Source organism: Acomys russatus, chromosome 9 (genome assembly GCF_903995435.1).
Source record: "Acomys russatus chromosome 9, mAcoRus1.1, whole genome shotgun sequence".
Classification (NCBI taxonomy): domain Eukaryota; kingdom Metazoa; phylum Chordata; class Mammalia; order Rodentia; family Muridae; genus Acomys; species Acomys russatus.
In genome coordinates, this window is record NC_067145.1 from 37,920,667 (window position 1) to 37,977,520 (window position 56,854).

General features: G+C 41.8%; 1 protein-coding gene across 1 annotated transcript; it reads right to left on the reverse strand.

Moving 5' to 3' along the window:
- Positions 1-8,262: 8,262 nt before the first annotated feature.
- On the reverse strand, positions 8,263-41,816 carry Rab18 (RAB18, member RAS oncogene family). The gene is made up of 7 exons (XM_051151164.1): positions 41,611-41,816; positions 35,601-35,656; positions 20,218-20,279; positions 15,054-15,126; positions 13,582-13,700; positions 13,249-13,315; positions 8,263-8,834 (listed from the first exon to the last, which is right to left on the reverse strand). The coding sequence occupies exons 1-7, from the start codon at positions 41,676-41,678 to the stop codon at positions 8,659-8,661; spliced, it is 621 nt and encodes a 206-aa protein (XP_051007121.1). The 5' UTR covers positions 41,679-41,816; the 3' UTR covers positions 8,263-8,658.
- Between the last annotated feature and the right edge of the window lie 15,038 nt (positions 41,817-56,854).

Here is a 56,854-nt window from a genome sequence, read left to right on the forward strand (position 1 = left end):
AGAGAGAGAGAGAGAGAGAGAGAGAGAGAGAATATGAGATCATGTGTGTTCCAATGCCCCTGGAGAGATCAGAAGAGGGCAGCAGATCCCCTGGAGCTGGAGTTACAGGCAGCCCAATGTGAGTGACGGGACCTGAGCTAAGGCATTCAGCAAGGACTGTAAGTGTTCCAGTGCCTCTCATTCTCTTTTGAGACAGGGTCTCACTAACTTGCCTGGGCCAACCTTGATCTTACCATCTTCTGGTGTTAGCTTCCTAAGTAGTAAGATCATAGGCCTGTGCCACTATGCCAGCCTTTTTAGTAACATTTCCCAAATGGTAATAATATTATATAAATAGATGGAAAACCAACTGGTGATTGGTATGAGGTGAGGATAAAGTGTGACGATAAAGGGATGGAAAAAGAGGCCTTTGTGAGGAGGGAACATCTTGGTGGTAAGGTTAATCTGCATGTAATAAAATGGCACACACATGAGCCACACTGACATCCTGCTTTGACTCATATACTCCACAGTATCTCTAAAACTTCCTCCAAGTCTGTAATTATTGCAAAATAAAAAGATAAAATTTTAAGTTAGGATATAAAAATAAACAATCCTCTGAAAATAAAAACAGAATGTATTAAACCCTCAAAGCCTAGCCAAGTGGAAAAAAGACAAAAAACACAATTATGGATATTAAAAAAAAATGATAAAACCCCAGTTACAAAAGAAATTCAGACACATAAGTCAACAGCAATGAGGTTTAAATTATAAGTTAACTATAGTAGGCCTGGCTAGCTTCCTAGCAGAGTGGCTGTCTGTGGATGGCCAGAGTTGTGCCGACTCTGCAGCAGACATCATTCCCAGGCTTGAGGGAGAGCACAGCTGTGAGCAGGGACTGTCCTCTTTGTAAGATCTTAAGCTCCATAGAGCCTGTAGAGACAGAAGCTACACAAAGCCAGAGTTCGCTCTGAAAGCCCATTTCCTAGGCTACAACAGAGTATGTGTTAACTTCCCCACCAAAGCAAAAGAGCAAGTTGATCCACCAGGCATTGAAAACCAGAGAGCAGACAGATGCATTTCAAAAACACAAAGATGGTTTGTGAATGGAAGTCAGTAAAATAATTTGTCATATTAAACCAAGCAGCAAAACCATCTGACCATATCAACTGATGACCAAAAAAAAAAAAAAAAAAAAAAAAAAAAGCTGTCATTCCCCTAAGACTGAATATATTAAAATGAGGATACATCTATTTTCTTTCTTGAAGTAAAACAAAAAGCAGACAGTATATCAAAATGTAAAATACTAACACTATTGTTATAAATTGAGCAGCAGACAAAATAACTCCTCATGTGTTGCAAATCTAGAAGACAAGCTGGTGTTGTGATTCATACTTCTAAACCCAGAACTCAGGCTGGGATGGGAGGACAGGTGCAGTTCAAGACCAGCCTGGGCTACAGTGACTTGAGCCAATGTCAGCTCTTTAGAGATCCTGTCTCAGGAAAATAAATAAATAAATCTAGACTATATTAAAAAAGGGCTTAGCATTTATAGCAAATATAGTAAAAGGTTTATGGGAAATATGAAAATGGCAGGTTTTTATTACAGGGAAAACCAGAGGAGTGAATAAAAAGATGGATATACAACAAAACATGACAAAATGCACTAACAAATATAGAGGGCCAATATGAAGTCCTAAATTTTGATTAAAGGACATAAAAGCTAAATACGTGGAAAGACACATCAGGTGTCTGGATAGAATGACTTCTGAGACATCACTTTAATAAAGTAATGTATAAAATTAATACAGCTCCTGTCAGAATTCTCCAGGTCTTTCCATGGAACAGCAGAATGATTGCCAAAGTGGCTTAAAAAAAAGAAAAAAAAAAAGTGATGAGAATGGCTTAAATCTTATCAAAGAACTACAGTGATGGATAGGAATATTCTAGAAACTCAACCATATACAGGAACTTACCCTTTGATCCTTACAGCACCTTGGGCTCAGTGTCTTTCCTTCAGCTCACCTCAAGCATATAAATATGGCCTGTATCCCACACCCCAGTGTTGCGCATCTGCCTGACGTTCTGTCTGTCCAGCTCACCCAACTTGGCAAATACATGCCAGAAGATCTTACCCAACAGGAACACCATCCTTTGACCTCACCCTATTTGTTGGCGTTGCTTCCCTTTTCTGCTTTGCATGTGCTTCTTATATTTGCTTTTAAATAACTTCTGCATCAATTGTGATCTTACCCCTTAAAGAAGCCCAGTCTGGTCCGTTACAGGCTTTAGTTCACAGCTGCAAGCACTATTTCAGAGGCACTGAAACTCTACAAGGTGGGGCCTAAATAAAGTACATCAGAGGACAGATCCTTAAGGTATCTTGCCCTTGGCCCATCCCTACCTCTGTTTCCTGCCCATGGTTTGAGCTGTTTTGCCACGGTATTCAGACCCATTACAGACCCTAGGCACCAGACCCAGAGACTGCTTCTACACAGAGCCTTTCTTATTCCAGCAGACCCTCCCCATCAACACACATTGTATAATCCATCCATCTTAATATCTTCCTTAGGCTGGGGGCGGGGGCGGGGGCGGTGGTGGTGGCACATGCCTTTAATCCCAGCACTCAGAAGACAGAGGATCGCTGTGAGTTCAAGGCCGGCCTGGTCTACAAAGCCAAGGACAGCCAAGGTAACAGGGAGAAATCCTGTATCAAAAACCAAAATAAATAAATAAAATTCTTCCTAGACACAATTACCAAATTCCATTTACAACTCCCAAACTGTCTCCTACTAATGGCTTCAATATTCCCAAATGGAAACCTACATGTTCTGTCATCTGTTCTCCCTGGACAGCCAGGGACCTGCAGGCTCTGGAGCCACACTGCTGGTTCTGAGTCACCTGTGAAAGATGTGGGTGGGTTACTGACTTCCTGATGCCAAGGTTTCTTTTAACAAGAAGGATGAGAACACTGCTCTGTAATGCCAAAGGGCTCTGGAAGGATTCCATGGTTTCTTGTGAACAGCAATTGGGAAACGCCTACCAAGCCATCAACCCTTCACCCACTGTTGGCCACTGTCACTGCAGGAACAACTCCCTCTCCGTCACCCCTGAGAAACTTGCAGGCCTGTTTCTACTCCTCCAAACATTGCTTTTGAAACAAGTATCAGACCATATTACTTCTCTGTGACACAGTTGGCTAGTCATCTTCCCAACCACTTTATTTTTTTTTTTCCCCCTTGAGACAGGATTTCTCTGTGTAACAACAGCCCTGGCTGCCCTAGAACTCACTTTGTAGACCAGGATGACCTCGAACTCACAGCGAGCTACCTGGCTTTACCTTCCTGAGTGCTGAGATTAAAGATGTATCCCACCACGCCCAGCTGCAACCAGTTACTCTTACATAACTTATTTTACATTATTTCTAATGTGTGCATGTCACTGCACCCATGGAGAAGTCAGAGGACAACATGTAGGAGTCAATTCTCTTTTTACCTTATGAGTACTAGGCATTGATTCAGGTCACCAGGCCTGGCATCACGTGCCATTACCCACTGAGCCATTTTATTGGTCTCCTACAGAACTTTTATAGAACTAAATTTCTTAACATTCTAACTAGGTGGCTACATTCCAGGTAGCAATACGCTTGGGAAGTTTCATTTCTCTAAAAGGAGCGAGCTCTGTAAGGCAGAGTGCTGCTGGCCTTTCTTTCCTGCTATGGAGAATACAGATATGAGGAATAGAGCTCCACTGTCCGGCAGCAGTATGAGCCATGGATGAAAGCCTATGGATGGGGTAGGGCTGATGCACACCACTGAATCGCCACTTGCAGAGGTCAGAGGATAGACTTTACTGTCAGGCCTCAGGTGCCTCTTCCTCTTCATTGGAGTCAAGGTCTCCGATTGACCTGGGACTTGGCCAAGTAGAATCTGTCTCCACAATATTGGGATTACAAGTGTGTTCCAGCTTTCTGCATGGGTTCTGGAGAGCTGAACTTGTGGCCACATGCTTGCAAAGTACTGAGGCATTTCCAGAACCATCTTTAGTATATTTAGTATATTTTTGACATGGGAAGAAATGGGAAGATAGCTCCATTGGTAGAGTGCCTGCCGCCCAAGTATGAGGACCTGGGTTCTGTTCCAGAGGTACAATGCCAAGAGAGAGTTCACATTCATTCAGAGAGAGGCAGGTACTTGGAGCTCTTTAACCAGCTAGCCTAACTGAATCAATGACCTTCAGGTTCAACGAGAGATGCTACCTTAAAAAAATAATGTGGAGAGCAATTGAGGAATACATCTGATTTCAACCTCAGGCTTCTATCAATGTGCATGAACCTATGAGCTCATCCACATAACATATATAAAAAATGAGTTGTAAGTTTCCTCATCACTAGTATAGGGATACATATACCAACTTGAATTCTAGTCTTTAAAAATGTACTAAAATGATCACATTTTTGCTTTAAAAATTCTATGTAGAATTCTGTAGAGGGTGGTATACACCTTTAATCCTAGGAGGTGGAGGCAGATGTAGGCATATCTCTGACTTTGAGGTCAGACTGTCTACATAGCTCCTGTAACTCAGCAATCTTAGAGGGTCAGATCCATCCTGTTATTCTTGAGAAGGAGGCAATGCTTAAAAGTAACAGAGCCAACCCAGAAAGCCAAGCTCATAGTAATACCTCCCAAGCACAGTCAGGCATGACTATTTGTAAGGTGAGTTAGCCAGAGACAAAGTAGGTGGTGGTGTTATGTTGGTGAGAGAAAGAAGTACGTTGATTACTAACTACAACATACATGAGTAAGAGCTCAATATAACAGAAACACCCACTTAGAGAGTAGATTATTCACCCTTCCCCCCAGTAACCAAAGAAATACAACTCAAATGACATCACTTATCATGCTGAATAAGTGATGAAAGAAAAAGACCCCTATAGGCTCATGTATTTGAGTGCTTGGTCTCTTGTTGATGGAACTGTCCCTGGGAAGGAAAAGGATTGACCTTGTTGGAGATGTTACTGGAGTGGGCTTTGAGGTTTCAAAGGATCAGGATGCTACTGCTCCAGTACCATGCCTAATGGATTTTCTCCATGATAGTCATAAACCTATCCTCTAAAATGATATACAATTAAATGTTCTCTTTTGTTAACAGCTGCCTTGGTCATGCTGCCTCTTCAAAATAATGGAACAGTAGGAAAACTGTGTGGACAAAACAAACACTTTGAAAAGCATTACTAGTGAAGTAGACTCAAGAAATATTACTAGAAGCCTACCCAAATACTAAGAAGAGTTCTAAACCACAATACCTATTTTTTCCTGACCCTTAGAAAATACTCAGAAAAAAACAAACACCCAAACTGTACTTCAAAGACACGGTGGCTCTAACTGAGTCTGGGCTATTCCCAGACAGCCAAGTACTGGTGCAAGGGACATCTCCACCTCACAGTTAGGAGACAGCTATGGCTCTTGAGAATGCAAAGCAGTCAGGTCCAACTCTGGTGCATTTAACTAGAATGAATCTATGCATGGAAACTCAATTCTTGAAATAAATCCCCAACCCACCCCCAGTTATGATTTTAAGCAAAAGACCATTTCCAGACTATGTTTCTTTTTTATGCCCAATAACAAACATATAAGGAGTGCTGGGCTGTAAGTCTTTGTATCTCTCCTAAGTCTCGGACCTTTATTCCACCTGCTCAGCTGCTGGGATCTTTACATCAATAGTTCCAAGGATAGGATTCTATCTATGGGATTCATTTCACAAAAACAGACCTGAAACACTTCTTCTACATATAGCCAAATGGACTGCGAAGAAATATGAGCAAACTCAGCTCAGTTGTTTAAGTTAAGCTGCTAGTAACTGACCAGTGAGGAGACCGAGAGGTCAGGTACAGGAGTAAAATCTCCTTGACAGGAATTCAGTTGTGTCACTGAGCATGATATGACCTTGGAGAAATTGCATTACACATCTATTTGATAACCTTCTTCATCTCTCTCTCTCTCTCTCTTTCTCTCTCTCTCTCTCTCTCTCTCTCTCTCTCTCTTTCTCTCTCTCTCTCTCCAACCTCTGGGGGATGCAACAAGTGGATTGAGAGGTTGGAGCCAGTCTTGGACAGAAGAAGATGATCTCAAACAACAACAAAAACCAAACTACAACAAAAGACACTTTAAAAAAATGGGCAAAAAAAGTAGTGCAAATTATCATAAGGTTACTGTAAGGCTTTAAAAGATAATTTAGTAGTTAGGACACCAAGCATCAAGGGTGGTTCAATAAATGCTCATAACCACTCACTAATTAAAAGATAATCCAGTAATTTAAGTCTATGCTGGTTCTCCAAGTTCTACTAGCATCTGCAAAGAGCTTGAGATTAACTCAAATAATTCTGAACACTATTAGCAAAACTGTTACTTACTTAGGTGCCTGATCTCAGGAGCTAGAGTGATCATTTACAAACCTTCACTAACAAACATTAATCTTGGGCTGGGCGTGGTGGTGCACGCCTTTAATCCCAGCACTTGGGAGGCAGAGGCAAGAGGATCACTGTGAGTTCAAGGGCAGCCTAGCATTAATCTTTCAACCACACAGTGAAATGAAAGTCATATTAAAGAATTTGAATACTATAGTCACATGATCCATCTAGAGACAGCAAACAATATAAGGTTATAAAATAAACCTATCAAAGTTAATTTGTGTGTGTGTGTGTGTGTGTGTGTTCAAGTATATGGGGGTGTACATGTATGTCCATATGTGTAGAGACCCACAGATGACACCTGAGGCATCCCCCAATTGCTCTCCACTTTATTCTTTGAAGTGAAGCCTTTCTCAACTGAACCCAATACTTGCCAACATGACTGTTCCAGCTCTCCAGCTTGATTCTGGAGTCTGCCTCCACCTTCTGACTCTGGAGTTTGTAGCTACACTCACCTGGCATTTTAGGTGAGTTCTACGGATGCAAACTCCAGTCTTCAAGCTTGTACAGCAAGTACTTTGTCCAATGAATAAAGACATCAAATCAATTTTTAAAAGTTATATTCAAATGACACACATACGCAAGTTCTGATCAAATCAAGATGACAATCTAACGGTAATAAAGACGATATAACTCATGGAGCAAGAATAAGCAGAAGTCTTGTTATGACAGACTCAAAACATACCTAAATCTAAAACTTAATGTAACGTGACCAAATTAGAAGTGCATGTGTGAGATACCTTCTTCTAACATTATAGAAGCAAAAGTCTTACATTTAATAAAAATATACAGAATGTATAAAAGCTCTAATCATATGTAGACTACCAAGTATAAATGAAGTAATGTGAGGTTTCCATAAGTGAAGTCGCCCTGTTCAGAAAAAGGCCAATCTGAAGTAAACCCATTAACACACATATTGCAAAGGTACACAAAAATGTTTATCATTTACCATTGTACACAGAGAATAAACTGCAAAAATTTAAAGGGGATAATACAGTGACCAGGCTAAGTACATTTTACTTATGAAGCATAAATAGCAGAGGTCAAAGGAATTAAATAATGTATGAGTGAAAAAACATACAATGTACCATATAACAAGGAATTAGAAAACTGAATATTGTGGAAAAGGTTTATTACTCTGTACAGGTTGGTTTTTAATAAACTATTAGCTACTTGTTACAGTAAATTATCAATGATCTCATTGCAGTAGCATTTCCCCACCAGTCAGAATCTGGAAGCAATACTCCTTTTTCAAATTAGCATTTAGTGTTTTTCTCCCCCACCTTCAAAGCACAGAAATAAGTTTTTTAATAGCAACTAGCCATTTATGGAAGCCATAAGATACAGACAGTCATTACACAACGAGCTACAGTTGAGGCACCTGGACAAAAACTACCAACACTTGTGAAAAAAGATGTTGGTTTTAAAAGTGGAAGTGTTAAAGCAGTGATAATATACTGCTCACATCCTTCTGAAACCCAAATGAGGGATAGCCTTACTGGCATCCTGCCATGTAACTAAAACACCACACCAGGGGTCAGGAACCCAATGTGTGCAACACAAGGTCAAAGCTCCAGGTAACTGAGCTAATCACTGGAGTAAATTAAAATACCAAACTGCTTTAACTTATCAATACTATTTTGGAAGCATCATCAGAATAGAGATTCAGTTATGAATTGGCCTGGGCTATAACCTGAACTGAGAATTTTACTTAGTACGAAGAATCTCAAACATGCTAGAAAAGCTGTGACTCATACTTTGCTATTCCTCAAGGGAAACTGGACCGGCTTGATGATACCTACATGCCTCCCACGGTTCTAGTTCTACATACCAAGTAATTCAGTAATTAAGCAAAAGGAAGAAAAAAAAGCAGACTTGCAGCAACACATACTAGACAGATGATGTTTTTCCTTAAATGACATGATAAATGTAAATCATAAAATCAAATGTACTCATGAAGGCACACCTATTTTATGTTACATTAACAAAACAAAACAAAACAAAAACCAAAATACTATAGACTGCAAACTGTGCATGCTTACCATAACATTTCACCTGGGAAAGCCAATGAGGGGGTTTCTTGCAAATACTCACTGCCATGATAAAAACAATTATGTGCAAACTGCAGGGTCCCTAATAGCAGTTAAGAGTTTATATACAGAAAGATGTCACTATCTGATCAAATATGCAAGAGAAGGAATTCCCAGAGTTTATAGCACAGAGCAGTAACCGCCACAGGCTCCTCCTCCGTGGCTTTCTCCCCTGTGTGACAGCTGGACTCCTTTGTTCTGGTTCTCACTCTCCCACAGTCCAGGTGTCTGAATGATCTTTTCAACAAGCTCCTCAAAGGCACACTGAACACCATCACAGGTTTTTGCGCTTGCCTCTAAAAGTCAAGAAAAAGGACCACAGTATATTTTTTGTTGGACATAGTCTTATGTGTGGCTAGAGAATATAGCATAAACAGAAGCCTACAAGATAATGACAATCTAACCAGCATTTTTCTTTTCTGGACAGGGTTTCTTTGTGCAGTTTTGGCTGTCCTGGACTCACTTTGTAGACTAGGCTGGCATCAAACTCACAGAGATCTACCTGCCTCTGCCTCCCATGTGCTGGGATTACAGACGTGTGCCACTGCACCCAGAAGCAATGTCTAGATACAGGCTTAGAATTAATAAAATTTCTCCACTCCCCACACAGAGCTACTTAAACTCTACCCACCAGTAATCAGCTTAGCCCTTAGGGTTGTAAGGGCTTGTAAGACCATACTGTGCATTAAGTCTTTTCCTTAAGTTTTCAGTTAATTTTTCAAATGAGCCCTCAAAGCAGAAAGCATTCATATTAGAAAATAAGAAAACCCATGCTCCAACATGACTAACTTGAATCTTCTGAATGTGTAGCTAAGTACACAGAGCAAGATGAAATGCTGACAGGGAAGCCCACTGCCCGTTTCGTATGTGCTCACACAGCCCTCTAAGCCAAGTACGTATGTGTCTGCCTCACTATCTAAGGAGACAACTTGCATTCCTTCTTTACTGATCTATCTCAGCGCCTGTTTCAGTGTTTTTTATAATATATTTTATTAATTTATTCATGTTACATCTCAATTGTTATCCCATCCCTTGTATCCTCCCATTCGTCCCCCTGTATATGCTCATAGGGTATCAAGTCTTTTCTTGGTAGCCTGCTATCCTTCCTCTGAGTGCCACCAGGCCTCCCCTTGTTTCAGTTTTTAATGCTGAGGATTGCTCTGTGCATGACAGGCATGTGTACTGTACCACTGAGCTAAACCTCCAGTCCCTGATCTAGTGTAAATAAGGATGTTTGGGCATAGGGCCATAGAACCACCTTGGCAAGGATTCGCTGCTTACCCCACTATTAAGTTTACAAGCTTCCTACTTGTCCTATTTCTCTGTGGAAAGGTGAGTTGCCCATGCTGTTGCCCCAAACACCCCTTCTCCAGCTCCCAGGATGCCACTCCTTCATTTTTCTACTAAAGGCTCATGCACCTGTTTTTTTTTTTCTAATACCATCAATCTAAATGTCTGCTAATATTTTCCATCTTATTAACAAGACAGACTTGTCCTAGAGTCCATATACCTTTCTTGGAGCCACTCAGTGTCTCTATTCTGCATGGAAATCATTCCAGAGTGTTTTTTGAATATGCTACTTTCATTATCTCACCTCAAAAGCTTTCCTCAACTGGCAGCAGCCAAATCACATCCAAGGGTCACAGTACCAGGGCACTCCTACATCTACCTCTATGTACATACCTATAATACCCTTTAACTATTAAGTTAGGCACAGTAATAATAATTAATAAGAAAATCAAACAATTGTAACAATATACTGTAATAAAATATTTGGGGTTTTTTGTTTGTTTGTTTTGTTTTGTAGACAGGATTCTCTGTGTAGCCTTGGCTGTCCTGGACTCGCTTTGCAGACCAGGCTGGCCTCAAACTCAGAGATCTGCCTGCAGCTGCCTCCCAAGTGCTGGGATTAAAGGTGTGCACCACCACGCCTGACTCTATATTAAATCTTGTTCTTCATGTTTACAGACAAAGACTGACCATGGTAACTGAAACTGTGAGAAGGCGTGCCCTGTAGGGCAGGCACAGTTTAACCTGGCTTCTGTTCCCCTGGCTCCATTAGGGCATTCCTTTCACGCTGGTTCCTCTGGTCAAGTTGAGCACACTAACCTCACCTGATGCCCTTGGCATGGACATTACTAATTACTTCCCTCTTGTCTCATGGCCTTTCTGCTGGCTCCTCACTGGAGTAGCCTAGAGGTCGAGCTTCAGCCCTTCTGCATCCACATTCTTGAAACAATTACACCAATTACAACATTTTCTGCTTTCCTTTTTTTTGTTTTGTTGGTTTGTTTGTTTGCTTTTTGAGACAGGGTTTCTCTTTGTAGCCTTAGTTGCTGTCCTGGACTCACTCTGTAGACCAGGCTGGCCTTGAACTAACTGAGATCTGCCGGCCTCTGCCTCCCCCACCACCCCGGTTCTATCACAGCATTTCAAATGCCACCCAAACAACTAGCGCTCCTATTTGTTATCTGAACACTGTCCCATCCTGTTTCTAAGTAAAAATCCTGATTCCTGTTCCCCTCACCAAATCTACTTTACCTCGGTCCTCCACTCCAAGTAACAGGAGCATAGCCCACCTACTCCTTGCTCAAACTAAAAACCTGCAGTTGGCTTTAACTTTTCTCTTTCCTTGGCCTCCTCTTCCACGGTTTCCACATATCCTGTCAGTTTTAACATTCAAGTATTTCCCAGAGCTATCAATTCGCCATGGCCCACTCACTGATAGTGACAGCATCAGCTTTATTACCCTGGTCACAGCAAGAGAAGACCAGCTTCCTATTTCATACCCAGACCATGCTCTAGATGCACAGATGACAGCTCCCTCCTGCTCGTAAGCACTATGCTGTCCCTACCTCTAGAAACACTACTATCTCAGAGTTTAGCTGTGTACACTGTCTTTTCTGCTCAATAGCACACTGTGCCAACAGCTTTCCCTGTGTGGTCACCCTGGCAGTCATTCTGTCCTCTCTCTTTCCTTCATAGCACTGCCTACTTGCTAAACCTGCTTCCTATACAAGAATGCAAGTTCCAAGAGGGTAGAGCATTTGTCTGTTTAATGTTATATCCTCCATGTTCAGGAAAAGTAGGAAAAGATACCACATGGATATGTGGGACATGCGGCAACTCAACATTAAAGGTGGCATCCAATTCCCTTCAGAACAGCAGCACCCAGCCACTTAACCCCTTCTTGCCTCTGTACAAGTTCTCAGTCCACCTGCCGGTTCCTAGTATCTGAGTAACAAGATAACTAGGTCACAAATTCCTAAATTTTCTGCCAGATGAGATTCAACATGGGTAACTTTTTTCAACAAGACTGTGTGTGCATGCGTGGCCGTGTGTGTGTGTGTGTGTGTGTGTGTGTGTGTATGTGTGTGTGTGTGTGTGTGTGTGTGCGCGTGTGTGCGCGCGTGCGCACGTGCGCAAGTGAGTGCCTGTGGAGACTAGAGGTTGCCATCTAGTGTCTCTTTATATCACCCTCCACCTACAGCCCCTCACAGAACCTGGAGTTCACTGGTTTGGTAAGACAGATGGTCAACAATCCCAGAGACTCCTGTTGTCTCCACATCCCCAGCACCAGGATCCTAAGTACTTGCCACCATGCCTGGCTTTTACATGGTTCTGGGGGTGGCATGCAGGGCCTCGTGCTCACGGGCAAGGACTTCACTGACTTAGCCTTCTCCCCAAGACCGACCACTCGTTTGTATGTTTTACCAGGAGACATTTATGAACACTAATTCATTCCTAACCACACTGTACAGTACAAAGTCACTCTCTTAAAAGAGTTTTACACCTGGGTCTAACTGCTCTTTAAAAACTTTGTTTGTGTGGTTGACATACTGCATGGTAGGCACAAGAGGCTTGGTTTATAACAAAAGCTATAAGAGGATGGCCAGATGGTGGAGGCTTTGATGAAGATGCCAACAAGACTCGTGTGTGTGTGTGTGTGTGCGCGCGCACGCACATGCATTTGTGCGTGTGTGCGTGCACCAGCAGGCACATGTTCACACATGTAAACTCATGTGCTGGTGTCTGCAGAAGCCAAAGGATCTCCCTGGATCTGTAAGTCACCTACATAAGTGCTGGGTACTGAACCTGGGTCTTGTGCAAGAGTGTAAGCACTCTTAACTGCTGAACCGTCTCTCCAGCCTAAGCTTGTGTAAATTTAAGAAACTTTTAGTCCTATGACAGCACAGATTCAAGTACAGGCTATTCTTCTAGAGAGGGGGTTGAGAAATTTCTGCAAAGATGTAGAGAATAAGTATTTTTGGCTTCATGGGCTGTACGGCTTGATAGGAACTACCAAGCCTTTATGTAGCACAAAAGCAGCCAAAGGCAGTAAGTAAATTAATAAGTATACCCGTACTTAATATATGGGGGGAGTAGTCCACATTTTGTTTTGCCAACCTTGTGCCTCAAATATTAATATGCATAGAAACCATACAAAGAAATCACTAAAAATCAGGTTCAATTCAAAAACTTGGGACGGGGCCTGCGATGAAGCATTTCTACCAGTACCAACTCCCAGGGGGTGCTGATGCCTGTGGATAGTGGGAACAACAGAGAAGGGTTTTATCCTACAGTCAGATTTTATACCCATAAGACAATGATGGCCTGCATATATTTTATAGTTCCTTAAGGAAATAATTCAACAAAACCACTATTTAAAAAGTCTTCCTTAAGATTGGAAAGATTCACTGACACACTTACCTATAAACAACATAGAATGCTTGCGTGCAAATTTCAGGCCTTCGTTTCTATCAACTTCACGATTTTCCTAAAAGACAAAAGCAGGGACTTTTAAAAGCCGCCATCGGCATGTGTGGCAGGCATGACTGTACTCCCAACTACTTAGAGGGCCAAAGGATTTTAATTTGGGGACCAGCCTGAGCAAGTTAGCAAGAAAAAAATAAAAGTCTGGGATGTAGCTCCATGGTAGAGCATGTGTTTAACATGCAGGAAGTGCTGGGTTCAAGTCTCTTTTCTCCTCCTCTCCCCTCCCCTCCCCAAACAGCTACCCAAATGTCAGGTGCCTGCTTTTACCTTATCAATTTTATTTCCAACTAGCATGTTTACTATGTCATTTCTTGTACAGTATGTCTCCAATTCATTTAACCAATTATCCAGTTTAACAAACGTGTCTCTTCTTGTGACATCATAAACTGAAATAAAAACAAAGCCACTAATTTAAAAGTCACACAAAATAAAAGCAATGATTTATTTTTGATATTCACTAAAAGCTAACATTAGGATATAAGCGAGTCTGTTTTTTGTTAGCCCTTTACTGCTGACTAGTGAGTACTTACATTTAAATCATTAACACATAGTGACAGAAAGGAAATTATGCCTTGTGTAGCAACTGACAATCAGTTACAACAAAACTGCAGCTTGAAAAGAAGAGGTCTATCTCATCACAAAATGTCTTAATCTAAATCTTAATAAGATTTACATGACTTCAAACATCTATTAACCTCTTATTTTTATATCAAGGATCAGAATTTTCAACTTTAAAAAATATAGGTGCAGTTACTGTGCTGGCTAGTTTTATGTCAATGTGATACAAGCTAAATTATCTGAAAGGAGGAAACCTCAATTAAGAAAATGCCTCCATAAGATCAGGCTTCAGGCAAGCCTTTAGGACATTTTCTTAGATAGAGATGGGTGGGTGTGGGGCCCAGCCCAGCCCATTGCGGGTGGTGCCATCCCTGGGCTGGTGGTCCTGGTTCTGTAAGAAAGGAGGCCGAGGAAGCCATGGGAAACAAGTCAGGAAGTAACACTCCTCCATGACCTCTGCATCAGTTCTAGCTCCTCCTCCAGGTTCCTGGTCTCGCTGAGTTCCCATCCTGGCTTCCTTCAGTGATGGACTATGATGTGGAAGTGTGAGCCAAATAAATCCTTTCCTCCCCTTGCTTTTGGTCATAGTGTTTCTTTACAGCAACAGAAATCCTAACTATAAGAGAATTTGAATGAAAGTGACCCTGTGTGGCTCCTCTGCCATTACTTTCTCTCTTGTCATCTTGCATCAATCACAAAGAGCTTGGTGTTCAAACTGTTGCTACTCTTAAAAAAATCACACAGCCAAATGGAGCATGACTATGAACCTTCCACACGTTTTAAATTTTGATTGATTATGAATCCTTAGTGGTAGTGCTACTTTTTAACAAAACAGGTTCCATTTAGTAACAAATACTCTGTTTACAGACAGAAGCTTAATTTATTGATAAATGAAGACTAGTATTAGTAATGCTCTAGAACAGATGTGGGTTAATTTTCAATTTCAACATGGTTTTTAAAACAAAGGTAACAGTCTTCTTTGTAAATTTACATACAAGGGGTTGAAAGAAGTTAAGATTAATGTTTGCTAATATCAAATAAAGTCTATAACTTAAAAGTACATATATATAAACTCACACACATAAAAAAGTAGCCCTAAAGAAAATTGAAATACTAGTCTTCCTAGATTAGAAAGTCCAGTGGCTAGTATTTTGAACAGTATACTAAAGTGAAATACTTACCTAATATAACTCCCTGTGCACCTCTGTAATAGCTGGGAGTTAATGTTCTGAACCTTTCTTGACCAGCTGTGTCCTGAAAATGACAACCAATTATTATTAAGTAAAAGCACAGCAAAATATACAGCACATCTCCAGTGCTATTGAACATATTTAAGCAAGTCAAATAAGACTATTAAAAACACTTGAAACTTAAACACAATGTATGTTTAGTAGTAAGTGTTACATTACTGGGCCATGCCTACAAAACACAAGTGGAGGTTTCCAGACTTAAGATTTTTATCACAGATGAAACACATTTCTTTGAAAGTCAGAATTCTTAACTTCAGCTACACAATCAAATGTTCTGGGAACACTTATGTTTAATCTCTGACGGTTCTGACTGAATTGATGTAGGTTAGGGTTAGGAAAGAAATCTTCCTAGGTTATTCTGATGAAGAAATGAAGCTGAGGACCACTGATTTCTGAAGAGAAATGGAGGAGAATCCAGGAGGGGTTACTGGGAGGAGTGGAGGGAGGGAAACCTGTGGTCAGGATTATGAGAGAAGAATAACAAACAAATGACAGTCTTCCTCGGCTACTGTGCTGAGGAGGTGAGGCTGAGGACCACTGACTTAAAGAGAGACACAGGAGCAGCTTATTTCACAGAAGGGAGTTTAAAGTTATACATTTAAAAATGCTATATAAAAGAAAACATTACAGTGGGGGAGAGGAAAAAGGGAAGAAGAAGAAAGAAGGGAAGGAGGAAGAGGGGAGGAGGAAGGGAATAATTTCATCTCCTTCCAGGCAAGAGTCCTTCCTAGTCTTCTTTCCAGCACCCCTTGGTTCTATTTCAAGGTATCTAGGATCTTACAGAGCTGCATTTGGCAAACTGCTATTTCAGCCTATTATAATCTGCATTATTATAAAAGGCTTTCTAAATAAAGCTTTAAAACAGTCAGGGCCATCCATCCATCTACATATCATTATATGGCCCAGTTTAGGGTGGGCTACATATCCACTATCTGGCCCACTGATGGAAGGTAACCTGGATGACAGTACAGACACACATCAAACCTCATCTCAGCTGCAGGATCGCTGTGCAAACGTAAGTTTTGCTATGGGGCAAGCACAAGCTCCTGCATACATAAAAAGTGTCCGTAAACTCTAAAAAGTTTGTAAGATTGGAGAGGAAACTTCAAACAGCAACACGAGATGACAGCAATATGGGGTCTCTTTGTCTGGACAAAGAAAAGAATGCTGTAAGACAGAGAGTGTCTGAGGAAATGCATAGTCTCACAAGAAACATATTTAAGAGACTGAAAATCACTTCCAGCATACAGAGGTTTGAACATAAGCCATTCTTTCAGAACTAAATGTACCATGCTTGCTCACAAATTCACAGCAGCAAGGACACTAACCCTAGTTCTGCTACATTTGTTTAGATGAAAATGTGACACAGTTAAACTTTCTGAACAAAAATTGTAGTAGAAACCCAATTTCTCTCTTCAAATTCCTCAGGCTTCCGAGTTTCTTGCAAAACCTCCCTCTTGCTTACAACCACTCAATTTGCATACATGCTTCATCAAATAGACTTACTTCTAAAGCAGATTGTGACTGATAATAATAGAGGTGACTTTTAGTAATCATGACACAACTATGACGACCGATCAAGACTCAGATTTGTAAAAGAGGTCAACTAGGAACCATAATACAACTTAAGTGTGTAATCCTACCACCACAAAGAATGTAGTGATTTCAATCCACTCATACACAAAGCAACCAAATACAGTTTTTCTTGCCATGTTGGGCTTATGATTTTTAATTACACATACAACCTATTTCCTTGAGAGCCATCAAAAAATATATATCATCAAGTGGTCACAGACTTAAATCTGCATATCTATTTAAGATAATCCAATTCAGAAAAATGACAGAGGCTAGACAGACGGTTCAGCAGGTAAGAGCACGTGCTGCTCCTGCAGAGGACCAGGGGTCTGTTCCTAGCATCCATGTGTCAATCACAATAGTCTGTAACTCCAATTTCAGAGGAATCTAATGCACTTTATGGCCCCCAGAGGATCCAACTATGCACCTGGTACACAGAAATATATGCAGGCAACCACTCATACACATAAAAGTTATACTGTAAAAAGACAAGTTATTTGAGAAACATAGTCTAGTAATTTACTTACACACAAAGAAACAACAAGTTAGCAGCATTCAATATCTACAATACTGGGATTCTTAGAATTCCACCATGGGAAGCATTTAAATACTCCAGTTATTTTGTTTTTTGTTGTTGTTTTTCCCTTGTTTTTGTCTTTGTTTTGAAAGAGCAAAGGGAAACAGAAGAAAAACCTACTGATAGCAAAACTATTGCACAATTTAAAAAGTTTCACAAGACCAGCTGTGAAACAGAAATTGTTAATAAATTAATTTCTAGACTTAGCACTTAAAAAACAGCCTTCAGGCTAGATGCCTGCATTTATCCCAGGGTCCCAGGGTAGCAAGAGAGAACAGATGCAGGTCCTGACCTACACGCATGCATGCTGTGGCACTTGTGTGCCTTCATTTACACACACACACACACACACCATGTAATTTTGACTATTTGTATGTGAAAATTTAACTGAGATCTTAAAGCCTTGGCACTTTAAAATTCATTTACATAAATTTTTGGTATAATAATTTTGGGGGTAAAATCCAAAATCCTGCACCTTAGCATTAGACTTTATAATAACTGTGTACTAAATAGTCAGACATTAAACTTTTGCTGTGATGGTTTTATTTTCTATTGGGCAAGGCAGAAATTAGAGATTATTAAAGATAGATATGGAGTAAGCCCAAGAGCTAAGAAAGTCCTACAAAAGCTAAATAACAGAATTCAAAGCATCCAAGTAGGGCAAGTATGTGGAAGGAAGAAGAGCACAAGCTCCCAGAGGCTCCGTGGTCATGGTGAGTGTGCACTTTGGAGGCAATGGGGCAGGGCTACCCAGCTAACAAGGAAAGGAGCTCACTCACTGTATTTCTATAAACAAGTTTCAGCAAGGTTAGGGTAAACTATGGACTTAGACGTTTCTTATCCTGTCTGGAAGCTCATCTCCCCCAGACGTGACTGATGCTCAGATGCTGTAAGAAAACAAATGACTGCATCAAATAAATACTAACAAGGTTCTGGCAAACTGCTTAAAAACAAAAAATAGGCTCTTTATCTGGCAAAATGGCATATGTGCATATGTATAATAGCCTTAGCATTTTTATAAATGTGTTTATTAATAATAACACAGTAATTAAAGATAAACTTTTTCTCCACTGATTTCCTATTATATTAATCACCAGTATTATGTTATGGTTACAGGGAAACCAATGTTTCAAAACTATAGATAAGCCTATAGGAAAGATGTTTCTTCAACAGTATCATTAGCCTTTTAATGAAGCATGAAGTAGAAAATAAATGTACACAATACAGGAGGTAAACTTTAAACCCCTTCCCAGATCTAGCCAATGGTCAGAATATTCTCCACAGTTGAGTGGAGAGTGTGATACGACTTTCTCATGTACTCTGGTGCCTCACTTTTGACCATGTCCCCTGGAGGGGGAGACCTGGTGGCACTCAGAGGAAGGACAGCAAGTAGCCAAGAAGAGACTTGATACCCTATGAGAATATATAGGGGGACGTAATCCCCCTCAGGAACAGTCATGGGGGAGGGGAATAATGGGAAAAGGGGGGGGGGGAGGAATGGGAGGATACAAGGGATGAGATAAACATTGAGATGTAACAAGAATAAATTAATAAAAAAAAAAAAAAAAAGACTTGCATCAAAAAAAAAAAAAAAAAAAAAAAGAAAATAAATGTACAACAAAATAAAAAGAGCCCTCCAATACAGAAAAATCTCCTTGCAGCCAAGGGCCAGAGCCGACGCCAGTGTTCGCCTCACAAAGCAGTAAGTAACAAGGGAAGAGTTAGCAATCCTACCATGAAAACATGGAATGCCACGGCTTAATTCAGAAGCAAGGATGTGTGAATTATTCAATATTTTATGATGTCAACACAGCAATTTTCAGAATGTTTGCTGTTAAACATTGCTGTTCTTATTGATATTAAATATATGTGGGGGAGGGGCAAGTAGACAAACAGTTCAGAACCCCTCAGGAAGATGAGTTACATCACACAGAGCACAGCTGCTGCTCAGTCAGTTCCTGTCATCTGAGACAGCAGTTCTCTTTTAAACACTATAGTGGGGGGGAGGGGGGGCATGCTTCACAACAACAACCTTCCTGACACTCTACAGGAAATTTTAAAACTCTGTTCTATTTTGAGTTTTTCTGAAGGCATTATACATTTCAAAAAAAAAAAAAAAAAAAATTGAGGCCTCTACCCAATTACAGTTATCACTGTTGTGCACCCTTTCAGTAGTATCAAATCTCCCAAGAAAAAGTATTTAGTACAAATTGCCCATTCACCTCTAAACACTAAATAAACTCAGTTTCTTCTTTGTTACAAAGTATTAGCTGGGGAGACTACCTCACAACTGTCTCTAACTCCAGTCCCATGGGTTTAGCACCTTCTTCCTCTAGTCCCAGGCTCATACATTGTACATAGACATGTAGGCAACACACCTATAAATGTAAATTAAAAATAAAATACAATAAATAAAATATGTTAGTAGGCTAGAGTGATGGCTCAGCTATTAAAAGTACTAAGCAGCTTCTGGTGGGTGAAATGAAAATGGCCCCCACAGGCTCATAAGGAGTGGCACTATTAGAAGGTGTGGCCTTGTTGTGTCACTAGGGGTGAGCTTTGAGGATTCAGATGCTCAAGCCAGGCCTAGCGTGTCTCTCTCTTCCTGCTGTCTGTTGATCCAGATGTAGACTCTCAGCTCTTTCTCCAGCACCATGTCTGCCTGGATGCTGCCATGCTTCCTGTCATGATGACAGCAGACTAAACCTCTAAAACTAAGCCAGCCCCAATTAAACGCGTTCCTTTCTAAGAGTTGCTGTGGCTATAGCATCTCTTCACAGCAATAAAACCCTAACTAAGATACAGCTCTTCCAGAGGACCTGAGTTGGGCTCCCATAGGTGGCAACTCATAACTTTCTATAACTCATGTATAGCATGGTATACAGACATACATACACATAAGATAAAAATAAATTTTAAAAAGTACATTTTAAAAATTCTTACCCATATTGCAAGTTTAGCCTTATTTCCATCCACTGAAATAGTTTTCACCTTAAAGTCAACACCTTGAAGAAATGAGAATGTTGGTAAGTCATCAGTAAAATATGATTTTTACATTCATTATTAAAAAAAAAAAACAGAAAAAAAAGGCAAAATATTTTATTAAATGCCTAAATTCTACAAATTCTAGACCCGAGGGCTGAAGGTATCCAACAGAACAGCTCAGGATTGGTGGTGTAAGTGAGAAGAAGAGCTTTAGGGTTGAAGACACCTAACTGTGCCTCTGAAAAGGGAAACTCAAAATCAGTTCCGATGATGGTAGTGCATACTGAAAATCAGAACCTACAACTGAGTAGTAATCCAAAAGAGTGGGCCTGATTGTGGGTCATGGCTGCTTGCAAGGGAGTGCTGTTTACTCATGACAAGGAACTCTCCAGCAATATGGCTGCCTGACACCCCAACACCAAGTGGGCAACATTCTACGAGGCCCTGCTGCAAGAGGAAGACTACAGACAGCCAGCAGCTGCTGAGGGAGGAAGAACTGGCTTACTGCAGAGACAAAGCCTCTGACAGGCCCCAATCCTACCTGTCAGCCCTAAGCATATGTGCATACAGGAAACACGGACTGAACTCAGGAGACTGTGTGAGTATGTAGCAATAATGTAAGTAGTCATGAATTCAAGAGAGGGTATGGGAGGCGCATGGGATCAGGTGGAGAGGAAAAGGTAGAAATTACGTAAATACAACATACTTGTGCATCGAATTATCAAAAACTTAAAGTTAATTTAAAAAAAGATGCTATCTACCACGCTTAACTACTAATGCAGATCTTACCTCTAAGTAACCAGTAAATATGTGAAAGGGCCACCAACTCCTTGTCTTATGAACTCTACTTTTTTCCCTATGGAATGATCCCTTGCAATTGTATTTTTTTTTAATGTGTATAAAAACACTTATGCCAACCCTTCTACCAGTCTTCATAAGAGAAAAGATCTTTGGCTTAAAGTTCTCTGAAAAGCTGCTATGAATATTAAATAAAAAAGCCAGGGAAGAACACAAAACACTCCTTTCCAGCAAAGGGATCTGACATGTGCCATCTGTCCCATGTAAACAGTGACTGCCTACATTTAAAAAAGAGCATCAGAAATAATGTGCAGGCTACTCCACTGGCCAGAGGGAAACATTAGCTCAAGATGAGATCCTACGAGCTTGTCACAATAAATTCAGAACAGAGACAACTAAGACAAAAAGCACCCTCATGTACTAAATGCCTTCTTTTTATGTTTTTGTTGTTGTTTGAGACACGGTTTCTCTATGTAGCCTTGGCTGTCCTAGAACTCATTCTGTAGACTAGACTTGCCTCAAACTCAGAGATCCACCTGTCTCTGCTTCCCAAGTATTGGTATTAAAGATGTGAGACATTGGGAGGATCCGAGATGGCAGGGCTGAACAGACACCGTGTCTGATCAGCAGAACAGCACTGATTACACAGCTACCTAACGACCAAACTGAAAACTACAAAACACCAGTGCTGGTGATCTCCAGGTGAGAGGGGTCCACACTGTGTGGAGCACAGGTGGGTCTAGCCTCGGGCCACCCCTACTAATCCACAGCAAGGTCCCTGGGTCCCTGCAGGCACAGGTACAGGCTCCAAGGACTAGCCACATGCTTGGCAGGGTGCACAGCATCTGAGCTCTACATCTCAGACAGAGATGGGGGCTACAAAAACCACCAGCATCTGGGTCTTCTAGCCCAGAGGGAAGCCCACAGTCTGGAACACAAGTGGATCTAATCTTGGGTCACATGGCCAATCCACAGAAAATTATCTGGTCCACGCAGGCAAGGGCATGGGCTCCAAAGACTAGCCACATGCCTGGTGGGCACACAGCACATGCACCTGTGGGCCTCAAAACACCAGTGTCTGAGTCTTCCTGCTCAGAGGAGACAACACGGTGTGGAACACAGGTAGATCGGATCTCAGGTCACACAGCTGGTCCATGGAAAGTCCCAAGATCTGATCTCAGGTCATCCACTTGATACACCTGAAGATTCCCTGGTCCCTGCAGGTGAGGGGTCTCAACCTATAGCCACTCGGCAGACGTCTTGCAATCCCTAAGAGACCACAGATGCCAGTCCAGAATACTATATCTAGCAAAACGTTCAATAACCACAGATGTAGAAAACAAGATATTTCATGACAAACACAAAATTAAATGGTACCTATTCACAAAGCCAAAGCTACAGAAGACACTAGAAGAAAACTCCAACCAAAGGAGGCTAACTACACACTGGAAAACTTCACTTTAGCAAAACAAAAATTAAACAAGCACAAAAATTTGCTACCACAACCAACATAAAATTAAAAGAACCTAACAGTCACTGGTCATTAATCTCTCTCAATAGCAATGGTCTCAACTGTCCAATAAAGAGACACAGACTAACAGAACGGATGCATAAACAAGACCCAACATTCTGCTGTATTCAAGAAACACACCTCAGCTACAAAGATAGACATCACCTGAGAGTAAAGGGCTGGAAAGAGGTCTTCCAAGCAAATGGACACAAGAAGCAAGCTGGAGTAGCCATTCTAATATCTAATAAAATGGACTTTCAACCAAAATTAATCAAAAGAGATGAGGAAGGGCACTTCACACTCAGCAAAGGAAAACTCAACCAAGATGATATCACAATTCTAAACATCTATGCCCTAAATACAAGGGCACCCACATTTGTAAAAGAAACATTACACATCAATGATATTAATTGTGACCAAGTAGGCTTCATCCCAGGCATGCAGGGGTTCTCCAATATATGGAATCCATCATTGTAATCCACCATATAAACCAACTGAAAGAAAAAAAATCCATAACTATCTCTGCAGATGCAGAGAAATCATTTGACAAAATCCAATGTCCATTCATATTTAAAGACTTAGAGAGATCAGGGATACAAAGCACATAAATAAACATAATAAAGGCTATATACAGCAAGTCAATAGCCAACATCAAACTAAATGGAGAGAAACTAAAAGAAATTCCACTAAAATCAGGGACTAGACAAGGCTGTACACTCTCTCCATATCTCTTCAATACTTGAAGTTTTCCCTAGAGCAGTAAGACAACAAAATGAAATCAAGGAGATCCACATAGGAAATGAGGAAGTCAAAGCATCACCTTCGCAGATGACATGATAGTGTACATAAGTGACACCCCCCGCCAAAAAAATCCACCAGAGAACTCTTACAGCAAAGAGGCTAGATAAAACATTAATTTAAAAAAAAAAAATCAGTAGTCCTCCTGTAAGTAAATGACAAACAGGCTGAGAAAGAAATTAGGAAGGAAAACTACATCCTTCATGATAGCCACAAATAATATAAAGTATCTTGGTGTAACTCTAACCAAACAAGTGAAAGAATTAAGAAAGAAACTGAAGAAGATATAGAAGATGGAAAGATCCCTCATGCTCGTGGATTATAAGGATCAACATAGTAAAAATGGCCATCTTATCAAAAAGCAATCTACAGATTCAATGCAATTCCTACCAAAATCTCTACACAGTTGTTTTACAGATCTTGAAAGATCAATTCTCAACTTCATATGGAAAACCAAGAAACTCAGAATAGCTAAAACGATCCTGTACAATAAAAGATCTTCCGGAGGACTCTCCATCCCTGATCTCAAGCTGTACTATAGGGCAACAGTAACAAAAACAGCATGGTACTGGCATAGCAATAGGCTGTTAGATTAACGGAATCGAATTGAAGACTCAGAAATAAACCCACACATCTATGGACACTTGATTTTTGACAAAGAAGCCAAATCCATATGATGGAAAAAAGAGCATCTTAAACAAATGATGCTGGTCTAACTGGATGGCCACATGTAGAAAAATGTAAATAGATCCGTATTTACCACCCTGCACAAAACTAAAGTCCAAATGGATTAAAGACCTCAAAGTAAAACCAGACACACTAAATCTGTTAGAACAATAAGTGGAGAAGAGTCTTGAACTCACTGGCACAGGAGACAACTTCCTAAAGAGAACACCAATAGCTCAGGCTCTAAGATCAACAATTAATAAATGGGACCTCATGAAACTGAAAAGCTTCTGTAAGGCAAATGACATTGTTAACAGAACAAAACGATAGCCTACAGACTGGGAGAAGATCTTTACCAACTCTACATCTGACAAAGGGCTAATATTCAAAATATATAAAGAAGTCAAGAAATTAAAAAACCATCAAACCAAATAATCCAATTAAAAAATGGGGTACAGGGCTGGAGAGATGGCTCAGAGGTTAAGAGCACTTGCTGCTCTTCCAGAGGTCTTGAGTTTAATTCCCAGCAACTACATGGTGCCTCATAACCATTTACAATGGGATCAGGTGTCCTCTTGTGGTGTGCAGGCATACATACAGGTTGAACATTATATATGTAATATGTAATAAATAAAAAAATCTTTTTTTTTAAATGGGGTACAGAGCTAACCAGAGAATTCTCAACAAGGAACATCAATTGACCAAGAAACACTTAAAGAAATGCTCAAAATCACTAGTCATCAGGGAAATGCAAATCAAAAGTACTCTGAGATTCCATCTTACACCTACCAGAATGGCTAAGATCAAAAATTCATGTGACACCACATGCTGGCAAGGATGTGGAGAAAAGGGAAAACACCTCCATTGCTGGTGGAAGTGCAAACTTGTACAACCATTTTGGAAATCAATCTGATGCTTGCTCAGAAAATTGTGCACAGTGCTACCGCAAGACGCAGCCATACCACTCCTGGGCATATACTTGAAAGATGCTCCACCATACAACAAGGACATCTGCTTAACTTTACTCATAGCAGCTTTAGTCATAATAGCCAAAATTTGGAAACAACCTAGATGTCCCTCAACCAAAAATGGATAAAGAAACTGTGGTACATTTACATAATGGAATACTACTCAACAATTAAAAAATAAGGAAATCTTGAAATTTTCAGGTCAATGGATGGAACTAGAAAAGACCATCCTATATGAGGTAACCCAGACCCAGAAAGACAGGCATGTTAGCCCAACATAGATATCTTCTGAGAGATTCAACCCAGTGGGGAATCGGGACAGATGCTGGGACTCGCTACTGGACTCTGGGTTGTGTGCTGAGAATGGTACGGGAGAATGAGGGGGAGATGTAAGGACATGGAGGGCTCAGGAGCCCCACAAGGAGACCATCAAGGCCGGCAGATCTGGACCCAGGGGGCCTGCACACACTGTTGCACCAACTAAGGACAATGCACACAGTGAATCTAGACCCCCTGTTCAGATATAGCCAATGGACAGCTCATTCTCCAAGATTGTGGGCAAAGAGTAGGGACCTCCTCGGACATGAACTCTGGTGCCTCCCCCCCAACCCCCAATTTGATCACTTCCCCTTGGTGGGGAGGCCCATTGGGCATACAGAAGAAGAAGCAGGCTATCTGGATGAGACTTGATAGGGTGTGATCATATGGTGTGGGAGGAGGTCCCCTTCTATCAGAGGTCTAGGGGAGGGGAATAGGGTGGAAGAGGAAGGGAGGGTGGAAATGGGAAGGTACAAGTGAGGGGATAACAATCAGCATGTAATCTGAATAAATTAAAATAAATTTAAATAAAAAATATAACCATGAAATAATGAAAGTTATAAACTTATATAAAAAAGTTGTGAACCATCACACCCAGCATAATAAATGCATCCCGATAAGTAAAAAAGTATATCACTAATACACTAGTATATTAATAATCTTTTGAAGTTTTCTGATAATCCATTACATATTTAAATTTGGTAAAAATAAGCATTATATCTCGTCTTCCTTCATGACAAAGATCCAAAGATAAATGTATGCACATGAGTGCATGGCGTGCATGCGCTCTCTTTCACACATACACACACGCACACACCCCATCTGATGTGCTGAGTTTGAGTAATAAAACAATTGATAAAGTTATGCTTCAGAAAAGCAAGCAATAATTATGAAAGGATAGTGCTGATTAAAAACTAAGGAACAGACTTTCTCCTACCCAGTCATGCAGGAATTCTCAGGCCTCATGCTTACTGAGGAGCTATAGGCAGTCCAGTTGCTGGAGGATGTGGTGACTGGTAGTATTTCCATGCCCTAGTGTAAGCCCCACAGCCATATGGACTTAGCATGGAAACAAAATCAAGAAATAAAACCACTTACCAAAAGGAAGATCATGCTTGGTACTGGACACCTGGCCAACTTCCCGGGCCGAGAGAGGTCATGGGCTTTAGAAAATAATCTCGTGCCTGCCCTTTGCTAGGCCAGCATAAGTCCTTACTGTCAGGTCTCAAACCCAGGGCAAGTCTCACTCAGTGCCTTGGCTCCTCCCAGCACTTCTCAAGGTACCTCCGCCCTAAACCTTTCCTTCCCGGGAACTGGGCTTCCACTTCCCTTCCACCCAGCCTGATCCCTATGGAACTCAGCCATTTGTCTCCACTGCTCTCATGGTCCAGCTTAGTCTGCCAGCTATGTCCAGTCTGGACTCTTCCATCTACCTGCTTTCTCCCTATATCTACAATAAAAATCTTCTCCATACTTCAGGAGTAGTCATGTCCTCCTCTGTTTATTTCATTTTTCATTAACTTAACAGATTCTAAATCTCATCCTCATGCCCACAGATCAGTGTAGCTACCACGCATCATTAAAGAAACCTCCCTTTACAGCAGCCAGAGTACTAGAAGTCTGCTGTGATGCAGTCTCTCATAGAAATGGCTGTATGACAAGACCGGACAACAGTCACATCAATGGACAAGTCAATGTAAGAGGGAAGTTGTTGTGGGAGCCCATGCCTAGAGACACAGAACTATCAATAGGCACTAATGACTGGCTGCTGAGAGAATTAGCTTCTCGCAGAGATGAGCCCCCTTATCTGAGGTCTATCATCTTTAAACCCAGCCTTGGAGGCCAAAAAGACAAATGAAGAAGAGCCCATACAGAGATTCTGGTGGACTCTGAACTGGACAACTAGAAAATCCCTTCTGTTCTGGCTCTCCTGGTTGCCGGCCTAGGACTTATAATGCTAGTATTTTTTGCCTTTATTTTCCCCTTGCATCTCTTACCAGTCATCAGTCAAAAACTTGCTTTCCTCCCTACAACTAGCAGCTATATAAATAAAACAACTGGTGAACTTTTGAGGTCTTTTAGATAGGAACGCTAGCGGTGTACCTCAACTGCGACCGCCATTCAGCTCGAAGAAAGCATTACCTCAGTTGCCTAATGGCAGTTAGGGTTACCTCTTGAGAGGCACTGACAACAGGAGGTAGAAACTGTTTAGGCACTTTAGGGTAACAAGACCCCAAAGAAAAGCCACTGGTTTTCTTCCTTGAATAAAGGCTAAAAATGTCCTTGGTCCTGTCCTGCCTGTTCTGAGCCTCTGAGTTCGGATCTGGTTCCTAAATAACTTTAGAGCTACCTCTTCAGAGGGTGAAAATGTTAGACTGGCAGTAGAAGCCCATTTGGGGAAAACACTTTATGGTCAGTGGAATCCCTGGCCTGGGTGGAGACCTAATATTTTCACTGGGTCTGTCCTGAGGAAGGGATCAAGGGACCACTCGTGGGAAGGCAGAGTCACCTTAAGCCACTAAAGAGATAAGCAGAGTAACTGTTCCTTTAATAAGATAATATGCTTCTCCCTCCCAGAATACCTACCTCCAGCACTGTGCTCAGCTCGGGAATCTGGCCCAATTTTCTGAATTGCCAGTCAGGCATAACTTCTTTGTTTCTATCTCTTTTTAGCATGCTTTCCCGACAAGCTTCACCTTCCCTAGCCCGTGGGGCTGCCTTACACCTTCTCTAGAGTACCCCTCCCTCCCGTGGGGCTGCTTGCACCTGTGGCTGACCTGCACACTTGTTTGAGTCACAAGGAAGGCTTTTCTGACTATGTCCTCCATGAAGCTGCTGAGCTGCACAGCTTGCCTGCCCTGGGGTTTTCTTTTAAACTCTAATAAAACTGATAAAACTGTCCTTGATCTTAAAAAAAAAAAAAAAACAATAAACCAGATTAACAAAGAGAAAATTCAAATAAAAATAGGAAGGTTGTGAGTATTGCAAATGAGCAAACCTCATCTGAAGGACAGAATTGCTTGTGATTCTGGGATTCCTGGGTGTGGGCTATCTGTGGAGTAACATCACAGTGATGCTCAGCTGTAGATTTCTGTGCCCTTCAGATTTCTCATTTTTGGATCAGTGATACTAAACCTCTGCTGCTAATTTTACAGAAGGAAAATTAAATTAAAAACTGGACAACAAATTGGATAATTTAGATAAATGAACAAATTCCTAGAAACACAATTTGCTAAAATTGACTCAAAGAAATAGAAAATCTGAACAAATTAAAAACCGAGTAGAGACTCAATCTGACATCAATCAAGTTTACTTACAGAATGCAAGGAGGGCTGAATACATTAGTAAAATGAAAGGGAAAACATGATCATTTTAATTGACACAGGAAAGGCGCTGAACAAAAGTCAATATACTTTCATGAGAAAAAACACTCAGCAAACTAGAGATAGAAGAGCATTTCCTCAAAATGATAAGGGTAGTTGTGTTTGTCATTTCTGTTGCTGTGATAAAATACCTGAGATAACACCTTAAAGTGAAAAAATACTTCATCTGGCTCACAGTTCTGGCGGGTGAGTGGTTACTTAGCTTACAGTGTTAGCCACTGAAGAGACAGAACACCATACCAGCGAGCATGTAATAGAACAAGTTCTTCAGCTCACAGCAACCAGAAAGCAAAGGGGCTGAGGCAGGCAAAGGGCCCAAACAGAAGATAAACTTTTCTGGTGGCCTGCTTCCCTGCCTTCACAGGTTTCCACCATCTCCCACTAACATCAAGTTGTGAATCTATCAGTATACAGATCCACTGATTAGAGCAGAACCCTTTTGATCTAGATACCTCCCAAAAGCTGAAACCATCTCACTCACAGGACTTTCAGGGGGGCATTCTTAGATCCAAACCAAAACAGCAGACTCACAGCTACTGACATACTCAATAGTAAAGTACTGGACGTTTTTCTCCAGAGATAAAAGCACAGTGACACCAATTTTTACCACTTTCATTATACAAACTAGCAAAAAGAAAAAAAAAAAGAAAAAGAAATTACAAGAGCCACTTAGAAAGAATGTATATTATATATAAAGTGTACACACACACACACACACACACACACATATACACACATCTAAGTAAGAGATTTGGATATATAATATACCCAAATATATTTGTTAAATAAAATTGTGGACAGCACTATAATATCTGCAATAAAACCCTGAAGAATACACACACTGTTAAAAACTAATTCCATAAAGGAATGGCATCAAGGGATATCACCAACACATAGACAATCCTCACCAACAGGAAAACATTTGCAAATCATGTATCTGGTAAGAGATAATAAAACCAAGCACATGTCTAAGAACCTCTACAACAGAACAACAAAAATGCGTAATTCAAAAAAGAGCCACCACAATATATCAACAAACATAAATGGTCAATAAGCATATTAAAAATATGCTCAACCTCTCCTGCTCATTAGGGGCATGCTTGTTAAAAATCACAACGAACTAGAACTTCACACCTATTTCCATGACTAATTCATATTTTTTAAATGCAAAGTAGTAAGTATAGACAAAGCTGTAGAGAAACAAGAACTGTGCACAAGTGCTGTTGTGAAAAACAGATCAGCATTTCCCCCACTATTAAAAGTACAGGTATCATATGGATAAAGGCAGCAGGACTATACCTAAGTTGAGACCCAAGAGAAGTGACAGCAGAGACTCAAGCATATACTTGGACAACACAGTCATTAGTGGTACCATCGACAACTGCCGAAATGTAGAAGCAACTCAAATCTTCATCAGTGGATCAACCGATCAATAAAATATGGTACTCATAGTCAATGAAACAATATTTGAATGTAAGAACAGAATTGGGTACTGGCTCATGCCACAACGTGGATTGGCCTTGAAAACATTCGGTAAGTGAAATAAGTCCAATACACAATTCACAATACACAATGCACAATTCCACTTGCATAAGACACCCAGAGTAGGCAAACTTCACAGAGACAGAAAGTAGAATAAAGGTCACCAAGAGCTGCAGGGAAGGTGCAGTAAAGTTGTTTAAATGATCTGGAAATCAACAGTGTTATAACAGTGAATGATGAGTGAAATATATGTGTAAAAATGGTTGAAATGGTATGATTTGTGTTCTGCGTGCTTCATCACAGGATAAATAATACAAACACTGCCCTCTATAACCACAAAAAAGCCAGTAAATGGTTGACCCAGAGAGTCCAGCTGGAGGAAGGACCTACTAAGGAAACTCAGTCTGCAGTGAAGTCTAGCCAGGAACATCTCTGAGGCCCCTGACTTCAACTAAATTGGCTCTAAACAGAAATCCTACAGGAAACTGAAGTGGACTCTCCCTTCCTAAGTCCTACATTACACTGACCTCAACATCAGAAAAAGACGAATTAAAGAAAACTATGACCAATGTCTTTCACAAACTCAAATGGAAATCCTAAAAAGAAACAAAACAAAACAAAAAACACAAATGTACTTAATGAATTTAAAAGTATGTGAAAAACAACAAAAAGCAAGAACCACCTGATTCATCTGAGAACGGGGAAGAAATAAAGCAATGGACCCTTTGCTATGTGAAACTAAAGACCTGCTCAGCAGAGAGAATAGAAAGCCATGCACTTCTGAGGAACTGTCTCTATAGTCCTGATAGAAGAGCCTTTCTTCACCTGATAAAGGGTATCTACGAAACACATACAATTAACATCATACATAAGTCAGGGATGTTCTCCCTTACTGTCAGTTTATGAGTTAAGGACATAACCCTCCCCACCTCTACTCAGTATGTGTAGAGTACTGCAAATGTTTATCCAGGACAGTCAGATAAATTAAGATCACAGATTGTAAAAGAAGAATATAAAAACCTAAAAGAAAAACCAAAGTCCTCTTAGAATTTACAAGTGTCACCATGCTTCTTAGTTAGGGTTACTCTTGCCATGACAAAACTAAGCAAAAGAACTTGGAGAGAAAATGATTCATTTCACTCACAGTTCCATCTTCAAGAGCAGTGAAGGCAGGAACCTGGAAGGAGGCAGAAGCTAATGCAGAAGCCGAGGAGTGCCATTTGCCAGCTTGCTCCCCAGTGCTTGCTCATCCATCCATCCTTCCTTCCCTCCTATATTTCTTTCCCTTTTTTCATTATTTATTTACTTTAAATTCCAATCAGAGCTTCTTTCCCCTCCTCTCTCCCAGTCCTTCCCACTCACCTCTCCTTATGCCCCCCCCCCTTTCTCCTCAAAGAAGGGGAGGCCTCCCATGGGTAGTATATCAAATTGTAGTAGCACTTGGCACACCTTCTTCTAGTGTGGTTACACAAGGCTGTCCAGTTAGGGGGAAGGGATTCAAAGACAGCCAACAGAGTCATCTGAGGACCAAGCTGTACATCTTATACACACTATATATGTGTAGGGGGCATAGGTCTATCCCATGCATGCTCTCTGGTTAGTGGTTCAGTCTCTGTGAGTCCCTAGGGGACCAGGTTAATGGATCCTGTAGGTTTTCTTGTGGTGCTCTTGACCTCTCTGGCTGTTTCAACCCTTCTTCCCTCACTTCCATGAGATTCCCCAAGCTCCGCCTAATGTTTGCCTGTGGGTCTCTGTATCTGTTTTCATCAGCTGCTGAGTGAAACCTCTCAGATGACAGCTATGCTAGCCTCCTGTCTGCAATGTTTAGCAGAATATTAATAATAGTGTCAGAGGTGGGCTCTTTCTCATGCCATAGGACTCAAGTTGGGCCAGTCATTGGTTGGCCATTCCCTCACTTTCTGCTCCCTCTTTATCCCCTGCATCTCTTATAGGTCGAAGAGATCTTGTGGGCTGAAGGCTTTGTGGTTGGGTTGGTATCTCAATCCCTCTATTAGAAGTCTTGCCTAGTTACAAGAGGTGAACATTTCATGTTCCATATCCCTAACTGCTAGGAGTCTTAGCTAGGGTCACCCTCACAGATTTCTGTTTTCTAATAGATCCTAGGACCACTGGCTGGTCCCAACCACTGTGGGCTGGTCCTTCCCACATCAATCACTAAGAAAATGACCTGTTGGCTTGTCTATAGCACACCTTATGGAGGCATTTTCTCAAATGAGGCCTCCTCTCCAATGACTCTAGCTTGTGTCAAGTTAACAGAAAACTCGCCAGCACACTACAAAAACAGGTTGGAAGGTACAACATTAATATCTGAAATATCAACAGTATTCCTTTTTATCTCTGTACCCTCCCTCAATCTACAGTACCCTTAAACTTGCAGCAATTCTTCTACCTTAGCTTCTCACATGTTAGGTTTGCGAGTGTGACTACAACTGGCTAAGAGTATTTCTACATGTAAGTAATAAAGGGAAAACAAAAATAAACTCCCACCATTTAGAATAAAAGCCCATGGAACACCTAGGGTTAAATCTGACAAACCTGTGAAAGACCTTGTGATATGGATGAGAACTGTCCCTCATAACACCATTTGTTTAAGCACTTCAACCCCAGCCAGGGAGGTTATGGTGCTAAGGGAAGGGACTCTAGCTGGTGGTACTATCTAGTAGGTTAGGAACCTTTAGGAGGTAGAGCCCTGCTGGAGGAAGAACATCATTGGTGGTAGGCTTTAAGACCTTATGACCTCTCACTACTTCCTATTCTGTCTTCCTGGGTGCTGGTGAAATGTGAGCACCCTCTCCACCTTGCTCTCTTTTTCTTTCTTCCTCCCCTACTTCTCTCTGGCCCTTTCTCTCCCTCACCTGCCCTCCCTCTCTCTCTTTCTCCTTCCTGTTACTACTACCATGTCTTTCCCACAATTATGAACTCTATCCTTATGGAGTGATTGGCCAAAATACGGATAGATTTAATTAAAATTTAGAGGCATTTTCTGTCTGTACTGATAGAAACAAAGATGAGTGCTTCTTTAAAGAAATTTAAGTATTAAATGTAGACAGCAGGAAAGCATTTGAAAATCCATTTGACACCCACAGCTGGGATGATAAAACCACATATTAAATTCTTTCCTATCTGTTGCAGACTAAAACAAGAACATAAAACCATAAGAAGAAAAAGAACATAAACTCAATCTCAAAAGTATCTTTCCACAGGAAAGCTATAAAGGGAAAAATAAAAACATCTCAGGGAAGAAATCCAGCACTCTGTGTGACTAAAGCTACCACCAGCACCAGAACAATGCACACCATACACCTCTTGCTGTAATACTCTAAGATGCATTTGTGTGGAATTCCTACCAAAACCCAACTAACCAAACAACAACCCTACATAACCAGGACTGTACCTGGGAACACACTAGGCAGGTGTAGAGGGGCAGTCTACAGAGCAACTGGCCTGTACTCTTCAAAACTGTGAGACATGGACAGACAACCAAACACCAGTGAGGGAACCACTTCTTTTCTTTTTCTCTTTTAGTTTTTTGAGAAGGGTTTCTCTGTGTAGTCTTGGCTGTCCTGGGCTTACTTTATAGACCAGGCTGGCCTCAAACTCACAGAGATCAGCCTACCTCTGAGTCCTGAGTGCTAGTATTACAGGCCGTGAGTAAACTGTTAAAATTAAAAGAGACTGAAGAGATGAGGGCATAGTGGTTCCAGCTTATAATCCCAACAACTGGGAGGCTGAGTCAGGAGGGTACTACCAGTTTAAAGCCACCTTGGGCTATATGGTAAGTTCCAAGGCAATCTGAGCTAGTGTGAGAGTCTGTCTAAAGGGGGATGAGGGGCGCTGTGAGTAGTGCCATCTTGGGTAGGTGATTCTGGAGTATATAAGAAAGCAGGCTGACCAAGCATGAGGAGCAAGCCAGCAAGCAATACTCCTCCATGGCCTCAAAATCAGCTCCTGACTCCAAGTTCTTGCTCTGAGTTCCTGCCCCCAACTTGCCTGGATCATGACTGCAATGTGACACTATAAGGAAAATAAACTCTTTCCTCCCCAAGTTGCTTTTGGTCATGGCATTTTATCACAGCAACAGAAACCCTAACTAAAACAGAGGTGTTTGCTAGCCAGGCAGCCTAGGTAGGCTCTTTGGCTAGCTCATGGGCAGCATGAAAAAGACAATGTCTCAAAAAAACAAAAAAACAAAAACAAAAAACAAAACAAAGTGCCTGAGGAATCATGGTTGAAGTCTGACTTGCATAAGCACACATTATACAGATGTGCACATGCTCATATACAAAAGTGATAAATATTATTTAACATTTAGAGAATGTGAGTAGGCTATATAGTATTCCCTATTTTCCTTCTAAACCTGAAATTATTCCACAACAAATAAAACCAAAGCCAGTAAAATAGGAACTTCCTACTTTCACTAACAATGACATTAAGATTCTTTTTTTTTTAAAGATTTATTTTACTTATTATTATGTATGCAGTGCTCTGCCTGCATGTACACCTGCAGGCCAGAAGAGGGCGCCAGATCTCATTACAGATGGTTGTGAGCCACCATGTGGTTGCTGGGAATTGAACTCGGGACCTCTGGAAGAGCAGACGGTGCTCTTAACCTCTGAGCCATCTCTCCAGCCCGACATTAAGATTCTTTAATAGTCTCGATGACAAGTCACTTTTGGGGGCACTGGGAAAACAATTTATTCAGTAAAGTGCTTGCTGTATAAACATGAAGACACGAGTGCACATCTGCAGCCCCCATGTAAGATCTGGGCATGGTGGCTAAAGTCTGTTATCTCAGCTTTGGAAAGAAGAGAAGAGGATCCTAGGACTTGGTGGCCAGTCAGTCTAGCCAGAGCAGAGAGCTCCAGGTTCAGAGAGAGTCATTACTAAAAGACTAGGGTGGAAGGTGACAGCGGAAAACACCCAATGTGAGTGTCTTGCCTCCCGGCTTCTATACATGCACATGTGAACACACACAATGTATTTGGGTATCATTGCTCCTAGTAACTAATAACTGTTTTCAACTATGTAAGCTGAAAGTACACACTAAATACTACATCAAATGTTAAAAATATAAAATTAACAGATTTTACGGCTAGGTCCACAGTAACAGAGAGCATGTTTGTATTACCCATCACTATAATAATAGTGTCTGGCTTGCAGTAAATAGTCCAATCACTGCTATCTGCTGAAAATAAAAAACAACACACAGTATGGGAATGAGATGTGGTACAAACCACCACACCAGTAGTGCTAATGAAGTAACAAGAGACAAGGCTGTATGGGCACCAGAGCTGAGTATTACAGACAAGATCCACACTAAAAGTCCAGTACTGAGAAGAGGGGCAGGGTGAAGACAGAGTCCAAAGGCATAAAAATGTGGCATTTCTACCAGCTCACCTATTGTTGCTGCAAGCTCTGGATCGAAGGTGTCATCTGTGAACCTCAGGAGCAGGCTAAAAGAGAGTTAAAGACAGGTTAGGACCTTAACTTTATATTTCTTATCATAGGATTTTTGTTTGTTTGTTTGTTTGTTTTTTGTTTTTAATCACAAATGATTAGATACAGACAGTAAAGCTCATGTAAGTCTGCAAAGGAATTAGAGTACTGGAAAGGCAGTAACTACGTTCCCAAGACTCCCAAGACTAAAGGAATCCAGTAACAAATATATGCCCAATGCTCTCCTACACAATTCCTGAGAGCCAGCATTTGCTTTTTGTTGAAATCTGTATTGGTAACTCTTCTGAGAAAAGGACACTGCAGCATCCCACACTGATACCGCTGGCAGGGGAACAATAGTCTCCTGGGATAAAAAAGTTTTACTCTACGTTAAATAAAATGGGAAAGGTGTTAAAGCACAACAAACTGTGACAAGAAGTAAAACATAAAGGTGTGGGTGGATCAAACAGTGGAAAGAGAGGAGACGAGGGCCAGGCAAACGCTGGGTAAGGCATGGAAACCACACAGGAAACTGGAACTACAAAGGGCTTTTAAGGAACAGAATGACAAGGACTGGTCTACAGGTTGAAAAGTTAACCTCGACCAAAATGGAGGGACATCAACAGGAGGTAACTGCCACTGTTGCAGTGTGAGGGGAGAAGGACTAGAAAGGTCCCCTGTGGCTCTGTAGGTCCCAGCACTGTTTTACTCACCTTCAAGCAGAAGAGCCCTTACTAGCTCTTCAAGAATAAACTATAAGGCTTTCATCAAAACCCCACATTACAAAACTAGCTGTCTCCTGCACAGTGCACACTGCCTCCTGAGGCACACACTCCCCCAGCCTGAGTCTCAGTGAGAGGCCTGAGGAGCATTTCTACAGGCAGTGATAACTGTGCGGGAGAGCTGTCTGTAGAACACAACAGCTCTCTGGTAGTCTCCAAACCCACTAACTCTCTTTCTCTGGTTCTGCTATTTTACTTCCTATAAAACAGTCGCAATACAATAAAAACTCAGCGATTTCTACTTAACATCTGGATGTAACTTTGTATTTGCTTCCAATGTAAGTTAAGTGACACTGGGTATATGAATGCACACGTAGGGCAGGCCCCGTGCCCAGCAGTAGACAGCCAAGAGAAAATGAACTCAATGGCATTTTGGAAGGTTTTTGCTGTTATTGGTTTGGGCCCAGATTGCTTCATTTGGATATTCCTTATCTTACTGCTCTCTTGCTTATATATTAGGGTTTCTGATTTTGTGTTTGTAGTATGTATGTGTGTACATATTTCTTGTGGGTTTTTTTTTTTTCTACTCTGTTTATTGGGTTGTTTTCTAAAGAGAGAAAGAAGGCACTGAGTTGGACAGGTAGGGAGGTAGGGAGGATCTGGGAGGAGACAGGGGAGGGAAAATCAGGAGCAGAATATGTTGAATAATATTTTCAAAACAAAGTGCAGGGCATACCTTTAATCCCAGAACTTGAAGGCAGAGGCAAAGAGGCAGGTGAATCTCTAAGTTTGAAGCAGCCTGGTCTACAGAGCTAGCTCCAGGGCAGTCTGGGCTACACAAAGAAACCCGGTCTTAAAAATAAATAAACAAAAACAAACCAACTTAAAATAAGTAACAAACTTATGACACCTAATAGTAACTTGTATAAAATGTCTTATCCTAATGCACCCAGCTACCTAGAATTTAAGAATGGAAAAGACCTATCTCTATACTTGGGCCATCACAGAAAACACTGCTACAAAAATGCAGGCGAGCCAGGTGTGGTGGTGGCATACCTTTAATTCCAGCACTCTGGAGACAAAGGCAGGCAGCTATCTGCAGGCCAGCCTGATCTATGTCATGGATCTAACACAGCCAGGGCTACAGAGAGAAACCTTGTCTCTCTCTGTCTCTGTCTCTGTCTCTGTCTCTCTCTCTCTCACACACACACACACACACACACACACACACACACACACACACACACACGAGGGGGGGCGTGTGCGAGAGGGGGCCATCATCTATGCCTGCAGGCTAACATTACCTTGTATAGTAGCCATAGCAATACCATAAAAACTGCAGGCAATGGTATTGAGGATTTTAAGTGAACATAACAACAATATACCAGAGCTCGCTCAGAAATGCTTCTTCTGTCCTTGCTAGTCCTTACAAGAGATCTTGTCACTAAGGGTACTTTGTCGGCAAAGACAGGGAATTAGTGTGAAGCAGAACACTTTAATACAAACCCTGAGTATAGCCAGGGGCACACCAACAGCCCCAAATGTATTCTAAGCTCTATGTAGGCATTTGTATAGGCACAATCTATTCTCTATTAGATTATGAAAGGAATCTATAACCTCCCTCCCAATGATTAAGAATTCACTGTTCTTACATGGTATATTTATACAAAACATTTCCATTTTCAAAGTTAAGAGAGAAAAATAGTCTGCATGTAGACTACAGATGGAAGAGAATGTCACTGTATGCCCCATCTGGCGGTGGGGGTAAGGTGGGGACAGTAATGGCTGAAATGTCAGAACTTGGAAGGCAGAAACAAGAAACAAAAACAAAGAATTGCTCCAAGCTGGGTGTGGTGTTTCAGGCCTTTAATCTCAGCACTCAGAGACGCAGAGGTAGGCTGATCTCTATGAGTTCGAGGCCAGCCTGGTCTACAAAGGCGAGTCTAGAACAGCCAAGGCTACACAGAGAAATCCTGTCTTGAAAAACCAAAAAACAAAACAAAACAAAACAAAACCCAAAAACAAAAAAACAAAACAAAACAAAACAAAACAAAAAAAAAAAAACAAAACAACAACAACAACAAAACCCAAGCAAACAAAAATCAAAACAAACCAAAACAAACAAAAAAGAATTGCTTCAAGTTTGAGGTCAGCCTGGGTTACAGAATGAGTTTCAGGTCAGCCTGGGCTACAAGTGACTATTTAAAACATTAAAAAGGGGAAACAGGAGGCCTGAAGATATGGCTCAGTGGTTAAGAGCACTTGCTGTTCCTGCAGAGCACCCATTCTATTCCCAGAACACACATCCAGTTCACTACCCTCCTGTAACTCCAGCTCCAGGGGAACAGATACCCTCTTCTGGCCTCTGAAGGGACCTGAATGCAGATACATAAAAATAAATAAATAAATATCTAAAATCAATAGAGAATTACTGTGATTTTAGCTCATCTATATTTCTTTTCTTTTATTCTTTCTTTTTTGTTTTGTTTTTCAAGACAAAGTTTCTCTGTGTAGCTTTGGCTGTCCTGGACTTTGTGGACCAGGCTGGCCTCAAACTCACAGAGATCTGCCTACCTCTGTCTCCCTGAGTGCTGGGATTAAAGGTCTGCGCAAGCACGCCCAGCTTTATCTATATTTCTTACTGTAAAAAGAAAATCCACTTAGAAAATGGGTGGGAAAGAAGTGTAGAATGGATAGCAACGTGCATAATGGATTCCCTTATTTCATCTCAGTACTTGATACATTTTGCTACATTTTGACTTCAGGCTGAGCCACAGAATCATAGCCTTGAACTGCACATTTACCAATGTTTGAGAGGCTTCTGCTCCAGCCAGGCTCTCCAATGGCGCACTATACTGTCCAGTTACCAGAACAGTGCAGGCAATGGAGCACACTTCTTTCACAATCCTCACCTCAGGCTTTCCAACACCCTAAAGTCAACTAAAAGAAAAATAATCCACCTGTTCAGATTGTGCAGTACAACAATTCCTCAACAACCCACTGCCATCTCTTCACCTAATTCGTAAGGAAACAGAAACACCTGCTGCTTAGAATGAGCCTTCAAGACAATGTCTATAAATGTTTCTGTACTGATCCGCCTTAAAAGGCAGAGGTTTCTATTAGTCATTTATGTCATATCCACAAAGATAAGGGGTCTAAGCTGTTTTCCATGTTATATCACAGACCAATATTCTAGTTCCCTAAATCAATACTGGTTTGTTGTTGTTTGGGTTTTAGAGGCAGGGTTTCTCTGTGTGGCCTGTCCTGGAACTTGCTCTGTAGACCAGGGTGGCCTTGAACTCAAGATATGTACCTGCCTCTGCCCCCTAAATGCTGGGATTATGGGCATGTGACATGACATTTGTCCCAATATCATTTTAAATGGGCTAAAATGTTAATTTTTTTTCAGTGAGCAACTCATAATTCATCATGAGGTACTAAAAAGAAAAAAATGTTTAAAGTGTTAAGACTGTCTGGGAGAGTACACAGGAGAGAATCCACTCAACACACTTTAAAGGGGGTAATCAGAACCAAGCCTGGTAATAACATGCCTGTAGTCCTAACAATTGAGAGGGTTAGGTAGGAGGGCTGTGAATGCCAAACCAACTGTTGGTTACATACACAGCAAGTTCCAGGCCAGCCAGACTATGTATCTAGAACCCGTCTACAGAAACTAAATAAAATGAAAACAAAAATATTGGGGGGACTCCAGTTACATAATCAACTGTACCTAGGTCTAGGATATTCTAACTAACATAGCTCAGTTTCACCCATTCAATACACTGTCTCAGCCAAGCACACACTAGGTTGAGATGACAACCTGTTACTCTTGATTTCAAACACAAACTCTAAGCAGGTATGGTGACACATGCCTGTCATCTTAGTGCTCTGGGAGCCAAAGGGGGAGCATCTTAGTTGGAGGCCAGCTAGGTGACATAAAAATGTCCAGGCCAGCCTCAATCACACTCTACTTCAAAAAACAGAAAGCAACAAAACAAACTTCATGTGAGTTCTTTCTCAAGTAAACATGGAGAAGAGAAAAATCATGAGGGTGCATGATTTCTAGTAAAGCCACGTTCGGTACCAAAGCTTCTTAACATTCAAGTATGTACAAAAAGAGTAATCTTAAGATCTCATTATAGAATGCTCCCTTAGTTTGTACCTTTGTATGTTAAAGTATATCACTATGGGACACTAAAAGTACACATCAGAGGGAAGCAAACTATGAAAATAGATTGTTAAGCTTTTAACAATGCAGAAAGATTTGGGTTTATTTAGTAACCTTGCAAATACTTCAAAGTACCTAAAACTCTACATCTTTATGATGTGCTTTAAGGGTATTTGAAAGATCTCATAAGGTGAAGTCAAACATAAAACTGCCAAAAAGCTTTCTGGGATTTAAATACTGCTTAAAGATCAAGAGCTCAAATAACATTTATTCATAATCGGAGGGCAAGGATGACTTCACCTAAAGAACTTTGTTCAGACCCAGATGAAATCATAACCCTCTGGCAACAGCCACCAAGGTCCACCTCTGACCTACTGCACAACTCCACAGTCAATGTAATCCTGCCAAAGATCTAGTCAAAGCAAAAAAGGCAACAGTGTTTTTCCTTTCGCGTCGCAAGAACAATCTCACTTAATGGTGGTCCACTGCTCAAGTGCCAGTACTTTAAAAGACAGTTTCAAGCAGTTACCAAGAGCTCTTCCCCTACGAACTAACCAAAAGAAATAGAGAAGCAACAATAGGCTACGCTAAAATAGGCCAGGAATGTGACCTAAGATATCACAAAAGTTCCTATGTAGAACATTAAGTGTTTGACGTACAATTCTATGGAAATCTCAACGTGATAAAGTTACTACTGATCTCAGTCCTGGGGTGAAACTGGATGGGCTCTAGGGGTGACAGGCCGGCTGTACTCTAAGGGGCGACTGGCCAGCTGTACTCTAGGGGTGTCAGGCCGACTGGGCACTAGGGATGTCAGGCCGGCTGTACTCTAGGGGCGACAAGCCGACTGGACTCTAGCGGTGACAGGCACACCGGACTCTAGGGGTGACAGGCCGAATGGGCTCGGGTCGCCTCGGCGGGACAGGCCCGAGTCCGGCCGCCAAGCTGGGAAGAACCCGGCCTGCAAGGCCCTGAGTCGGGCGCGCCCGGCCGGGGTGGAGCCAGGAGGGCCGTGGCGACCGTTCCGGGAGAGCAGCCCGCAGCAGCTCAGAGGCCGAGGGCCCGCCGCGCACCGCCTCACCTGGACTTGCCCACCCCACTCTCGCCGATGATGAGGATCTTCAGAGTGGTCAGCACGTCCTCGTCCATCCTGCGCCCGCTCTACTCCGACCCTGCCCCCGTCCCACTCAGCGTTCCTCGGAGTCCGGCGAAGGCGGGCCGCGCATGCGCACCTCCGCGACCACGGCCTCCCTCTCCGACAAGACAGCGGAGGATACAGCTCGCCCGGTTCCGCCCAGAGGCGGCTCTGCGTCTGCGCACTTCCCTGAGCGCTGGCGTTTTTCCGGTGGCACCTGCGTTGCGCAGAGGCGGATTGGCAGGGCTCCCTTCTTCCGGGAGCTGGTCTCGCCCCAGCCGTAACTCCTCCCACTTCCGGCTGTATGCTTGGACTACTGGATGTTAAGTCCGCAGCGTTAAGACAGCTTGTGGTGGGCAAACCGTGGTCCTTTGAGCAAACTGTCTCAGATGTAGGCACAGCAGGACCTTGTATCTTCCTTGTCGCAATCCTGACCCTCCACAACTGTCTCCCCACATCTGGGACAAACCGAGTCCAGGGAAGTGCTCAAGGATAGTTGTGAACAGGAAGTAACTTCTTGTCTTCCTGGCCTTAGATTTAAGACTATAATCCACATGTTACTTTATCTCGTAAGGAACTTCAGGGAGATCCAGTACACGCAAATGTTCGCTGCAGCTCCAACTAGTTCTGTAATAAGAACGACTTTATCACTACTGCGAGAATTATATGCATATGTCCATCTCTCCACAAACCTAGAAAACATATAAGTAAAATTTAGAATCAGTTAAAAACTTAGTTTCTTAGCCAGGCATAGTGGCACAGGCCTTTAATCACAGCACCCAGTGATTTTTCTTGAGTTCAAGGACAGCTTGGTTTACATATGGAGCTTCAGACCCGTCATAGCTACACAGTGAGACATCTCAAAAACAAAATAATAATTTGTTAAATCCCTTGTAAAGTTCTTAAGATAACCATCCCTTCAGAGATGTCTCCTTAGAGCAAGGTTTCTTACTATTTCGTAAGAAAAGAGTGAAGACTCAGTGTGAGAATTGAGCTGTTTTTTAGTTCCTACATGGTGGCCATTTCTCGGTTTTTGTGCAGTCCTAGTTATCAGTTAGACTTTTTTTTTTCCTTTGTTGTTGACCCTGTTTTATCTTCTAATCGTATGTATATGCTTCCCCTTCATATCTCTTGGACCAACACTGCTTCTACTTCCTTTGATGAGTCTTACAGTTAGATTTCTGGTTTAGCTGTTTCTCCACAAGTTCAGGCCAACACACACAACTGCCGAGGTATCTCCTGGATGTGTGCCCAGAAAAACTGCCACAGACCAAAGCTGCCACTGAACTCATTACCCTGCTCAACGCATGTGTTCATCTTCCTTCATAACGAATACTAACGACCGTTTCATTTCCATTCCCTCATTCCCACACCCTCTTCGTTCTCACAGCTCAAGCATGCCTGAAATCCCTTTTTTGATGTTTATCAGCATTACCACAACCCTCACCAACTGTGAACTGGATTGCCACATGAGCTGTGCAACAGCATTCCTGTTTCTAGTTTCTTCTCTCCTCATGTCTTTATGCTACTGCAGCCAAAATGAAAGTTTTTGAATGGGGACTGAAGACATACTGCTGCCAGACCTCCCTCTAGTTCCATCTCTTGCATTTCTATGCTTTGAATTTCCTATTCCAGTCAAAAAGAACTTATTCTCGTGATCAAAACCTTGCACACAATTCTTATGCCTAGGGGGGCTGTTCGTCCTGGCCCCTTGCACCATCGCATAGTCACACACTTTTGCCAAGACAACTCTTTCACATGCCAGCTCTCCAGTCTCTTCCCCTGGATTGCTTCCTAGACCTCGCAGGACTGTGCTACCTGCTACTCCCGGAAATGCTGCTATTGTCCTGTGCTCCTGCGGCAGCATGTATCCCACAGTACTACAATTGTGTTTAATTGTCTGTCCTTAATTACCTTATGTGTATCTGGGTGTGTGAGTGTGTGAGCGTGGATGTGCTTGTGGGGGGAGGGGCCTGCATGTGTGTGAGTGTGTGTATGTGTGTGTACATGAATGCAGATGGCCACAGAGGGCAAAAGAGGATCCACATCTCCTGAAGTTAGAGTTACTGGCAGCAGTGGTGACCCACCCAACATGGGTCCTAGGAAGTGCTCCAGAGGAGCAGTGACGGCATTGACCCACTGAGCCATCTCTCCAGCCCCACAACACTTGCTTCTTAAAAGCAGAATTATATACGGTCTTGTCATTATTTTTGTCTTCAGTGTTTAGTGCAATCCTTTTCCTGGAGAACTTGCTTGAAAAAATCTTTCTTCCTTCCTTCCTTCCTTCTTTCCTTCCCCTCTCTTCCCTTCTCTTCTTTTCTTCTTTTCTTTTGCAGTTCTTGGGATGGGACCTAGGGGCTCATTTGTGTCTGAAGACTATTTGCTGATAAAACAAACAAACAAACAAGCAAGAAACCCAAGACAAACCAAAACCTTCAAACCAACCTCAGGAATTTGGAAAAATATAGTTTTCTTATCTGTTATTAGAATAGATTGAGATGACTTTTAAAACTCTATCCTGAACATTTCAGTTGGGAAAAGGCCCCTCAGTATCACCTGGCACACACCCTTACCGGGTACTGCCGGACAGAAATAAGCTGTTGTATGCTGATAAGTCAACTAGGCCTTTGAGGAAATAATCTAAGAAAAATGTGTAAAAATGCTCAGCATAGATACAATTTAAATATATTCTTCTAGGGGCTAACAGATGCTGTGGCGGTGAAGAGCCTCAGGTAAGCATAAGGGCCTGAACGTGGCCAGCAGCAGCCATGTGACAGCCAGCCATTCAGTTAGCTCCATAGTCAGTGGAAACCCTGCCTCAAAAAAATAGATAAGTAACACAGTGCAGCAGGGAAACCTCCAGGGTGGCCTCTGGCCTCTGCATGCATAAACATGTCTGTACGTACACACACACACACACACACACACACACACACACACACACACACGAACGTGCGTGTACACACACAGGTGCACACACATGCATGCATATGCACACACTCTACATTTTCAATCTGTATTTGTTCGAATGTGAAGATCTGAAACTTGAAGGACATAGAGGACTGACACTTGGTCACTGAAGCTTGCAGCAACCAGAAGATTTGTGAAATGAGAAAAAAAGTTCAGTTTTGATATTAGTCAGGATCTTCTCCTGCTTTTGATAAGAAACAACAGCGTAAAAAAGACCGACCGTGGGTAGAATATAGTGAAGAAATGGAAACTGCAAGGAGTGAGAGGCTGGCTGAGTACAGCGTTGATGCCTTATCTAGGGGATTGGTGCTTTATAAGGATAGTGTTTGTATCAAAATGTTTTAGGCACCAGGGAGGCATGTAACAATCTTTTTATAGAAAAGTTCTCTCTCTCTCTCTCTCTCTCTCTCTCTCTCTCTCTCTCTCTCTCTCTCTCTTTCTCTCTCGCGCGCGCGCGCGCGTGTGTGTATGCATGTGCACAATAGTAAGGAAATAGAAGAATAAAGGACCTCATATGAAATTATTTAAGAACCTGAGGTTGTCAGGATGGTTGGGTGGAGCGGCTAGCCGCTAAGGGATGCTTACAAGAAACATGGGAATATTGTCCTATTGCTGGTGAAGGAGAGAGAAGGGAAGACTGAGATGTTGATGCTTCTCCAATGTTCCACACTTAGTACCACTGATAAGAAAGAACATCCAAGAGAGAAGTGAGCAAGAAACGTGTACAGCTGACATCACTAGAATTTATGTTAAAGTTAATTTTGGAGGCAAGTTTTTCAGAACTTTCTGAGAGGTAAGTTCTAAGATTCAGGGCAGCATTTAAAAAAAATAACGTTGTATGTATTTTTGGAGTTTTTTACACATGAGTACAATTGTCTTGATCAATCTCCTCCTCCTTCATCTAGCTTCCCCAGGTCCCCCGAACATCTCCACCTCAACTTCACGTCTCTTTTTAAAAATAACTCATTGAGTCCAGTTAGTGCTTCTCATATGTGTACAGATGTGAGGCCTTCCCTGGGGCATGGGCAATGTGCCAGTGATACCCCTGAAAAAAGGTGACCTCTCCTGACGCAGTTGCCATCAACTGCTAATAAGCCGATAGCTCCTCCTGAGGTGACAGGGTAGTGTTCTGAACTGAGGACCTGCAGTAGGTGCCAGGGGACAAACTAAAAATCAAGATAGAGTCACTCCGGTTGACCTAGCATGCCTGAAACAGAAACTAAGTAAGTACTGGACAGTGGGAGGAGTCAGGATTAGAGATCAGCCAGCTCCCCAGCAGGCCAGCTTGACTCAGCATGATCAGGAGACTGACTTCCTTGCAGGCGACCCTACATAAAACCTTCAAAGTGGCCCAGTGCCACTGTTTTTCCTTATCTCTTCTCTTTGTGCCTACTTCACCCAGAAGATGGCTCTGAAGTCAGTAGTTGCCTCTGGTCCTTTGCTCTGCTCCTTACAGCCTAAGGCAAACTCCTCTGCTGAGCCCATCCACACACTCCAGGAAGGCAAGCATTTTCTATTCTAACACTGAAAATAAGCCCAGTTCAAAGTTTAGACAAGGTTGTGATTTTTGTTCTTTACTGGCAGAGAGTAAGACACTAAAACAGTTGAGGAGAGGACATGCTGAGGGATGATTTGTCCTTAATGGTTTCCTTCTTCATCCATCATCTTTGAATATCTAGGAAGAATCAGATCCATTCACATCCTTTGGACATGACTGACTGATCTACAGCCAGCATTAATGTTTCCCACTGCATCCCAAAGTCATTATCTGCTAACAAAGCAACATCCTTACCAATGTTCCTTTCTTTTCCTCCCCTCTCCTCTCTCCCCTCCCCTATTCTTTTCTCTCTTCCCTTTCTCATCCTCCTACTGGGAAGAGACTCAAATCCAGAACCTCATGAACACTAGTCAAAGACAACTGTAACAATAAAAAAATTTTCATATCATATGATTCTAACTGTAATGTATGACTTTCTATGGAAGGCAAGTGATTAAGTCAGCAAAAGACTGGAAGGGCCTAGAAAGTTGGCTCAGCAGCTAACAATGCCTGGTGCTCAACCATGAGGACCAACATTTGGACGTCAAAATTTCCTGTAACTAGTGCTGTAAGTGATGCAAAGCCCACTTCTGGCCTCTGTGGGCATGCACTTTCTCTTTTTATTCCCCTTTCTTCTTCTCTGTCGCTCCTCTTTCTGGGAAACATAAGCACAGATGCACACACAGAAACAAACAAAATTTTTTTTTCAAAGTTAGGAGTTGTGAGGAGGGAAGGAATCAAGTATAGTACAGTTTTAGAACAGTGAAACTATTTTGCATATTACAAATAGGGTGACACTTCACACTTAATCTCTCCAACCCCGTAGACTGTACATGAGTGAACCCTAAAGTAAACTATGGACTTTGAATGATAATTATTTGCATATATAAGATCATCAATTGTAACAAGAGATGTTGATAAGAGAGAATCTATGTGTGTGTCGGGGGCGGGGGGGACATGTGGAAAATCTCTATACCTTTCAGTTTTTCTGAGAACAACAACAACCAAAAAAAAAACCCAAACAACACAAAACAAAACGAAACTAAAAATGTGTTTTTTTTTAAACAGTCAGCAAGACACTCTGTTAAGGAAGGACAAGAAGTAACAGTGGGAAACCCTTGAGAAAGGGCACAAATCCATGTGGATTCTCGCGATAAGACTCAGGTCCTCAGGCTTGGTGGCTACTTTTCAGATTCCATCTCTATAAAGAAGAAATGGAGTTTCCATAGTAAAAATCCAATTTTATGTTTTATTTATACACCGAAATCTGATGGTACTCCAAACTGATCATATGTACAAGTTGTGCATTGAAAACTGTGTTTGGTAACCTTCAACTTTTAATTTGTAGGATAGCTATAGATAAACAGACGATTACACAAATAAACAGTGTGCATGCCTGTGTGTGTGTGTGTGTGTGTGTGTGTGTGTGTGTGTGTGTGTGTGTGTGTGTATTATGGTCAGTCTTTTGGCAATGAATGTATGTTTTAGAAGACTTTGATAAAATTTAGGTTTCTACATTTTCCAAGTAAAACTTTCACTTTGAATGGGTGTTGCACTTGTCCAATGCTACCTTTGCTTCCATTCCTATGACATGTGCCTGCTAATGCAGTGGACGATGTGGGCTGATTCTCACCAGTGGGCCACTCCCACATTCCTGAATAAGACACAGTTAGCTCTAAGTTACTATTCTTTTACTTATTTGTTTTAATAAGTTGGTTCAAATTACTAATATTCTTGACTATTTCATATACATTTTTAATGGATGGTGATCCTAACTTTCTTTCTTTGTACTATTTTGTTTAGTTTTAGTATCAGGTGAATGATGACTTAATAAATGAAATTATTGAGTGTTCCTTCTTCTATTTTCTGAAAGGGAATCGAGAAAACATGGCCTACACACTATATTTTTGGTTGTGGGCCTAGCCTTTAACAGCTGAGCCATCTCTCCAGCCTCTACATACTATATTTAATTCCTCCTAAAGATTCTTAAAATTCACCAGTCTATCTATAAATGTGAGTGAGGTTGTTATTCATGTTGTTTTTTTCTAGAAATTTAGTAGAATTGGAGATATTTTTCCTTGATAGGCGTCATAGAATTTATCAGTAAAACTATTTCAGCCTGGAAATTTCTAGAAATTTCTTATTGAGAATTCCATACATATTTACGATGTGTTTTGATCAAATGAACCACTCTTTTCTCTCCAGCCTCTTTCCTCGTCCCCTCTTTACCTCCCAGTCTTATGTACTTTCTTTCAAAGAAATAAAAGGCTGAATCCATTTAGTGCTTGTATGTGCATGGGTGTAGGACGGCCTAGTAGAACATGGGTAGCCACTCAAGAGCTGTATCCCTGAAAAAATGAATCCTTCCCCACCCATCAGCCATCAGTGCCAAAATCTCCTATACTAGAGGTGGACTTTATGAGTCCTTCCCTGTCCATGGCAGGAATTTTGCTGGCTTGATCTTGTGCTTGCAGTTTCAAACACTGTCCTCATTTGTGCAATGGTGCTGGCATGTCCAGGAAATGCTTTGTTGAAGACATCCACTAGCTCTGGCTCTTACAACCTTCCTGTTCTTTCTATGATGACCTTTGGGCCTTAGGGGAAAAAGTATGATATAGATGTCTTATTCAGAGCTGAGAACTCCTAGAAATACGTACTTCAAGCTGCCAATATTTTAAACAGTGAATTATTTACTATTGTTCTGTGGCTCTATGGATTATCAAATACTACTTGAGTCAGCTTGGTAGTTTGCTGGTTTTTTTTTTTTTTTTTGACAGTTCAGTACATGTCTGTGTGGAATATATACAATGGTTCCTTCAGTATCTTTCCTGATGTTAGCAAATTGTGAATTTCACCTTTTTCACTTTGATCTAGAACTTTCTGAGTACAGGGATCGCAGGCCTCCCTCCCTTCCAACATGCCCCTTCCCCCTCTGTTCCTCCCTCCCCCTCCTCCTCCTTTCCTTCCCTTCTTCCCTATCTATTTGCTAGAGTTTTATCAAAATTTATTGATCTTTTCAAAAATTATCTTTAGTGTTATTGGTTGTCTGGGTTTTCAACTTTCAGTTACATTGATACCTCTTATCTTTTCTTATTTCCTGGCTCCTTCTTGCTCTGAGATTATTTTATTCTTGTTTTTATAGTTTCACATAAGAAAATTATTGCTGCTGGTTTGGCAGCTTTCTTCCAAGATAATCCTGAAGGCCAGAAAAATTCTCGCCACCCACTAATGCAGCTACATCCCAGGAGCTCAAAGGTGCTGTGTCCTCATTGAGATTTATTTCAAACCTGTCCTTATTTCTTTTAGGAGTTCATTTTTGACCTGAGAATTGTATTTTATAAAACTAACTTAACTCCAAAGCTTTTAGAGATTTTCCTCTTTTGTTACTGGTTTGTACTTTGATTCATTCCCTATAATTGTATCTAATAAACATACCGGGATCTCTTTTGTGGGTTAGTGTGTCACCAGGGTTGGCATGCACTCTGTGTGCACTTGAAAGCAGTGGATACCCTGGTTTTGATGTTCTGTAAGAGTCCATGGGATCCAGTGGGTGGATGCTACTCATAGCTTTGCTAGTGTTCTGTCTGCTATAAAAAGGGAGTATTAGAGCGTGGTTAACTTTGATTAACAGCACAAGTTCAAATGTCTGAAGCAAAAACTGACCGAATTAAAAGAAGAAGTAGACACTCATACTTGCCTGCAAATTCCATGATGTCCTTGTTTTTAATAGCTGAGTACTATTCCATTGTGTAAATATATCACAGATTTGTTATCCATTCTTTGCTTGGGGAACATCTTGGTTGTTTCCAACTTCTGATTATTATGAATAAAGCTGCTATGAACATAGTTGAATAAGTGTTCTTATGTTATGGTGGAGCTTCTTCTGGGTATATGCCCAGGAGTGGCATAGCTTGATCTTGAGATAGAACTATTTCCAATTTTCTGAGAAATTGCCAAATTGATTTCCAAAGTGGTTGTAGAAGTTTGCAAACTCACCAGCAATGGAGGTGTGTTTCCCTTCCTCCACATCAGCCAACATGTGCTGTCACTTGAGTTTTTTATCTTTACCATTCTGTTAGGTGTAAGATGGACTCTCAGAGTCATTTTGATTTGGATTTCCCTGATAACTAAGGGCATTGAGCATTTCTTTAAGTGTTTCTTGGCCATTTGATGTTCCTGTGTTGATAATTGTCTGTTTAGCTCTGTTCCCCATTTCTCAATTGGATTATTTTGTTTGTTGATGTACAGTTTCTTGAATTCTTTATATATGTTGGATATCAGCCCTTTGTCAGATGTAGGGTTGGCGAAGAGCTCTTCTCATTCTGTAGGCTACTGTTTTTTGTTTTTTGTTTTTTGTTTTGTTTTTTTGGTGGTCTCCTTTTGCCTTAAAAAAGCTGCTCAGTTTCATGAGGTCCCATTTAATAAATGTTGATCTTAGAGCCTGAGCTGTTAGTGTTCTGCTCAGGAAGTTGTCTCCTGTGCCAACGAGTTCAAGGCTATTCCCACTTTTTCCTCTATTAGATTTAGTGTGTCTGGTTTTATATTGAGGTCTTTGATCCACTTGGACTTGAGTTTTATGCAAGGTAATAGATAATGGATGTATTTGCATTTTTTCTACATGCAGACATCCAGTTATACCAGTACCGTTCGTTGAAGATGCTTTCTTTTTTCCATTCTATAGTTTTGGCTTCATTGTCAAAAGTCAAATGTCCATAGCTGTATGGGTTTACTTCTTGTTTTAGATTCAATTCCATTGATCTGTTTCTCAATGGATTAAGTATCTCATGTTAGCTGTTTTAATGTAAGGCACTTAATATTGAAGACAGGTTACAGACACTTGGGGAGCATCTCTGGTTCTCTTCCTATCATTGAGATGTGATGGGTATTTTTGTTTTGTACTGTGTGGCTGTGTTTAAAATGGGCTTCTGGTAGGTGGAACTAACCACTTGAGCCATCTCTCCAGCCTCTGTTCATAATCTTTGATACCCATGGAAGACAACGTTAGGACTGGCCCATGTTAGTCTCAATCCCATTACATTGTCAAAGAATTAGCAGTCACAACTAGGCTGCTTGCCCTTTCTCTCCATAGACCAATATGCAGCCAGCCTAGTACAACCACATGAAATCTCTTGCTCCATTGTTCTCTCCTGAGTGTTACAGCAAGCACCTGTAACCCCAGTGTACCTGGAAGCGTTGGCAAAGACACACGAAATAGATCTGGGACCCTACCAGCCTCTCTTCCACTCAGATGCCTGAACTGTCTTTATCTATGTACTGAGCTCTCAGTGTCCTGTAGGTCAAGCCAGCTGGCTGGAACCTGCTTCCAGGTCCATTCTTGCCAGCTGTGTTGCCCCGGGGCTGTGCCCAGCTCTTTCTTCATTCTGAGATAATTCTTGGAACGATGTGTCTGTGTACCTAGCACTTACCCTGTTCCAAAGAAGTGTGTGTCCTTGTTCTAGATCAGGTTCTCCTCGTCAGTAACCCAGACTGAATCTGCTTGTGTGTCTTCTTGGTAGAACAATTCTCTAGCGTTTCATATCTGTATATATGTGCTTTCTCCTTGAGCAAGAAATAGCATTTGGGAACAATATGTTAGGTATTGGTGATGATAATAAATCATTTTTTATTGTTTTTTGTGATAGATGTCAGTTGTTTCTTACCACCCAACGTATATTTCTTCCCTTGAAAATAGAATGCCCTGTTTTCCTTGAAAACCTCTCTCTTAATGTCACCCGAGGGAAGCGTATCAGCTGTTTCACCAATCTGGGGACAATATATCAGCATATCACATATCTAGGCCTAGCTGAAACCTCACTTCCCAAGTAAATACTGCTTTACTGTAAGGAAGGGGGTACAACTCGGTTCCACGGGATGCAGTTCTCAGACTTTCACTAGAGCTGTTAAAAGGGGAGTTCCCTTTGCAAGGCATGCCGGCTGGCAGGTTAAGACAGGCCTCGGGGAAGAGAAACCTTTGTGTGAGGACCAAGATAGTACAGACTTCAGAGAGATGAAAGCAGCACTAGGAAGTGCAGATAGTGAGCTCCTGACAGCCCCTAACAGCCTTCAGCAGAAAGCCAGACTCACAGTCAGAGTCTCCTAAACCCTTCTAGGAGAGGAGTCAGCATACTGTTCCCTTTTAAAAGTAATCCATGAATTATTTAAAAACGCACATCCAAACGGGAGATGGCGAACATCATGGACACCCAGTTAATCCATGCATCAAGTGTACAACGTTAAGTGTCTTTCTATAGGGCATTTGACACAGAAGGATCAAGTGTATGACACTGAGTGTCTTACTGTAGGCCACTTAACCTTGAAGGCAGGCTGGAGACGCATGATGAGGATCACTCCTGGTTCTCTCCCTGTCACTCAGAGGTGATTGCTGTCATGATAACTTCAGTGCATATTATGTCCATACACTGCTATATTTTGTTTTCTACTCATGCGTCTTTACATTTGTTAGACAGAATTTTACATTTCATCATATTTTCAAGTCATATATCTCTGTCTACAATTTCCCTTTTTTATCCAGTGTTAGGTTTGAGGGGTTGGAGTTAAGAGATTTAGCTCTTTATGCATTTAAAGTGCTATACTTAGTTTCTATAACTCTCCATAGTCATCTGGCCTTTGGTATTTTTGTAGGCAATCACAGTTTTCTATCCAAAAAAAAATGGCACTTTGACACGGGAGTTATTTTGATGTGAACACATTTGAAATTCCACAAAGGCGGAACTACTCCTTTCCAGAGGTTCTCTTCTGTGACTAGAGGCGGGATGCTGTAGATGACCTTTTCTGGAGAAGCCTTATGGCCAGAAAGAATGAGGCTAGGCAGTGAGAGGCGGGGCTCAGTAACCAACCAAATCCCGGCACAATGACAACAAACCCCATTGTCTTCCCTACATATTTACCTTCTGATAATTTCATCCATCAAAAAAAACCTAAAAACTGCCTCTTTATCCTGTCGCCTTTCTAATTTAGTGTTCTTTTTCAGCAATATAAAAACAACCTCGAGCCACCCCTGTGAGCTACTCATGTGTGCTGTCATGTGTGTCTGCCCGCTACAGGTGTGAATAAACGTAGTAACTCCTTAACCAGTCCAGTACACAGGAACTCAGCCTAGGAAGATCAAGGAAGAAGGGGTTCAGCTCTCCTGTGTTTCTAATGCCTTGTTAATTATCTTTGAGATGTGGTGTGCCTGGGTCCCCCCTACTCTTCAACCAAAGATTCTTGACCAATCCACCCAGGGAATCTCTAAACTCCCCTGGTACCTCTTCCCTTCAAGCTGCATAAAGCTCCAGCATCAGTCCTGGGCTCAGGAACGGTCTCCGGAAGGCTCTCATAAAGTGACTGTGTCACCCAGGAAGCACCGAAGATGAAGTCATCAATCTGCACAGAGCACTGCATTGTTGTAACTTTGGGTAGCTGACTCCTAGAAGAAGGCAGGGCCCTGGAAGGAGAACAGTAAATGACTGTCTTCATGTGGATGCCAAAGAGAAGCCCTAGGCCTCAGCTGGGATGTAACCGGTGTTGTGAGAAATCCAAGGCTGCCATAAAAACCCCTGCAAAGGTCTAGCAGCTTGGCCCTATTTCGAAACAGGCAATGACAACTTAGCAGAGGCAGTAGGAAGCAAAGAGACCTGACTTCAAAGCTCCGCTCACTCACTGGTTGATCAGAGGGGAACCATTTAAGGTCTTGAACCTCAGTTTGTTCACGTGTGACTACCTTGGTGTGGTTGATGGGCTGTGTGAGAAGACGTGAGCGCATACCCAGTGGACAGTCCTTAGGAGGTGGTAGCTGCTGTTACTAGTATGATCAGCCCCATCAGTCACAATTGCCACAAATGTCAGACGTTCTCCATGGGCTTGACTGTGGACGCTTCAGAACTGCTTGCTTTGAGATTACTTTGGAGCTGGACTTAAAGGGAAAAGGTTTTTCAGGGAGTATGCTTTTTTGTAGCAAAGCGATTTCTTGAAAGTCTGGAGAGGGAGTAAATCATCCAATGTGATATGCATTCTATTCTCAACGTGGACAAATACAGGGTTAAAATGAACACGAAGACCAACTGAAATTGAAGAAAAAAAAATTAAAAGCCACCTAAAGAGTAGGGAACAGAAAGAAAATGTAGAATTTACCAACACTTTCCTTGATGTTATGCATTACTATCATGAAATGCCCAGCACAGGCTGCAATTTAGCCTTCAGTTTTGGGGCAGGGTACTCAAGGTCCCAGCATCATAACAAAATTTCATGACAAGGCAGCATGATCTTGAGGTGTGGATGGCAATAGTGGGACAATGGGCAAGAAAAGGTATCTTACAGCTGGGACTAATAGTGGAGAGACTGTGGAGGGGGCTGGGTGGCTCCTTTTATAGCAGTCCTCTTGCAAGAACTAGCAAAGGCTAGCATGGGAAATACCAAAGAGCTGAGTGAGATGGCGATGGGACCCCATCCTCCTCCTCCCCTCTCCTGGCTTCCATGAGTTGAGATCCTAAGCACGATGCCCTGCCTCACTCATCACAGCCCCCAAAGGCCTGTTCTGGGAGCTTAAAATGTGCACGGCTCTCTGCTCAACCAAAAACCTGGCTGACTCAAGCTGGTGGAAGGAAATAGACATATTCAAGGCAGCTTTGGGCAAAACAGAAGAGACTTTTCCATGAAAATCTCTACCTTCAGGACTTCCAGTGTAGAAAGAGCTGCCCTAGGAAATGGCGTGTGTGTGGTGGTGGGGAGTCAGTGCACTGGGCAAGGGGGTGCTCCTCATTCAGAGAACCTTGCTCTCTCTCTCTTCCTAGGCAGGTGTGAGAGGCCACACTCACATTCGCCATTACAAGATGGCGCTGACATCCTGTGTCCCAAACTGGTAAACAAGTAATCTGCGCATGTGCGAAGGAACTTTCCACTTGTTGTGCTCTGCCTCTCCCGTGGCGTCATATCGCCTGATGAGTAACAGCCAATCAGGGACTGACACATCCTAAGCGGAGAACAGTTTCCTATATAAGGGATGGGTTTCTGTTGTTTGGGGTCTCCATTTTACTTGTCGTAAGCTTATGCTCTCCCTCTTAAGACGCATTAAAGCTTTACTGCAGAAGGATCCTGTGTGCGCAGCGTCGTTCTTGCTGGCGAGACGGTAACGTGAGTCACAGGCAGGCACACTACAATGAACTTGGTCTTCCCGTGGCTAGTTAACTACAACACAGGAAGGACTCCTTTTAAAACAAATGATTAAGAAGAGGCCCAAGATTTTAAAAAGTAGGGACTAGGGAACACAGCAAGGGACACTTTCAAACTTGAACTCTTCCATGCCCATGGCAAAAGGTATCAAATGGCACCTCTGACACCATAAGCCACAATTAACCTTCTGTCCTGGGGAAGTTTTGTCACAGTGATGGGAAACTGATGAACAGAACTTGAAAACAATGGGAGGTTCTTTAGTGCTGGGGAAAGAACCCCACCTGAGAATGATGGTGGGGTGCTCTAATAACAAACCCCAAAACAGGCATCTCTTTTTGCCTCTCGAACCCCTGATCAACAATACTAATACAACAGCATTCCCAATGACTGGAGTATAGACTTAAATACGTAGGTGTGGCTGGTGTATGAGCCTTTGTATTTGGACATGAATCTCACTATGTAGCCTGGGTTGGCTGGAGCTTGTGACTAGATGGGACAGTCATAAAACAGTATTACTAAGTGCAAAGCTCTGTGTCCTTGAAAGAGAAGAGCCTTCTGAAATGCTTGTAAGGTTGTACTTCCTGTTCTGGATGCTGGCTACACAAGTATATCCAGGTAATAAAAGTTAATAGCCATATCCACCCCCTACCCCCACCCCTGTGAACTGTGTGCATTTTTAGTGTATACTTTGTGTTTCAGTATTTGAAAATTAAAAAAACAAAAACAAATATATATATATATATATATATATATATATATATATATATATATATATATATATATATATATTGCAATTTCTTAGTTTCAAGATGTATGTGGAAGTTGGCTATGGAATCTTAGTGGAAAAACAACTGTCTATACTGAATTCTTACAAAGATTTGGAGGAGTCATTAAAAACAGTGAATGAAAAAAAGAGAGAAACTGCAGAGTCTTTGGCAGCTCTTCAGACCTATAAGAGTGGGAGAAGATAGCTTCTTGTTTGGCAGAGTGATGAACAGGCCTCCAAACATGCAGATGTAGATTGAACATGAGGAGAGAGTGGCAAGATACTCCCTTATCCTTTAAGCTCTGGAGGACAAAGGACCCAGGGACCAGGGAGGAAGGTTTACCAAGGGAGACCAAGATGAAGCTGCTGGTGGTGGATTCGAGCCCAGGAGCAAGACCCTCAGGACTGAGAGCACATCCTGAAGACGCCCTGGCCACAGGACCGAGAGCACATCATCCTGAAGATTCCCTGGCCACAGGACCGAGAGCACATCCTGAAGACGCCCTGGCCACAGGACTGAGAGCACATCATCCTGAAGATGCCCTGGCCACAGGACCGAGAGCACATCATCCTGAAGATATACTGGCCACAGGACTGAGACCACATCATCCTGAAGACACCCTGGCCACAGGACCGAGACCACATCATCCTGAAGATATACTGGCCACAGGACTGAGAGCACATCATCCTGAAGACGCCCTGGCCACAGGACCGAGACCACATCATCCTGAAGATGCCCTGGCCAC

Coding starts and splice junctions, on each gene's coding strand:
- Rab18 (XM_051151164.1), bottom strand. CDS start 41,678: ATGGACGAGGACGTGCTGACCACTCTGAAGATCCTCATCATCGGCGAG. Junction 15,127..20,217: donor AGGCTAAACTTGCAATATGG/GTAAGAATTTTT, acceptor TGTCATTTTCAG/GACACAGCTGGTCAAGAAAG. Junction 8,835..13,248: donor GCATTCTATGTTGTTTATAG/GTAAGTGTGTCA, acceptor CTTGACTTTTAG/AGGCAAGCGCAAAAACCTGT.